Source organism: Mixophyes fleayi, chromosome 2, assembly GCF_038048845.1.
Source record: "Mixophyes fleayi isolate aMixFle1 chromosome 2, aMixFle1.hap1, whole genome shotgun sequence".
NCBI lineage: Eukaryota > Metazoa > Chordata > Amphibia > Anura > Limnodynastidae > Mixophyes > Mixophyes fleayi.
This window is the reverse complement of record NC_134403.1, coordinates 128,989,147-129,059,655: the sequence shown is the minus strand read 5'-3', so window position 1 is coordinate 129,059,655 and position 70,509 is coordinate 128,989,147. Positions and strand designations below refer to the sequence as shown.

Genomic DNA, 70,509 nt, shown 5'->3' with positions numbered 1-70,509 from the left:
GATGCCCACTTTGTGACTTCGTGTGCCTATTTCTACACAGCTTTATATATTTTTACCGACCCATTAATATATCAGGGAACAAGAGCGACAAATATTTTGCCACAGCATTTTGAAAGTTGAATATAGGAATACAAAAAATGAGATTTCATTTTGCAGGGCAAGTTACTCTAATGAACTGTAATAAAGAACAATATGAATATTTCGAGGCATCCTTAAATAAGCATAATTTGCTGGGCCTTTTTGGTCACACAAAATGGGAATAGGAGGTAGCAATAATTGGTCATTGGACTCTTCTTGCTGTACCTCGGCTCTCTAGCAGAAGAGTATTAAGGGGTTATAACCACCTCTTACTAAAAGCCTTTCCCTACTTGTGTAGCAATCAGAGGGGTCTCTTTGGGAATCCCCCTCTGCTGCCTGAAGCTAAGAGATGGATCATGCCATTGCTTGTACATTTTCACTGCTGTGACACTGCAGAACAAAGATGAGTACTACAATCTATTAAGAGGATTAGATGGACTCTGTGATGTACACTGTAAGCTGCTCGGCCCTGATTTGCTATAAAGGCAGTGGCAGGTTTTAGCAAGTCGGAGGTTGGCCAATATTGAACAACCCTTTTAATACATACACATAAACCAATGTCTATTAAAAAAAAAAAAACATGTAAGTTTGTAACAATTGTCCCCTTAGTTAACATATCTTCTTTCTGTCATAAGTTTCAACACGGGCACATTAATTAAGGAAGTGTACAATGTGATAGAACCAGGGCCATCTTAACAACATTATGGGCCCCTGGGCAAAGCAGTGCACTGGGTCCCGTACCAACACAACCACTTACAGGAATAAAAATGTAAATTATCGATCAAATTACGTTTAAATGTATTGTTGTCTGCTTAAAAAATCAGTGTTAAAACATTACAAAAACATGCCATAGTACAGAGATTAATACAGATACAGATTTTCTGTTTCCCCCTCTTCAACCAGGTTCTGGTCTTTCCCTGTATCAGACACTGTACCCTCTATTATGCTCCTGTTTGTCTCCCTTCATCCTGGTTCTGGTCTATCCCTGTATCAGACACTGTACCCTCCATTATGCTCCTGTTTTACCCCTTCATCATTCTTCTGGTCTCCCCCTGTATCAGACACTGTGCCCTCCAATATGCTCCTGTTTGTCCCCTTTCACTTACCTTTCTATCGCCTTCTTTGCTTCTTTTCGATTTTCTTTCTTCCTTGTTCGCTTGTCCGTCTCATTCTGGCTCCTCTCGGTGCACTCCTTACTGAAAATGTCGGGCGTGATGATGTCACAGCTCCTATTAGTGCGAGCACAGCAGGGAGAAGGGGAAGGGGGAAAGCCAGATCGCTGCTGTGTGCCCAGCGTGCCCAATGGGAAAGACAGCCCTGGATAGAACACAGTAGTAAGAGGTAACATTCACTCTTGCCAATATGCAAATTTCTCTTATTGACCAAAAATCAACAAATTGTTGCAAGCAGCATCTGTACAGATAAACATACTGAAAAGTGTAATGAAGACAAGCTTCAATTATGTGTGCATAAAATTAGAGTAGGTGCACTGAGTACATATACGACAATGCAATATATTCCCTAATTTATCACCTCTGTGTAAATAACATGTTCAGATCAGATGACCAATATCAAGCAATGACTGCACATTATATTTAAAACACTTTGCATGAACAAGATTTAATTTGTAAAGCTTGGGTATAAATTACTAAAGACACGAGGGCCATTGTCACCTATGTGTGGAAGCAGGGTAGCAGGCTCTGATAAAAGCTATCTCTGCCTCATTCTATTTTGTCCTCTATCATGTGTCCATTTATACACCATGTTCTGGAATACTGCATACAAGAGGCTGTGTTTGTCTTAGCAAACCAAGCAGGTAGCCAAAGAATGCTTTGTCTAAAAGACTATGGGGTCTATTTATGACCAACCATATATTCTTAGTTACCATTTCTTATCACATTGATAAGAAATTATTTAATGTGTCCATTTATTAACATTGTTCAGTCGGACCAGCAGCTCTGATAGGATGAGAAATAAAGGGGCTATGCAATAGTGTATAAGTATCCAATCAACAACTAAGAAACATGGATAAATAACACTGTTTATTCCAAATACATAAAAAACCACATCAATGAGTGACAATGACATCTTTCTGATGAAATCGCATGGTAGCGATGAAACGCGTCAGGAAAAAATGTTTTGTGACACATGTGTGGCTACATCATATCTTTTTGGAAGAGGAATATATTTGTGAAACACTATTTGGCATCTGGTGGCCGTTTATCAATTTGCCGCAATTGAAGGGCCAGTAATTACTGTCGAAGTCGTATAATTGGATGAACAAAAGTATATTGGTTAATATTGTTTTACCGTGCGATTGCGATCGCACTCTCACATTCATTTATTTATATATTTCATATTCATAATGGTTCCATTCCACGTCGTTTATGAGCAGATGTTATACGGTTTATAGTTATATATATATATTAAGGTTATATGTACACTTTAGGGATATTTAAGGTTCAGGTTACAGGAAATATGTCATGTTTAGTATCATTTTAATCCCCTATTTATCCGCAGTTGTTCGGTTCATTCGCCGAAGGGATCGCACATTGCATACTCTAGTTAACGATGTTAGGGAATAAATGTTTAAAATGATACTGTCTGTGTTATGTAAATAGACTAGTTGAAACTGGTTTCTGGGCGGGAGAATCAGAGTCATCATCTGGAGAGCAGACCCCCACCCTTGGAATGTTGACTCCTACCCTTGGAGGGGGTTGTTTGCCTATGACCTGCATTACACTGGACCCTCCTGAAGCCTGGACCTATAGAAGCAAGCCACATCATCTGTATTGTTTTCTCTGTAACACTGAGTGTATATATACAGCTTTGCTGGGACCAGTTGCAGTCATCTCTGACCACAGTCTTCTGGACTGAAGTACTGTAGCTGGTACCAGCGGGCGCTGCGGTATTTGTGTATTTGGTATCGGCTGTACTGTATTATAATTATGTCTTGAACTGCTAAAACTTTTGCTTCTGCTAAATAAATTGTTTGTGCTTTGGAAACACAAGAAATCGCTTAGACAATGCTTATTGGTAAAATTACTTTAATACTACTCTACTGGTGAAGATAACTGACCGCGATGCTATAGCTATAGCTATCTCATTCTCCACGAGCTTTAATCCCGATAAGAGACAGAAACCCCCTTCACCTGAATTGTTGTCGGAGGAGGTTGTTTTCGCATACACCCTCCACGGCCACGGAGGTTGTCTACGAGACAGCATTGCTTTATCTGCATACCACTTTTCTCCACGTACACATCAAGGATCTGTTTTCCAGGTATCTGGTAAAGAGACAAGCGACTGTATATGCTTCATTAACATTACTCCGCATATTTATAACTGTTGGGTCTGCCTCGTGCGAGTTGCTATTACAACCAAGATCGCACCATTCTGCAAATAGCACTTGGCAACTATTCAGTGGAAGATTTGATCATTCATTTGTAACAATTTCTATTTTGGATTGATGGGATTTATATAGTTCTGTGACTTTTCTGTGCATATTTCTCTTCCTGAAGGGATTCCTTACATCATATCAAAACGAGTAGACTCGGAATATACACAAATGTGATCAATATTTTATATAATATTATTGAGAGTTTGCCACTCATTGATTGTGGTTTTTGGAATAAACAGTGTTATTTATCCATGGTTCTTAGTAGTTGATTGGATACTTATACACTACTGCATATCCCCTTTTTTGCTCATTCATTGTTTATTGGAGGATTGCAGACCTCTTGCAATTAGTGTTTTGTACATTGAAAATACAGTGCCAAAAGAAAAAAAAAACTTCTTTTTCTTTTTTATATACATATTTAGCTCTGATAGGATGCCTGTTACGATGAATAGTTTATAGTAAAGTGATCACAACTACAGGCAGAATTTGTGTTGGAGAGAGTACAAAGCATGCCGGGGGTGATCCGATAATCCCTCTCCTGCGATGCTTTCTTCATAGGTTATAACGGTTAACGACATAACACCATCTTCAGATGGTGTTAGCTACCAAGATCAAGCTCTGAATTTTGGAACTTGGTTAAACAGGGCAAAATCACAGTCCCCATAGACACCTATGGGGACTGGATTTTCAATTGAAGATGCTGGTTCCACAGCAGCTATCAGAGACATCTGCTGTGATCCTGTATTGATAAATAGCCTTGTAACTATTTCAATGCAGTAATCAAAGCAGTTATTATAGGCTGATTATAGGTTGATAAATAGGCCCCTATCACCCTTCTATCCTACACTTGTCCCTGTGTTGGGCAGAACCTTGGCACAATAGTTAGCATTGCTATCTCATAGTGCTGGGCCTTGGGTTTGAATTCACACAGTGTGCTATCTGTGGGGGCTTCTAATTTCTCCCCATATTCTCATGGTTTTTCTCCAACAGTCCAAAAACAACTTAAATGGCTTCTGCCCAAATTAGTTCTATTGTGCATTTGTGTGCCTGTGGTTAGGGCTTATGGGAATGAATAAACATTGCTTGTAATATGTTGCCAATATATAAAGGATAATAATAGTATGTCATAATAAAAAAAAATCCCTAGGATTCCAAGCTTAACATTTTTAACCACAAATGTGCAACTAGTTTCAGACCATGAATGCAGCATACTGCACTGGACCATGGGCCAGATGATAAACCATCCCTACTTGTTATAATGAATACAAAATAAATATTTAAACAGCGCACATACATGATCTATTTATCATTCTATGGGGCAGATTCAATTGGTCGCTACTACGTAAAAATATTGTAGTATCGTTACTACAGTAAAAAGTAATGCTCATTTTTTCTTGCACCTCTATGGGGCAAGAGCAAACATGACTGTTACTTCAGTAAAAAAAATCCACACAAGGTGTCTCGCGGCCTTTCTGGACGCATCGCATGCAGATTTGTTTACAATTGAATTCCCCCCCTAGTCAGGGCTGGCGCTAGCATGTCGGGCGTCCCCCTGCAAAAAATAAATTTGTGCCCTCCTCTTTTATAAATTATTTGTTCATTCAATAATGCTTTTTCTTTTAATAAAAATCATATAATACACTTTAATAGAGAGATTAATACAAATAAATACATTAAACAGCAAACATGAATTGCTTTATGAAAAATATAAATAAAGAATATGTATTCTTTGTAATAAGATTTTACATTTTTGGCAAATTAGTTTGGTTGTGCCCTCCATCACATGCTGTCCCCCTCTCCTCAACCACATTGCTGTCCCCCCTCTACTCCATCACACTCTGTCCCCCCTCTCCTCCACCACACGCTACCCCCCACTTTCCTCCACCACACGCTGCCTCCCCTCTCCTTTTTCAACCTTGCTCACCCCCCTCTCCTTTATCAACCTTGCCCCCCCATCTCTCCTTTTTCAATCATGTTGTAACCCCCCTCTCCTTTTTCAAGCATGCTGTCCCCTTCCCTCTCCTTTTCAACCTTGCTCTCCCCCATCTCCTTTTTCAAACAAGCTGGTCCCCTCCCGTTATTTACTTACCTTTCTATGACATACTTCTGTCTTCTTCTCTTCTGTCCTCTGTTCTTGGCTCGGTGTGCTGCTCCTCTCTGCGTGCTCCCCACTGACAGTGTCAGGACGTGATGACGTCACGCCCGACACAGTCAGTGAGAAGGGAGCAGAGGGGAGGCGGAGGGGGTCGCTGCTGGATTCTTTTTCTATTTTTTTTCTTTTGTGTGTGTCGGCGGACAGGCGGGGAGGGCAGGCGGGGGGTAGCGCTCCTCAGTCTTGGTGCCCCCCACCTTGCTTACCCCGTTTACAATGTTACGCCAGCCCTGCCCCTAGATGTCAGCTCCAGGAATCACATACATCAATACCATAAAAGTTTGGGGGAAGGATTAAAAAGGCAATTTTAAAAGTCCTTTATGTTTTCACATACTATACCATTAAAGGGCAAAGTCAGCTGGAGTCCTCCCACTGTGTCCCCCCACTGATACTTGAGCATTGAGAGTGATCAGATGTAGGTCAAGACCAGTGTATAAACTGGTTGGCTGATGAATGCTATCTTCACTCCTGACAGAGTCACCACCTGCCCTCAAATCTCCCTCACTGTCAATAACACCACAATATCCTCAGTCTCACAAACCCACTGCCTTAGTGTCACACTTGACTCCACCCTCTGCTTTATTCCTCACATCCAGACTCTCTCCCAGTCCTGTCGACTCCACCTTAAAACCATTGCCAGAATACGCCCTTTTCTTACTCAACATGCTACTAAAACTCTTATCCATTCTCTCATCGTCTCCCTTCTTGACTATTGCAACCTCCTGCTATCTGGCATTCCTGACACCCATATATCCACACTTCAATCCATCCTAAATGCTTTTGCAAGACTGATCTTCCTCTCTCACCACTCCGCATCTGCTGCACCCCTTTGTAAATCCCTACACTGACTCCCTGTGTCCTCCAGAATCAAATTCAAATTACTCACCCTTACGTACAAAGCCCTCAACAACACCACCCCTGTCTACATTTCGAATGTCATATCAAAATACTTTCCCTTGCACCCTCTTAAATCTACCTCTGACCTGCGCCTTGTCTAGTCTCTGGTAACCACATCTCAGTCCCGCCTACATGACTTCTCCCATGCTGCTCCCCACTGATGGAATTCCCTACCACGCTTAATCAGACTTTCCCACAGCCTTCAAATCTTTAGGTGCTCTTTGAAAACCCATTTATTTTTTAGAGGTGACCTTATCCCCAATAATACTATTCACACTAATGCACCTCACAACTGTCCCAATCTCCACTCTGAACCACATTTGCTTTTCTTGTTTCAGCTGTGCCCTCTTCCACTTAGAATGTAAGCTCTCTAATGAGCAATGTCCTGCATACCCTTTGTTTTCATGTCTGCGTTTTTTTTTGTCTACCCTGTATGTCCCTGTTTTATGTATGTACTGTTTTCCCTACCTTTTTTTTCTCTCCCATAAATATGAAAACAAATATATATATAAATATGGATATTTATATTTAAAGGAGTATCAAGTTGAGGACACTTAATAACTACCCGGTAAGGGAAAAAATATCAATTTGAAAAGATCACTCCCTTTAGCTACATATGTTCATCCATGGCATATATTAACATCAAAGCACAATTATTTATATCCCAAATAGGACTGTATAGCATACAAAATGTGTCTATGAGCTAGATTTACTAAGCTGCGGGTTTGAAAAAGTGGGGCTGTTGCCTATAGCAACCAATCAGATTCTAGCTGTCATTTTGTAGAAGGTACTAAATAAATGAAAGCTAGAATCTGATTGGTTGCTATAGGCAACATCCCCACTTTTTCAAACCCGCAGCTTAGTAAATCTAGCCCTATGTGTTCTTTATTTCATATGTATGTTATTGTGCATATATCTACTTGCCATCGCTATAGGAGGGAATCACAATGGGCTGGCCTCGGTCCTCAATCAAAAGTCCTCCAACCACACACTGATCCCTTGCCCACATCATCTGTGTATCCACCAATCAGAATTGTTTTTTATTTGCTCCATGTTTAAAAGACTGCAGAGCACAGTACTTGACCACCATTCTTTTTCCCTGAGGAAGCCCTATTATTCACTGGGCGAAACGATTTGGTGAAAATTAAGAAAACACACATCCTATATGCATCTTGATTGAGATTGCTACAAGACTGCTGCAACACACTTTCTCCCGTAACTATACAGTGTATCCGGCATTGGATGGCAACACACACAGCTGTTCAAACAAACACACTTGCACATGTGCAACCCGACAAGCCCTGAGTGAGATCATCCATTAGCGGTGCCCCCTGGAACTGTGGGGCAATTCGAATTAAGTATATGTGAACCCCCTTAAATTCATGCCCAGTATAGTTTATGTAAAATAAATATATACTTTGTCCTCTACATAAAACAACTAAACTTATGAATTTCTTCCGCACTGCTGTATAGAGAACTCTTTTACATCACTCCCTGCCCCATTGGGGCTTACAGTCTAAATTCCTTAACACACAGACACAGACAGTTTTGCTGTTTTTATTTGAGTATTAAGTGCATAAAATATTAGAATACCTATCGCTATATATTTTTTGCATACTTTAAATGATCATTAGGGCAGAGAGCCGGTTGTTAATTTATTGGAATCCCACCAGTTTGTGTTTGTGTGTGTGTGTGTGTGTATATATATGTATATATATATATATATATAAAATATTATATTCTTTCAGTAAAGTGCTAGCCACATCCACTTGTCAAATGCCACTCCCAATTAGATGGGGGGTGCCGGTGCCCTGTCTCGCCCAGGGCACTAAAATGTCTAGTTACGGCACTGGTGGGGAGGTAGTATAATACATCAAGGAAAAGATCGAGGACAGCACCCACAGCTACATTTCACATGTAAGTCAGGAACTTTATTTCCATATGCCGGATATTTGCTATACTGATTGGATTTGGACTTTGTTTGATGGCTTTCGGGCAACCCTAATCCACTTTTGTGACTGACCATCAAGCAACTATATAATTTAGCCTCCATCGAGACGTTTTGGAACACCATCCATATACTCTTACATGTTTCCTCCGGTTGTTTGCATTTTGACTCATACAGTCTATTACGAACAGAATCCTATTTATGACCTATTATTGTTCCGGACAGAATGTTTAATTACTATTACTGTTAATAAATATTGATTTTATCATATAATACCTACTGTTCTTGATATCCCTTACATTCACAACACCCCTTGCACCTAGGAAGAACACCTGAATTTGCAATTCATCCGGCAATTGAGGAATCCATTTCCCCATTTTCTCCCTGAGTGGCTGCAAACTTTAGGGAGCGCAGTTGATCCATTACCTCTGAACACAGTTTTCCCTACTGTACGGCGCTGCGGAGCTCTGTGGCCCCTTACAAATCTACGATAATAATAAATCATCCTTGATAATGTTCAGGGTTGGAACACAGCATCGCCTGGCCACATAACATAATTAGGGGGTGGTAGTGCAACGATTTTGGTCCAAATCCACCAGAGGCCCCTGCTCTGCTTTTCTGAACATGCGTCCAGCGTGCGTGCAATGCTTCACTGCACATGATCCGGCCTCCATATATCCTGCAGTGGCAGTAGTACTGAGACTGTCTTTGCTGTTTTAAAGTAGGAGTAATAAATCTACTTTACCCATATTTCAAACAAACTACTAACTTACAGGGTCACAGATAGAAACCTCGGGTCCTGTTATTTGGGTCCTTCCTTAGGGGATGAGGGCTGTTTGCTGAAGCTGTAAGATCAAAACAGACTTTTGCCAAAGGCTGCACATGCTGCACGCACAGTCTAGGGGGAGTCTGAACATGCAGACCCATAGCAAGCTATTCATCCATGCAGTCACTTTCCTGCATCCACAATCTGGCTGATATGGGGCCATGAATGGGAGGATGGGGTCTGAGTCTCACCTCCACCGCCTAGTCCCCACTTACCCATGCAGCTCCTCCCTTGGCACCAATGCTCAATTATTGTTATTATTAACACAGTGTGTACATGAATTTTATATTAAAGAGTTTTGATATGTGATTTACAAACATTTTCAGCATGCATTGTATATAATTACAATATAGTATTTCATATGCATTTGATGGTAACTTTTAAGTTAATTATCTTTTGTACTATACTAATAATAACAGCAAGACACATTTATATAGGCTAACAAACAGAGCAAAATGATAATAATAAAGAGCACTGAAAAATATGGGAATGGATGAGTAAGAAGTGAGTTATGCTCCAGTGCAAAGAAAAGGAATGGGCCCCAGATGGCCCTTTATCTAGTCAATAATCTAATGTTTACTCCTGTATTACATTGTCATGAAGACAGTGCAATAATTCGCTTGGAGAGTGCCTTCTATTAAAAAATAGATTGTCATTTATGACAAGAAGAAAACAGAATGACAAATAATCTATCTTTGTTACTTTGGAATTTTTCCATGGCAACAAAAGCAACATCACTGCTCAAATACATTAAAGAAAAAGAAATGCAGTTACTGCTTGTGCAGTTGTGTTGCTGCCACCTACAGCTTTTTTCATGCCCAAAGAAAAATAAGAAAATTGTATTACAAAATGCTGAGAAGTACAATGTTATAGTTAAAAATAATAATTGTTTTTGAAGAAACTTTAACTCAATTAGCTCAACAGGGAGAGGGGTTTTGTAAAACATTTCTGAAATAAATCTGTAACAGTTAGCTTTTAATAAATCCATTATCCATTTTCAGTTAGCTTTGAAATATTCTATTAATCTTTAGAGACATTGGAAAGAAAAACAAAAGATGTTTCCCAGTGCTACAAAGTTCTTTACACATGTAGACAATTCCTATTGCTGCAACTGTAGCAAAATGACTACAATAGCTCATGATGTAGGCATTTTTGTATTTGAGGTGCATTGACAGATATATGCATGCAAAAGAATATAACACGTAAAGAGCTTGTTCTGAGTTGGAGAACCCATAACCGAAATATGATCTAGAAGATTTAAGGATTTCGAGAATGTCAGAGCAAGTGAGGAGAGCGCAAGCAAAGATCAGTTGTAAATCTGTGTATCTAGGACACGCTTAGGAAGTACAAACAGTGGGTGAAGCAGCCTGGAGACAAAGACATTACTGTCATAGATGCTTGGGAGATCCACAGCCAACTCATGTGGCACCATGAGTTGGCTGTGGGCTACCTCAAATTTACACTACCTCCTAAAAACTCTCACAACTAGCTGAAGGATGTGTTCACTGTGACAAAAGTTGATGTCCTTAAGTAAATCACATTGGCTGAAAAAGCATTAGTAAAAAAAACAAGGAGAGTGTTGTTGGCAATTAGTGGCCAGATTGGGAAGAATTGGATCCAGATGTTACAGTACTCAGGGGTAAGTGCTTTGTCTACTCTAATTGCCCCTGTGCTTACCATACCTATGGCTCTGCCCATCAGATGCACCAGCAGCACCCCGCACTATGTGGGTTCTAACACACTTAGTGTAACTCAAACTCCAATTTATTAAACAATCATAAATTACTGTATAGACAACCATGCATTTCCCTTTTTTGCACTTGCACTTTATATATGAGCTCACTAAAGACCAACTTCACAGAGATAATGAATGATTAAGCAAATACAACACCAAGGGGTAACTTTATCAAGCTGTGGGTTTGAAAAAGTGGAGATGTTACCTATAATATCCAATCAGATTCTAGTTATCATACATTTAGTACATTCTACAAAATGAAAGCTAGAATCTGATTGGTTGCTATGAGCAACATCTCCACACAACCTGCAGCTTGATCAATTTACCCCAAGTGTCTAATAAAATATATACAAAACACTTTATGAACATTATAAAGATTGACTATTCTGTTGCACTCATTATCACATAATTTTTCATTGACCTCCTGACCTCTATCTCCTATTCCTAATATATATATATATATATATATATATATATATATATATATATATATATACTGTATAATAACAAAAGGGATATCATGTATTTGTCAATCAGTGGCTGTGATTGTGACGCAAATTACATTTGTCTCATTATAGCTAATTAATTAAGGAAGAACTGTTCCTGAACAAAGATGAGTTGTACTTCCGTCACTGAATGAATTGTACAAATATTATAATGCAAGCACAAATTAATTTAAATAATGTTTTGAGATGCTGGATCACGCTTTTTACAATATTTTGAACAAAGAATTTCCAATTAAAAGAACTGTTTTACAATTAAGTTGTGTTACAAATTTTATATAGCGCTGTTCTCAAAGATCTCTTGTTTATATGTTCTCAGAAATTTTGTGTACCCTCCATTATGTGTGGTAGTGAATTTAGACTGTAAAGTCAATTGGACATGGACTGATATGAATGATTATAGATTCTCTGTATAGCACTACATAGTATGATGGTGCTATATAAATAAATGATAATAAATATAAATAAACAATAATAAGTGTCCAGTACCTAGCATCTGTCACACATGAGGATACCTGGGGAATTTTGGGCTAAAGTATGCTTGTGCCCTGTTTGCAGTGTTTTCTGGGGAATAGCATAGTCTCAAAACTCTTCAAGCCTGGTAAATAATATTATGTAAGTAACATGTTTATAAGAAGGAAATTATACTCTGATTTATTATCTTTGACATATATATCGTCACAATTGGTAAATGCTTCTTAATCTTTACAGAGTAAAATAGTATCCATAGATTGATGATTATTCACCAAATTATATTGAACATATTATAACAGCTGTTGGTGTTATGCAATATCTATTGGAAGCAGCTCCTAGATATGGGAGAACAATTTCTTTGCACAGCAAGCAGGGTCATATAATATATATATATTGTTTTGAAAATAGTTATTTTCCCAATATAATGTCTACTGCAATAACTGTCAATGTGGCCATTTGTTGTAGAAACTGCCTTATGGTTATTTTCTTCACCACAAAAGTGTTTTGTTATTTTTCTTGAAGAATACAAATGGAACACAAAAGTTTAAAGGATATTTCCACCATCATAGTTTATTTTCTTCATTCCAAATGAACGTCTATCTCTGAGACCCTTTTTAGTATTATGCAGTGGCTGCCTGGTTGCCTGTGGAGAGGCAACTGGATCTGGCGCACTCCCCCCTGCTGTTAGCATGGATTTAAAATAAATAGATTTTGGGGTGACATAGTAAAAAAGTACATTTGCTGTATTATGTAGTGGGGTGTTCATCCCTTTGTTGCCTGACTGGATTATACTGTTTGCCCTGTCAACCAGCAACCTTTACCAGCTGAAATGTCATTGGAAGACAAGAAACAACTCTGAAATTAAAAGTAATAATTCATCACAAATTGACTTTTAGTAAAAAAAAACAATACAAAATCAGTTTGAAGATGATGAGGAAATTGAATATGTCACTTGACCTGGATTAAAACGCATTAACATGCACTATACAACATTGACCTGTAAAGGTCAATTGTATCTTACATATATATACATGTGTATATTATCACTCCCAGAACTAGCCAAGAAAAACATTATGTAATTGGAAGGAGCTGTAGTAAAATTTCAGCTTGCTTACCCACCAAAAGGGATACACCCATACTTACCAGCAAAGGTTCCAGAAATAATTAAACTAGACATTTTCTCGTAACAGTAACACTAAATATACCTCAAGGATTCTACCACTTAACTCTCGTCTTTCTTATGTTTCATTATGCAACAAGGAGTATTGACCCTGTAAAACATCTGCGTCACTTTTTATTAGATTCTAAATGTATATATACATTTAACCTTCCATAAAGTGCTCAGATTTCAGATTCTACGCAGCAACTAATGGATAGACTTTTTAGCTAATTATATTCTAGCTAACCAACTAACAAAATACAATAGCCATGAATCCAACAACTCTAACAACTCTAACAGCTCTAACAACTCCAATAATTCATAATGAGTCAATCTGTCCAGCAAATTCCACAGTTTGCAAGGGTGCAAGCTGCCTGATGCCCCCCGACAACTACAATAAGATTCTTAATACGGTTTTGACTACAACGATCACAATATTGTTGGCACTCGTCATGTTTTCCTTGGGTTGCAGTGTGGAGTTCAAGAAATTTTGGGGCCATATTAGATGGCCATGGGGTATAGTAGTGGGCTTTCTTTGTCAATTTGGAATAATGCCAGTCACAGGATTTGTGCTAGCAATTATCTTTAACGTCCAACCAATTCAAGCTGTGGTTATTCTTATCATGGGATGTTGCCCGGGAGGAACTGGCTCCAATATCTTGTCATACTGGGTAGACGGAGACATGGATTTAAGGTAAGACTATGTCAATAAATTTAATAAAAAGTCTTGATATTTTGTATATATATGGATTCATCATATTTGTTATCATTTGAGTGTAATGCTTTGTTTTTTATGCATAAAATACTTTCTTATTCTATGTTGGGATTAAAGAAAGAAAAAGCGGAAAATGAACCTAAATATTAAACTGTACAAAGATTAACATACAACATTGACATTTTGCATTGCATTTGTAATATAAAATGGCTTCTAATTCAGCTACATTAGCACCTGTTATAAATACTATTCATCAAAAATATCCAGATTTTATCCACACAATGAGGTGACCTTATTACTGTAACTATGTGAATTTGATAAACTTGTCAATAATAATTGTGAAAATTAATATTTAGTATTGTTGTACATCTTTAGTGTGTGACCCTTAGAATAGTGTAACATAAAAGGGACCACTTAGGTCAGTACAAGGGCACATGGGCCAGCAACAACTAGCCCCCATGCCCATCAGGTACATTTTCCTGCCTGTCTCAGTGACAAATATAAAGAAATGTATGTCGGATAATGGTGCCAACAGCCCAATTAATTAAAACTTTGTGTGCGCTGGCTCATTCCCAAATACAAGAGAGCACAGTCTCAAAGTTGACCAATTATTCAATATGATCAACGTAATTGATTTAGGCAGTTTTGACACTGAAAAATTTACAATACAAATAACTGAATAAGTTCTCTGGTTCAATTATCAACATACTGCAAAACAAGATCGAGTTTTAAATGACAAATTAATTTAGATCATCATTTGTTCATGTTTAGACTAAACTGTTATCTCACTTAAATTATGAATAATTGCATTTCTTTTTATTCATTCATTACATATTTACCACACTGCTGCTTTAACGACATAAATAGTAATGTAGAACATTCCAGAGTAATTGTACTTATGATTCAATTACATTTGTAGTTTTATACTTTTTCTTTTTTCTTCCCCTCAAGGTAGCATTCTCCTCACACGTCACAAGGGATGTGACATTCACTAGTCTACACCTCAGTTGGGCATGACACTATGCCCTTTTTATCATTATACACAATGCTGATAGACCTAAAACACAGAACTTGTAAAAGCAGTGATTTTAGCTCATGTACTTTTCTGCAAGAGAATACAACTAATCTACATGAAAAGGGTTTGGAATAACAAAATGTCTGACAGCAGCATTAGTTTGGCGCCTCTCCAAGCACCAAGCTATAGATGGGAACCAACTAGGAGGAAGCGTTTCCCAGTCTCTTAGAGCATTTGGAAATTAGATGGCCGGGCTCCCCACAGTACAGGCAAAGGTTTTGTTTGATTCGTCTGTCCCGTTCTACAAAAGACATACATGACCGTCCTATTTGAATAGGTTCTTCTGGTGGTAAAGGTGGGTTCTGGAACTGAGGAGTCAGTTGTGGAAAAAAAAGGCCTAGCCGTTACTCTTTCCTGAGTGCGTGCCCAAAAACGCAGGTCCACACAATTACAGAGTGAGATTAAGGCATCAAGATCAGCATGCAATTCACGGGAGACCAGTTCATCTTTAATATGGTCCACTAGTCCCTGCCAAAAGGTTGCCTCTAGCGCCTCATTATTCCACTTTAATTCAGAAGCAAATGTGTGAAATAGAACTGCTTACTGACCCACGGTCTGGGAACCCTGGCACAACTTTAAGAGACTGGATGTTGCCACAGAGACCCACCCAGGCTCGTTGAGGACTTTGCGAAAGGTATTAATGAAGGAGGAAGCGTAATAAGGGATCACCCTGTTCCCAGAGAGAGGAGGCCCAGGCTAAGGCTTGTCCGGAAAGTAATGAGATTATAAATGCCACTTTAGTACGTTTCGAAGCAAATGAAGATGAGTTGATCTCAAACTGTATTGAGCATTGATTCTAAAATCCGCAACACTTTTTTGGATCCCCATCAAATTTTTCAGGCAGAGGAATCCGCAAATGAGTAGCAGATGTAATACAAGAAGTAGAAATGGGCTGTGTCGCCTTTGCGGTGGTAACAACAGCCAGCTGGGAGGTGGTTAGGGAGGCCTGCAGAGTATCCAGCTGGGAGACTACTCCCTGAAAACATTGAAGTAGATGGGCCTGTTCAGAGTCCTGCTTCTCCACACGGTGAGCAAGATGGAGTAACAGATCATGAGCCAATGGTTCACCAGTGCCTTTAGTGGTCATGGCCAGAGTATACTTTCACGGCTAGCAGGTAACTGAGGCCTACTTACTGGTATTTGCACTGCTAAACAAGAAGGCGCGGAGTCTAAACGTGCCCCTTGTCATCACCAGAGACCCCTGCAAGGGAGTTTGGAGTTAGCAGCAGAAGACACGTAGGTCGCGGCCCTCCTAGTTAGCCACCAATGAAGTAATAGGTGAATAAGTGAGGTCAAGCAATCCGAGGTCAGGCAGTGCAGGCAGAGAGGTACAATAGGATCAGGCAGAATCGTAGTCAGGAAGCCGGTGGTCAAACCAGGAAATCTGTAATGCCAGAAGGAGAACAAAAAGGGGAGGTCAGAGGAAACCAAGTCTGGAGAAAAAGAATCAGTCAGAATTCTTGGGAGCAAACAGGAACACTGGAGCATAAGAGACCTTGATACTCTGGCACCAGAATGGCGCCAGACTCTCCTTTAAATAGACAGAGCTGCATTCCCATTAGTGGCAGTGAATTAGCCAGTGGAACAGCTGATGCCGTCAGTCAGCGTCCCGTTGCCTAGCAATGAGGATGCGCGGCTACCACGCTTGCGCCCGCCGGGCGGAATCAGGAAGAAGCAATACATCCCATTGCTAGACAACGGAATGCGCCAGAGCTGTCAGAGGAGTAGGCGTCCATCCCTGTCACCCAGTGAAAGTGCGGAGATGGTGCCTGGCACCTCACTTCCCTCACACATTATATTAACACACCTCTCTCCCTCATATAGTATAATACATTTTCCCACTCTTCGCTTACACTTTACTTGTTCCATCTAGCTGTGTAGGAGACTCTTCTGTCTGACTATGGTGCTGCTCTGGCCACATGGGACGGCACCTGTCATGGGGTGTGCATCCCTTGTGCCAGATGGCCAGTCCAGCCATACATGAACCTCTGGCCTTTTAAGTGAATGAGTACAAGTGGGTATGGGGGATGAGCTAGAATCTGAAGTCAGATACAGACAGCAATAGTCCAAGGACCACCTCTGCACAGGAAATTTGCTCATTTCTAGGGAGAACCCATAGAATCCAAACATTCACATTTCCACAAAAAATGTTATTTAGCAAATGTGCAGCTTTATGTATAGATGAAGAAAATCTGTCTCAAAAATAACTTAAACAAAATTAAAGCAAAACTGAACTTTTTGACTTTATATGATAGTAATACGTAGAGTACCAACATGTGTGTATTATTTTTATGATCTTACCATTTGGTATGTTGGACAGTATCATTTTATAGTGAGTAACTGACACTGCCGTCGATTAGGAGGTTTAGTCAGTGATTGTCATTTCTAACCAGTCAACAAACTATATAATAATAGTACAGTGTGTCTTGGTGACAGTTCTTCCTTAAACAACACATTCTTCCACCATTTCTAATGGGGCTATAATAATCTACAGAATAGAAATTAGAGAGTCACATCTATATATTATCCTATAATTGGTTGAAGTGGGCTGGTATACAGTAGTATGCCTCACCACCACTTTTCCTACTGCTTTGATTGTAAAGCTATCCATTTCCATTCACTAGAATTCCCATTACATTTTCCATACCGCCGCTTCTAAATTTCCACTTCGACCGCTGCCTAGAATCACAACAGAATCCTGGATACCCAGAGGGAGGAGTAATAATGATATCTCTCCTCCTTAAAATCAGGTCTCTGGCCTTACACAGGTTTCATGTCCCAGCATTCTATTTCTCTCTGTTTCATTGTGCATCCTGTGAAACACGTAAGTATTAGCTCTGAAAGTGAAGTGCCTATTCCCTCCAGTGATTGTTTGTTGGTTTTGTAAGTGCCACATTGAGCGCACCATAATACTGCATCAATCTAATCTTTACACTGAAACATAGATCTATAGAGATTAGCAAAATATTGAGCTGCTATATAAAAATTAGTGTATTGAAAATTATACTTTGTTATCTAAGACCTTATCAACTTAACTATCTCTTACACTGACGTTTGTGATAACACTTGACATAATTCCATTTTACCTTAGAAGTATTTATTCTCAGCAGATTCCACAGATACAGATATGGAGACAACTCAACAGGAAACAGTTTTTATTTTGTTTTTCCAAAACAAACAAAAAGCACATAGATACACATACAAAGGCAAAAAACCCACATAAATATATCACAAAACCGGCCTCACGGATGGTATCAGCTCATAAAAAACACCAACAGCATCAACAACAGGATACGGTCTTAAAAATAGTTCTTAAGTCTCATATGTTGGATTTTGCTTGTTATTTTACATTTTATCATTACTGTACTTAAGAAGGATTTTCTCCTAACATACTACCAGTAAACTGTGAAGTAAAGTGTTTTGTGTTTTCTCAATGTGTAGGTTATAAATACTTTCTGTCATATTAAAGGAATTTCCACCCATTGTTTACATACATATATCTCAATTGACAATAAGGTATATGCAAAATCAATTTTTCTTTCTACTGTTATGGTGGAAAAAAGAACCCGAACTTATAGGGTTAACTCTTTCTTTAAACTATACCAATGGTGTACAAATTGCCTAGGATGGTATGCTGGTAGTGATTGGTACTGGCTAGATCTGATGGGCGGAGTCTAATGGGAACCCTGATTTTCACCAGAGAGTGATGGGGAATCTATAGGTTACAAGTCCTCAGAATAGCCTCACCAAACAGAGACATGACTAGGGATCGATGTAGTCCAAAGTTAGAGCAGGCAGAATAGGTTCAGAAATGTCACATCAGTCCCTGTCCCATTACAATCTAAATTTCCAATAACACACACATTCTTGCGTTCATTTTTGGCAGAAGCCAATTAACCTACCAGGGAGAACATACAATCTCCAAACAGATGTATAAATCGAACCCTTGACCACAGGGCTGTGAAGCAGCAATGCTAACCACTGCGTTGCCATGCTGTCCATGCAAAAGATGGTAATCAGGAACAAGCTGGTCAGTATCAGAAGGACAGGTTGACAAAACATATACACAAGGGATGCAAACACAACCTATTGGTTATCTTCATAAAATAATAACCAACATGGTTATATAAAGTAAGCAACTTTTCTAGCTAAATATGTTCAGATATTTCCAATAACTTTACGATGGTATTGCTCATGAAATGTACATTAAATCATTTTGCAAAACAATTTCTGATGTCACAGGATTTGTGCAATGGTTTCTGTTGATTGCATTTGCAGAAAGGACTAAGAGCACAATTGTAAGAATTATTTTGTTCATTTGTTGCAGCTTAAGCATGACCACTTGTTCCACATTATTTGCGTTGGGTATGATGCCTCTGTGTCTCTATATTTACACAAAGAAATGGGTCGATGCAGATGCCATCCATATACCCTATGACAGCATCGGTAAGTATATTGATGTTCTATTTTGTGCAATTTCAAGTGCAGTTATCCAGAAATTGTTGTGCAACATGCACTATACTACGCTTATTAGATTTTACATTTTCACCCAGCAGAATTTAAAGGATAACTAACCCCATTTCTTAATATCACAGAAAAAATCCCCAAATTAATTAACAAGTAATATACCTGCAAAAAAAAAAAACCGTGGCTGTAATGGAACAAAAGTTGTCTTTGACAATATGTTTTAATAGTCAGAAAAATGTACAGAATTAGTTAAAAAAAAAATACAAATACTTTTTTTTTTTAGTAGATTCTACCTTGTAGACCTGATAAATATTTGTATTTCAGAACACACATTAGGTATTCAATATGTTTATAGTAGTTTGCGTAAAAGATCAGAGGAACATTATATTAGTTGCCTGCTCAGGCAATAGGTGCCGCCATTCTGAAGAGGCATTGAAGATTGTAGGCTTCCTAACCTGCAGTTCTTCCCAGTAAAGACTGCCATGTACTCCTAAGCTCCTGGTCTTTCAACGCAACCACCTCAATATAGCTTCATAGTAATATGATGTTCCAATTCAGTCAGTGGAAAGGGCAACAGAGGCACTGTGAAGATATTGTGAGGTGGAGGTGGTGTGAAAGAACAGGAGCAATTACTGTCTCCTATCAGAGATCTGATTTTCACCTTGATCTTTAATACTGTAAATATTCTGTTTTTTAATGGGTAGAATGTACTATACATGCAAAGATCATTATCATAGTTGACATTCTTAGAGGCTCTAGCAGGTTTAGCAGTTTGTGGTCAATGTCAAAGAAGTGAAAATAATAAAATGCACTTTCTGCCTAAAGTGCAAATAATTAACCTATTCAAAAGTTATCTAAAAGTTAACTGTTGCTGCATAATCACGAGAGTGGAGAACAGTAACATATTTACCAGTTCATACTGGACTGTTTTATCTTCTCTGTGACACCTTGAAACTGATTAACTTGGAATCTAATATGTCAAATAGCTTCTTTGAAAAGTGCAGTGCAATCACATAGCTCACTTATATTATGCAGGTAGGGATTTTTTAAGTGTACTGTGCAATTGACTTTGCAAAAGAGTAGAAACAAATAAAGTACAGGTGATAATGATAAATAGAATAGATAAAGGTATTATTACAACTGATTGGATATTGAATTAGTTAAATTAAGGCAGGTAAATACATCACTTCTGCATGCTGATTAGTTTTGTTTTGGAGAGGAACACATGTTCTGTGCCAAAAAGTTACACATTTATACAAGTGCAGCACAAAATATAAGTAAATATCATGTATAATTATGAGTAATTTGTATAAAATGTAATCGTTAGGGAAGTATTAATAACAAGTTATTTACCCATAAAAATATAAAAACATGGCAGTATGTGAAGCAGGAAATGTTTATGAATGAGATTTAATTTAAAAAAGAAAGCCAGAGGAGTATATTTACTAAGCTGTGGGTTTGAAAAAGTGGAGATGTTGCCTATAGCAACCAATCAGATTCTAGTTCTCATTTATTTAGTACATTCTACAAAATGACAGCTAGAATCTGATTGGTTGCTATAGGCAACATCTCCCCTTTTTCAAACCCACAGTTTAGTAAATATATCTCACAGTGTCTTATCAACGCTCAACAAATGAGGGCTTCTTGAACCCTTTGGTGGGTGCTCATTCTGAACTCACAGACACTTGCTCTAATCGGGGAGTGCTCTTAGTACACGAGACATTATAACTAGAGCATCCACAGCACGTTGAAAGCAGGCAGAGCAAGGCAAACTGGGGATGCCTTATCGACATCTAATTGTGTTTCCTCCGTCTGAATCTATTTTTGTGCCTAATAATAAGACCGTAAGAGATTAATATCTTATTTAACATGAATAATTTTCCTGCGTTCATGTACTAAGTATTTTATTTGATTCTATTCAATCCTTCACAGTGACTGCCAGCTACAATGCAAGTCTTAAATATTTTCATTGCATGTTGTGTAAAACTAAATATCTAAGTATTTCAATGGACAGGAATATCAACTTGCAGGGTATAAGGAGGAGATTTTCACTATACTCTATACACAAAAGAAAAATCTAACATAAATATAATATATTTTAAGGCTCTACTTGCACTGGTTACTGAGGAGGGTGCAATGGAACAGTGTGGATTAAGATTACCTTGGACTCTGGGCTGTTCCAAAGACATAGAACCTCTAGGAGATGACGATTTTCTTTTTCCCAGTATGCGCAGTGATGGACTTCAATCCCACCAAAGGTCACACAAAGCAGCTGCACAGGACACTTTCAAAAAGTAGAATGTGGCTGTGCGGCAGTATGCGCCTCTATCAAACAAGTCCACAGCACAAAACTTATGCACTAAACATCCATATATTGAAGCACCCAAATAGCCCTTATATTCTTTTATTTAGAAGACGTTTTGTATAAGTATATACATGTTGTTGACACCACATATGGCAAAATACTATAATTCATGCTGTATACTCTAAGCTCTTTGCTACTGTTCCGCGCAGTCACCTTGCAGGCAACTAATGGTGCAATTAGTTTGTGGGGGCTGGGGCTAGGACCTGGGCCTTCGTTTTGCCCCCTAAACCAGCTCTGCAAATCCCTGGGGAAGATGGGGCCCCAAACTTTAAATCCCCTTACTGGGCCCCATGTAATCACCTCATCCGACCTTATAATCCACTGCTGCAGGACAGGAATACATTTTTGGTAGTAAAGTATTAGGTACACATTTTAATTGTATTGCAGCCATTTCTATAATGGTTGTTATTCTGGCAACTACCTGAAATCCCCCCTGATGCAGACTATTTGTTTTATGCTTTTTATTTTTTACAATGAACATACTGTTCAGATGTACACACAATTACTTTAAAATTAAATAATCACACTTATCTATTGGCTTAACTGGAAATTGACGGTAGTAGACAGAGAAAACTGAGTAAACCTTGCGGTCCATAGTTGTTAACAAATTATATTGCATATACATTTATGGGTAGATTCAATACCCCTAAGGAACAACACGGCCCGCGCATTATTACCATTACTGCAGTAATGCTGCACATTATTACCGTTACTGCAGTAATGGCTGTGCATTATTACCATTACTACAGTAATGGCTGTGCATTATTACCATTACTACAGTAATGGCTGTGCATTATTACCATTACTACAGTAATGGCTGTGCATTATTACCATTACTACAGTAATGGCTGTGCATTATTACCATTACTACAGTAATGGCTGTGCATTATTACCGTCACTGCAGTAATGCTGTGCATTATTACCGTTACTGCAGTAATGTTGTGCATTATTACCATTACTACAGTAATGCTGTGCATTATTACCATTACTACAGTAATGGCTGTGCATTATTACCGTCACTGCAGTAATGCTGTGCATTATTACCATTACTGCAGTAATGCTGTGCATTATTACCATTACTACAGTAATGGCTGTGCATTATTACCGTCACTGCAGTAATGCTGTGCATTATTACCGTTACTACAGTAATGTTGTGCATTATTACCGTTACTACAGTAATGCTGTGCATTATTACCATTACTACAGTAATGGCTGTGCATTATTACCGTCACTGCAGTAATGCTGTGCATTATTACCGTTACTACAGTAATGTTGTGCATTATTACCGTTACTACAGTAATGCTGTGCATTATTACCATTACTACAGTAATGGCTGTGCATTATTACCGTCACTGCAGTAATGCTGTGCATTATTACCTTACTACAGTAATGGCTGTGCATTATTACCGTTACTACAGTAATGCTGTGCATTATTACCGTTACTACAGTAATGGCCGCGCACTATTACCGTCACTGCAGTAATGCTGTGCATTATTACCTTACTACAGTAATGGCTGTGCATTATTACCGTTACTACAGTAATGCTGTGCATTATTACCGTTACTACAGTAATGCTGTGCATTATTACCGTTACTACAGTAATGGCCGCGCACTATTACCGTCACTGCAGTAATGACTGCGCACAGGGCCGGACTGAGACTAAAAATCAGCCCTGGCATTTAAAGCACACAGGCCCACGTGTTGTGGGCTCCATGCACTATATTGTTGCACACTGATGCTGGCGCAGTACAACATGATGTAGTATGAGTGTGTGTGTGGGGGGGGGTATTTATTTCTCCTAATGACCCTCAACATTACATTATTAGCACCCCAATTACATCAATAAATACCATGACAATACATTATTAGTACCCAAATTACAGCAATAAATAACCTCACACACACACACTCATATTACATCAATCGCCCCCACATACAGCAACCGGCATCACCCCCCACATTACAGCATCCGGCATCACCCCCCACATTACAGCAACCGGCATCACCCCCCACATTACAGCAACCGGCATCACCCCCCACATTACAGCATCCAGCATCACCACCCACATTACAGCAACTGGCATCACCCCCCACATTACAGCATCCGGCATCACCCCCCACATTACAGCATCCGGCATCACCCCCCACATTACAGCATCCGGCATCACCACCCACATTACAGCGTCCAGCATCACCCCCCACATTACAGCGTCCAGCGTCACCCCCCACATTATAGCAATACCCTCTCCTACTTATTAACAATACTAAGCACCAAACACACTACAACATTGCCACCAGCATGCCACCCCATACTACAGCAATACCACCAATTATACAGACGCCACTGTAGGAAACAATGTTTTGCTTTTTTCAAATCTCCCACAAAATAGCAAAAACGAACTTACACACACACAGGGCCATCTTTTCCATTGGGCACGATGGGCAGCTGCCCGGGGGACCCACGGGCAAGGGGGCCCCATAGGCACAGCTCTTAATGAGAATAAATAATCCTGCAAAAGAACAAAACCTGCAAAAAAAACCTTCAAGGGGTCACTGAGCAAGTACATCTATCTATCTCTATCTCTATATCTATATCTGTATATGTATATATCCAGTGTCGGACTGGGGCATGAAGGGCCCACCGGGGGAATTCAGTGATAGGGGCCCACTATATTGGGGTGTGGCCAACTTTAGGAGTGGGTGTGGCCAGTAAAGGGGGTGTGGTCAGGCTATGGAGGACAACTTATAGCACTATTTTAAATGTGCACCTTTTGCATTAGACCCTGCCCATTCTACTGGTAGGGAACTACATGGGACCCATTAATAAAACACTTGTGGTTTGGAAGAAACTCCAGTACCAGCTCCTGTCGTCTCCTAATGCACCAAGACAGTTACTTATGATAAGTGCATCATTTGGTTACCTCCAACCCTCGCCTCATATGTTGTTATTGCCCATCATGTATTGAGCTTATTAAAAGCCATTACAAGGGCTACACAAACCAAATAATAACATCATCAATTAGAAGACATAAACTGCACAATTAATTTTTTAGTACAATGGTTACCAACCTGTTGTTGCTGTGACATGTCCTGGAATAAAAGTCAATTCATAAAAAAACAAGTGATTGTAATTCTCAACTAATCTCAGTGAAATCCATCTAATTTCATTTTAAATACGGTTGATATATGCCTATAATACTTTCACTATATCACCCCTAAATTCTAAACAGGACAACCATCAAAAAGAATGCACAATAGGCAAAAGGAAAAATATATAAATATAATTATGTTCTCCTATGCATGTGCCTTTCTACACTAACATACAATATAGACCAACATATTATACAACCCTGAATGATTATATTTTCAACTGGATGCAATTGGAATACTAGACTACATGAAAAGCACCCTTCATTTGCCAGATCTTGTATACACAGTCTGATTATTAAAATGACTCTTTGTTATAATTATTTTTTAAGGACTCTTACAGAATATGCCACTCGTCAAAGACCATACACACAGCATCAGTGCTACTACGGTTGCGTACTTCACCAATGAATGCTTGTTGAGAAGGGAAATTTTAAAAAACAAAAAAATGAACAGAATACAGCCCATCCAAAGCCTGTCACATTTATTCCATATATGCTGGTATGCTGCCAGTGTTGTATGAAAGAGAATATAAATATCAAAGGACGGGCGCAAATGGGGGAAGGGTAAAGAAACACAAGGATTGGGTCAATGAATAAGTCAAGGGGAAAACGGTCCCAAAGTCATTAAAGGATGTTGGTCTTCTAGTTCCACCTATACCGATGTCCCAGATGGTAAACTTACATCAATGTGACCTTTTCTATTCCATACAGTATTTGAATAATGTGTCCTCTTGCTTCAAAAAGCACCACCACGATGTACTTTTACTCCCCTCTAAACCTGTTTCTTCTCCTCACCAGAGTGCACATATGGGAGACCAGGGAGAGAACAGAGAAAGATCTCATGGTGTTTTACGTTCTCTATTTATTAAGTTAAAACATGGGGTTAAAAACACTCACATTTTGTATGTTAAAAAGGTATCTTTCAGTCCATATGTTTCCTCGATCAAACGGCAGTATCCAGCTTCTGTATCCCAGCCACGATCAAACTGGCTGGGCTTCAGATAACCCGGGGAAACTCTGCAGCGTCAGAGGGGGCGTGGTCTATTGCGTCCAGTGTTGCATGAACCTATGATGACCAAACTGACCTTGGATCAGTATGTTGATATCAGGACGTCCTCCTCCCCTGCTCAAACTGCTGAAAAACACACTACCGCGCCTGGGCTCTCTGCATCTGCGCGGTAGTGTGGTTACAGGAGATGTGACCGCCGCCGCCATCTAAACAAAGTTCAACATCAAGCTCCGCCCTAACAACGGAGGGGGCGGAGCTTCAACCCCGCTGGGCCTACCGGTGGATTGACCGGCTGTCCGGCGGGCCAGTCCGAGGCTGTATATATCTATATATCTATATCTATATCTGTATATGTATATATCTATATCTATATCTATATCTATATCTAGGGGCCCCGGTGCACTGCTTTGCCCGGGGGCCCATAATGTTGTTAAGATGGCCCTGCACACACATAAAGGTAACAGGTACCCTTTTCCCTCAATTAAATAGTAATGGCAGAATTTTCATGAATCATTCCACATGAAATAAAACTAACATATATCTAAAAAAAAAAAACAACTATTGAATGATCAGTTGAACCCACATGGGCGCATTAAAAGTATTTCCATCTACAGCAAAATGTCAGAGAAAAATATTTTTGTTTTACTACAGTAATTGGATATGCGTTTTTTCTATTAATTTTAAATAACACAGTATATAAATTAAGGGGGCTAGAGGAGGTGGGTGAGAAATAATTGGATGTGATCCATCAGTTTGATTAGATAGGAAACATTTAGATTATTTACCTGGAGACGTCTATCCCCTTGACTCACAGGCAGGGCTGACAAGAGGAATTTTGGGCCCCGATACAGCAACTTCTTTGGGCTCCCATCATATTCAACAATGAAAGACTTGCCTTTGACAGAAGTTCATATGATGCCACACCGTAGTGTGCCCAGTTCATAATATGCCACATCGTAGTGCCCCAAGGTCATATTATGCCACATAGTATTACCCTCAATTCATATTTGGTCATGCAGAAGTGCCCACAAATCATATTATGGCATAGTAGTGCCCCCAAAACATATACCATACAGTAGTGCCCACAAATCATATTATGTCACAACAGTGCCTCCAAATCATATTATGCCACAATAGTGACCCCAAATAACATTATGCCATAGTAGTGCTGTGCCCCCAAATCATTAGTAAAGCTCAGACAAAAACTCATTCACAAATAAAAATTGGTACAGCATATGAGTGTGAGTCCCAAGAGCAGCTTAATACACCATTTACAATGCAAACATAAATAGATATATTGACACAATCAGATACAATTTATGACAAGCAATGTTTTTTCCTCTTAATTAAAAATCTCTGTACAGATAAATATGCAAAAAACATTACAGCGCAATAATGAGCAATACATAGTGTTTTAAATGTCATTGGATACACAGTAGTGCCCCCAGTTCAAGAAAGGATGGTTAAAAACACATTGCACACAAGAAAATATTTGAACTTACCTGATCATAGCATCCTGTGTTCTGTTCTCCTACTGGGTGCGCTGGGCGAGGAGGGATCAGCAGCTGTCAGCTCACACATGCAGTCAGGAGCAGGGATAGAGGGCAGTAGTCGAAGCGGAAATTTAGAAGTGGGGGTATGGAAAATAAAAGTGAATTGTCCCCTCTGTGCATTCCCATTCTTCATTACTATTTGTGTTTTATGACGGCTGTATCCCTGACATTCCCATTCTTAAGATGTCTCTCCCTTTACACTTTCTTTTACCTATGCCGCTGCACCATCTTCTCCTTTGTCCCTCTCACTTAACCCCCTGCACCACCTTCTCCCCTGGTTCTCTCACACGTCTTCCTGCACCACCTTCTCCCATGGCACTCTCACACGTCTTCCTGCAACACTTTCTCCCCTGGCACTCTCACACATCTTCCTGCACTGTCTACCCCCCTGGCACTCACACATCTTCCTACACCCTCTACTCCCTGGCTCTCTCACAAGTCTTCCTGCACCCTCTATCCCCTGGCTCTCTCACCCCTCTTCCTGCAACCCCTACCTCCCTGGCTCTCTCACCCCTCTTCCTGCACCCCCTACCTTCCTGGCTCTCTCACCCCTCTTCCTGCACCCAGCACCCCCTACCCCCTAGCTCTTTCACCCCTTTCACAGCACCCCCTTCCCCTTTGGCTCTCTCATCCCCTTTCCCAGCACCCCCTTCCCCTTTGGCTCTCTCATCCCCTCTCCCAGCACCGCCTTCGGCTCTCTCATCTCCTCTCCCAGCACCCCCTTCGGATCTCTCACCCCCTCTCCCAGCACCATCTTCCCCTTTGGATCTCTCATCCCCTCTCCCAGCACCCCCTTCCCCTTTGGATCTCTCATCCCCTCTCCCAGCACCCCCTTCCCCTTTGGATCTCTCATCCCCTCTCCCAGCACCCCCTTCCCCTTTGGATCTCTCATCCCCTCTCCCAGCACCCCCTTCCCCTTTGGATCTCTCATCCCCTCTCCCAGCACCCCCTCTTTCTCCTTTGGCTTTCACCCCCTCTCCCAGCACCCCCTTCCCCTTTGGATCTCTCATCCCCTCTCCCAGCACCCCCTGGCTCTCTCACCCCTCTCCCAGCACCCCCTCCTTCCCCTTTGGCTTTCACCCCCTCTCCCAGCACCCCCTGGCTCTCTCACCCCTCTCCCAGCACCCCCTCCTTCCCCTTTGGCTTTCACCCCCTCACCCAGCACCCCCTTCCCCTTTGGATCTCTCATCCCCTCTCCCAGCACCCCCTGGCTCTCTCTCACCCCCTCTCCCAGCACCCCCTCCTTCCCTTTTGGCTTTCACCCCCTCTCCCAGAACCCCCTGGCTCTCTCACCCCTCTCCCAGCACCCCCTCCTTCCTCTTTGGCTTTCACCCCCTCACCCAGCACCCCCTTCCCCTTTGGATCTCTCATCCCCTCTCCCAGCACCCCCTGGCTCTCTCTCACCCCCTCTCCCAGCACCCCCTCCTTCCCCTTTGGCTTTCACCCCCTCTCCCAGCACCCACTGGCTCTCTCACCCCTCACCCAGCACCCCCTTCCCCTTTGGATCTCTCATCCCCTCTCCCAGCACCCTCTGGCTCTCTCTCACCCCCTCTCCCAGCACCCCCTCCTTCCCCTTTGGCTTTCACCCCCTCTCCCAGCACCCCCTTCCTCTTTGGATCTCTCATCCCCTCTCCCAGCACCCCTGGCTCTCTCACCCCTTCTCAGTGGCGCACACAGGGGGGGTTTCTGGTTCTCTAGAAACCCCTCCCCTCCGGGAACCAATGATACTGTACAGCAGCCGCGGCGCTGTCAAAGAAGCGCCCGCGGCAGTGCTGTATTGTAGTATAATACAGCACTGCCACGGATGCTTCTTGACAGCGCCGTGGCTGCTGTAGAATTCTCTCTCGCTCTATTTTTTTTTTTCCGGGGGGGCGGAAACCCCCCCTCCTAAACCCTGCGTTCGCCCCTGTTTCTCTCAGCACCCTTTCCTTCCCCTTTGGCTTTCACCCCCTCTCCCAGCACCCCCTTCCCCTTTGGATCTCTCATCCCCTCTCCCAGCACCCCTGGCTCTCTCACCCCCTCTCCCAGCACCCCCTCCTTCCCCTTTGGCTTTCACCCCCTCTCCCAGCACCCCCTCGTTCTCTCACCCACTCTCCCAGCAGCCCCTACTCCCTGGCTCTCTCACCCCCTCTCCCAGCACCCCCTCTTTCTCCTTTGGCTTTCACCCCCTCTCCCAGCACCCACTGGCTCTCTCGCCCCTCACCCAGCACCCCCTTCCCCTTTGGATCTCTCATCCCCTCTCCCAGCACCCTCTGGCTCTCTCTCACCCCCTCTCCCAGCACCCCCTCCTTCCCCTTTGGCTTTCACCCCCTCACCCAGCACCCCCTTCCCCTTTGGATCTCTCATCCCCTCTCCCAGCACCCCCTGGCTCTCTCTCACCCCCTCTCCCAGCACCCCCTCCTTCCCTTTTGGCTTTCACCCCCTCTCCCAGCACCCCCTGGCTCTCTCACCCCTCTCCCAGCACCCCCTTCTTCCTCTTTGGCTTTCACCCCCTCACCCAGCACCCCCTTCCCCTTTGGATCTCTCATCCCCTCTCCCAGCACCCCCTGGCTCTCTCTCACCCCCTCTCCCAGCACCCCCTCCTTCCCCTTTGGCTTTCACCCCCTCTCCCAGCACCCCCTGGCTCTCTCACCCCTCACCCAGCACCCCCTTCCCCTTTGGATCTCTCATCCCCTCTCCCAGCACCCTCTGGCTCTCTCTCACCCCCTCTCCCAGCACCCCCTCCTTCCCCTTTGGCTTTCACCCCCTCTCCCAGCACCCCCTTCCTCTTTGGATCTCTCATCCCCTCTCCCAGCACCCCTGGCTCTCTCACCCCTTCTCAGTGGCGCACGCAGGGGGGGTTTCTGGTTCTCTAGAAACCCCTCCCCTCCGGGAACCAATGATACTGTACAGCAGCCGCGGCGCTGTCAAAGAAGCGCCCGCGGCAGTGCTGTATTGTAGTATAATACAGCACTGCCACGGATGCTTCTTGACAGCGCCGTGGCTGCTGTAGAATTCTCTCTCGCTCTATTTTTTTTTTTCCCGGGGGGGCGGAAACCCCCCCTTCTAAACCCTGCGTTCGCCCCTGTTTCTCTCAGCACCCTTTCCTTCCCCTTTGGCTTTCACCCCCTCTCCCAGCACCCCCTTCCCCTTTGGATCTCTCATCCCCTCTTCCAGCACCCCTGGCTCTCTCACCCCCTCTCCCAGCACCCCCTCCTTCCCCTTTGGCTTTCACCCCCTCTCCCAGCACCCCCTCGTTTTCTCACCCACTCTCCCAGCAGCCCCTACTCCCTGGCTCTCTCACCCCCTCTCCCAGCACCCCCTCCTTCCCCTTTGGCTTTCACCCCCTCTCCCAGCACCCCCTTCCCGTTTGGATCTCTCATCCCCTCTCCCAGCACCCCCTGGCTCTCTCACCCCCTCTCCCAGCACCCCCTCCTTCCCCCTTGGCTTTCACCCCCTCGCTCTCTCACCCACTCTCCCAGCAGCCCCTACTCCCTGGCTCTCTCACACTGGTGATCCCCGAGAGCAAATCGTGGCACCCCTGCGACACCCCCCCGAAAATCGCGGCACCCCCGTGACCCCCTCTCTGAGATTCGCGGCACCCCCGTGAACCCCCGAAAATCGTGGCACCCCCGTGACCCCCCCCCTCCGAGATTCGCGGCACCCACGTGACCCCCTGAAAATCGCGGCACCCCCGCCCCCCCCACCCTTGCGAAAATCGCAGCACCCCTGTGATCCCCCCCTCCGAGATTCGTGGCACCCCCGTGACCCCCCCCCTCCGAGATTCGCGGCACCCCCGTGACATCCATTCAGAAAAAAAACAAACTGGAAACTGTCCAGATTGCCTGTAAATGCAGAGGAGGGAGCGCAACAGAGGTAGCTGGTTCCCGGGGAGGAACCAGCTACCATGAAGACAGGAGGAGTCGGGACGGCCCATATAGCCATCGGCCCTTCTGGCATTTGCCAGAAGTGCCAGATGGCCAGTCTGGCCCTGACTGCGCACTATTACCGTTACTACGGTAATTTCTTCGCTGATATTTGCTTGCAGCTCTATGAGCCACAAGCAAAAGCCTGCATAGAAATTACTATAGAAACGGTAATAATGCTCAGCCACGTTGTTCTAAAGGTCAACGCAGCTAATTGAATCTACTCCATGGTGTAGTTACTTGTTAATATTTCGTAAATGTAAAACTGATGCATTTAGAATATCTTTCTCTTTTTATCCTAGGCATTTCTTTGGTAACTCTAGTAGTTCCTGTTGCAATTGGAATGTTTGTAAACTATAAGTGGCCCGAAAAGGCAAAGATTATATTAAAGGTAAGGAAGAAAAATAATACAGAAATATAGAGGCATATTACTTAATTTAGCTTTATGTCTGCTCTGAATTAGCACACATGATGCCCCTACCTAAAAAAACAGTTGCCCAAATACCGTGTTTCCCCGATAATAAGACCTAGTCACTTTATAAGCCCTACCCTAAATTTCCTTCCTACGGCTAAAATAAGTCCTACCCCGAAATTAAGCCCTATCACGAGCGCCATTTTCCCTGCGCTCCGCTACGGTACACACTGGTACCCTATCCGCTCACCTTTCCTGACATGGATGCCGCGATTTTGCGCCGGCATCCAATCACAGGCTGCAGCAGTGAGCACACTCCTCTTCCTTCCCCCTGACGTGCCAGTGCAATTGTTGAGAGCCGCAGAGGAGAGCTGAGACGCAAGGCAGGAGGCAGGACACAGAAAAAATCAGGTATGCAGCACTGAGGGGGCATGATGGGGATAAAAGGAGCACTGAGGGGCATGCTGGGGATAAAAGCAGGACTGATGGTCATCATTTACCTTTACCTTTGTTTAATTGAAATTGCTGTCAATGTTAATTAAAATAAGCCCTACCCTGAAAATAAGCCCTATGGTGTTTTTTTGACAAGAAAAAAAAATAAGACAGTGTCTTATTATCGGGGAAACACGGTAGCAGTAGATCAATCAATAAGAAATCTGTAATTAGAAAGACAATATGGATATTATGCAAATATATTTAATTAGAACAAAACTGTAACCACATGCATTGATATAACATGTTTCTTTAAATGCTTACCTTTGGCTGCAAAATTGTACATGTTTCACAAGCAGAATTTGGCCTTAAGTAATCTCACTATACCCCAACCCTACCACATAGCAGAATGAGAGGACTGACATCATCTCAGATCTATTCATAGAACTAAATTCTGTAATAAGTGTATGTACAGATATAGTTCAAAATGCTCATTCCATGGAATGGAGAGACAAAAGCAGTACTGGAAGACTGTATCTCTGTAACTTCGTACCTCTGTAAAGTGTCCTATTCCTGAGCAAAACTCAATTTGTGCACAATGTCACCAATATTGTAGAGGAATAGGCCAAAATATCACCAAACCAATGTGTGGGATTGATCAATAGACACAGGAAACATTTGATAGACATCATTGCTGTAAAAGGATGTAGCTTATCTAATCTAAAAGTTCACCCACATATTACAGAAAATACAATGGGAGTCATTTTATGACAAATTAATAGTAATCTATAGAAAACAATCAACAATTAGATTTTAAAAAAAAATGCATTTAGGTTACTGCACTCTCTGTGTGCATTGTCCCTAATCGAATTTTATTAACCTGTTATTAGTACTTAGAATCCTATGAGGCAGGTTCGCTGAATAATCATTACCAGTGGCTGGAGTAAAATATTAACATTGAGGGGCAAATTTATCAAGCTGCAGATTACCTATGCCAGGTATTTAGGTATCAATTTGTAGAATGTACTAAATAAATGTTAACTAGAATCTGATTGGTTGCTATAAGCAACATCTTCACTTTTAAAACCTGCTGGAAACTCGCAGCTTGATAATTTTACTCCTAAGTATTAAACAACAGACAGCCATATACTCAAGTTTCATAAATTATGGGGTAACCAATTCTTAACTAGTCTTATTTTAATACAATTATCCTAACAAATATTCAATAAAAGATCTACTAAATATTAAACATTTACTATAATTGAATCCACTATCATTGCTATCCAGTCAGTAAATTTAACCATTGAACTCCCTTTCCATTACCCCATAATATATCATTTTACAATTTAAATTCTGTACTTTAATAAACTATAAGAAAAGTTGCAAGGGTCAGCAATGTGTGAAACAGAAGGATATTTGAACCTACACTTTGTATAGCATTCTAAAAAGTGCTAGAGGAAAAACACATTGCTGCAAGGATATAAATTAAATAGTGTACAAATACACTATCTCTAGTACCACTGTACCACTGCGACCTCTATGTCAGATATTACTCAAGATAACAAAAAACACCAGTGCAAATGGTGTATTAGTCAATAATCCACTATATATATATACCAGTTCAAGAAATATATAAGTGCTAAAACACATCAATGAAACAAGTTCACAATCTAATCATAAGCCTGTAAATTTAAAAGACAATACATTTTTACATTTTTTTGTCATTTCAAATAAGGCCCCATTTAATTTAAACATTTAATATAATGAATGACAAATAAATAAACATAATAGGTCTGATTCATTAAGGAAAGTAAGGCAAAAAAATAGTAAATTTTCTCCTGGACAATACTCTGAAATTTAAAGTTGATCTAAGACATACCCTACCCCAACTATAAATATGTCCCCACATTTTAAATTTACCTCCCCCTCCAAAGCAACATGGTTTTGTCGAGGTGCAAAGTTACTTTTTTTTTTATTCACTTTCCGTAATGAATCAGACCCAATATTTTCCGTTTATTCAATAGTTTTTGCAAACAGCGTAAACAGGAATAAAATTTATGGTTAAAAACACATTAAAAATATTATTTAATTAAAAGCAAATTAGTTAATTTCATCCGATATGGGTATAAACTTACTTTCATTTAAATTGAATTAAAAAAATAAAAAAAATGTAATTCTTTTACATACTATAAACTAATCTACCGTAGTCAGCACTAGACATATGTTGTATAAAAGTACTGTTAAATTTAGTTATGTCAGAAATTAAAGAGAATTATTTTTTTTTAGGTGGGATCTATTACAGGAGGTATTCTCATCGTTACTATAGCTGTTGTTGGAGGCGTATTGTACAAGGGATCCTGGGTCATCGATCCAAAGTTGTGGATTGTAGGAACTATATTCCCATGTGTAGGTTTTATAATTGGTTTTGTTCTGGCAGCAATGGCTAATCTACCATGGAGCAGGTATGTGTAGTAAATATAAACATACACAGCAATCTAAATAAGCTATTTTGAGCTAATGACTTGTCATATTACTAATGAATGATTGCAATTATAGTGGGTTCGCTTCCTTTAGTGTTTTGTTTTTGTGAAAAGTAAAAATAAAGCCCAATAACAGTCAGTTCAACAGTGTTACACAGTGCCACCAGTACTGCATGAGCAAAGGTATTAAGGGGTCTATTTTTTTATTAAACAGTAGTACCATTCATTATGTATCGCTCCAAAGTGCAGCAATACATAATTCAGTACTGCTGCAATTTACCATGTTGGGGCTGTTTTGGGAGCCCTGGCGAAAACCCTTTTCCTCCATGAAGACTTTTTTATAGTTCACCAACGGCCCAATTCTGCCAGTGAATGGAGAAAGTGCTATGCGTATATGCTTAGAGCTTTCACCTGGGAGGGATCCAGTGAAGTCGGAGAGGCTTAAGCTGGATCGCATTGAAAATGACAGGTAACACCATCCTGAGATGACGTTACCTTGCTGTGAAAAGCTTTGGATGAATTAGATAACTTTGCAGCTATTTGCATTCAGAGATGTTAAATAGATTATGGCAGGATACATCTTTGCTTTCTCCTGTGTTGAACCCTTCATAGATAATACAATGGGCATTTTACAGTGAAAACTGCTGTTTTTATTCCATTTTTATGGCTGATCGCACCTTAGGAAACAGACCCCTTAGTCTCACAACGCATGCCCTGAATTTACAAGAGAGTGCAGTCATCACTTAATCCCCTCAGTTTGTCATTTTTAGAAAAAAACAACACTTGTCATTTTGTAAATGTAGATCTGTCTGCACTAGTTCTGCACAGCATCACTTTTTATAAATGTTCTTCATGAAAAACTGAAGTGCAAAAGGTATGAAAGCAATGTAAGGAGCGAAAGAGAAACATGTGTTATAATGTTTTTAAATATTACGTTTTCTTTTAAACAATTTAACGGATACAGTGTATTGAAATGTTACCAGGTTTATTTTGCTACTTGCAGACCACTATGAAATACTGAAACATAGAAACAGAATTTGACAGCAGATAAGAACCACTGGGCCCATCTAGTCTGCCCATTTTTAACCGATGGTAACCTCAAACCCTAATTGATCCTTAGTTCTTTTTTAAGGATTTCCTTCTGTCTATTCCAAGCATGTTTAAATTGCTCTACTGTATTAGCCTTTACCATCTCAAATAGGAGGCTATTCCACTTATCCAATATCCTTTTGGTGAAGTAATTTTAAGTAATATGTCTACTATATAGAATTAAGGCACGTCTACGTGACTGTCTACCTCTGTGTCATTTTCACAATGGTTTTTGATATACAAGAAGCTTGGTTGTTGGTGATTAGATATTGGGGACACCTGGTGAAAAAGATTGGGAGTCACTGTTTATACTTTCCAACGTTCCAAAATGTCAAATTAGGGCAAAATAGATCATGCCCAAATTCATACGGACCACTATCTACTCAGCCTTACCCCACAATATTTGAGTCATGTTAACATAAATAATCAATGGCCTGCACAAATTTGAACAGAGGTAACTTACAGCAAAGACAAGGGGGCATATTTACTAAACTGCGGGTTTAAAAAAGTGGAGATGTTGCCTATAGCAACCAATCAGATTCTAGCTATCATTTATTTAGTACATTCTACAGAATGATAGCTTTAATCTAGTTGGTTGCTATAGGCAACATCTCCACTTTTTCAAACGCGCAGTTTAGTAAATATACCCCAAAGAGACTTATTATGGATGTTTAATGTGTACAATACTTTGCCTCATTTATAAATAAGTGAAAAGGTAACATTTCTCCCATACATTTATATTAAATGGATTTTATAGTAGAGGCATAGGGGTCTATTTATTAAGACCCCTCCGCTATGAAAATTTTCTATTGCTGCTTATTGTAGCAATAGAAAATGTGCATTAACTGATCCCAAAATAATAAAAGTAAAGATCTGCCTACTTATTTCTATGGACCAGGTAAAATATATATTACACAAAAATCACTTGCACACACAGATTACCACTGGTCAATATAAACATACCAGCTATTTACTACCACAATGAAATACGTTCTCTGTCGACTCCTGACAGATTTGTTTGTATAATACATATTTTATATAAGATGCATTATATTTATCTTTATATGAGCCAGTAGAAATTAAACATGTTTCTATGTATGACATATTTAGGTGTCGCACTGTGTCGCTGGAAACTGGAATGCAGAACACACAGTTATGTTCTACCATTGTACAACTCTCATTTACTCCTCAGCAGCTGGGTTTGATATTCACTTTCCCACTGATATACAGTATTTTCCAAATACTGATAGCTATTCTATTCTTAATAGGTGAGTCGTAACTGATGTTTTTTAATAAGTGCATAGAATATTCATAAGTATGTATGTTATTTCATATTATGGAATGATAAGGACATGCAATAAGAACTTAGTACATCTGACAATGAAAAAAGGCTTAGCAAAAATTCAACCTCATGATTTGCTGTGTTAATTAAAGTCATCACTGCTTTATTATGCTATGATAAATAATATTTTTTTTAATCTTCAATTGTATGCAGTTTAAAAAAAGTAATCCAAAATGAAATACATTTAAGTATTTTGGTTTCATTTGATCTTCACTGAAATTGAAGTCAATTTAGTGCCAGTGTTGATTATGTGTATTTTACTGTTAACATACTAACTTTTTACTCCTAGTCTACCAAATTTATAAACGAATATGTGGAAAAAGATTTGAAGTAGAAGAGACACTCGAGTCACCTTATGCACAACCAAATGAAGGTTTTGATCTTGATGAGAAAACAAAGAAGTGAGTTTCAGCAATATCACGGAGGGTTCGATGCGACCTCTACAGTACACCTAATACAGCATGGGCGACAATCTGACAGAATACAGAGATTGTTGTATATTGTGGAATCAATCCTCTGGTATAGACCTGAATGAAATATATATCTATGAAATAAAACATTATTAGTAATATAGAGAAACTACATGTAATAAATATATATTAGTTTGTACCTAGTTTGTATAGTGGGTTTTTCAATATTAAGCATGATATTAGCATAATATCATACTATATGTGCTATAATATAGTATATTATTCAGTGGGAATTATTTAGAGGTATGAGATCTTTTAATCTGGAGCCCAATATGAAGACAATTTAGAAAAAATAGAAAGAAAGTAGATCATTATTATATTATATATTATTACTGCCGCTTGTTATTATGACAAACTCACCATTTCTCCTCTACTGTACCTAAGGACTGCTGTAAAACAATTAAATGAGGAGAGGAATACTTGGGGTTGCTGGAGTAAAGACAAGGATAATAAATAAATGTGATGTAGATTTTACAAATGGTGACCTAAACTTGGAGAAAACTGTTATCCAGAGAACCCAAAGGTACCAATTCTAGCTAAAATGTCCCATACCTGTACAGGATCGATAATAATACATGTAGCTCTAATAACATAGTCATATTCTAGGTCTACAATACAGTGTAATAAAAATGCACGGGGGATTTATCTTGCGCCATTCTGTGTTGGTCAATGCAGACATGTCAACATGACCAATTGCACTATGGAGACAATTGTCTAATTTGGCCAGTCTGTCAATGGTAAACGCATAAACAACGTTTTATGTTGTTTCTCTTCTTTTATAAACAATTTCTGTTACATAAAATATTAGCAATTATAGCTTGGTGCACTGACTGCATATAAATGATGCATGCAAAGGCTAACTTCAATCAAGATTCAAAGATGCAGAGGCCCTTGGTTTAGGTAACATTTTCCATTGCAGACTGTACCATGGGCTTCAATCAACTTACTTAAAGGACTGTACAACATAGATTAAAGTGCACTCTTTAAAAGGGCAGTCCACCTTCCCATGTCTTTGTTTATTGGTTTGCACATGCCTTTCTGCATATTGTACTACATACATTGCTGTTTTTCCGCCTTAAAGGGGTTATTCACTTCTCTACGGAAGACATTGTTTAGAGCTTTACTGAAACACTATGGAAGTACTCAGTTCTCTAATGCAATGACCCAGAATTCTGAATCTGGTCAGAGGGTGTGGGGGCTTGACATCGCGTTAGCTATGTGTGTGTGGCAGGATTTAATAGTAAATGATTGTCCAAAGTGAATAACCCCTTTAACTGTGTCCTTTAGATTTATTTCCATTGCATGACATGAAAGAGATCTACCTCTACTATAATATACATAGACCAGTTTTGTGTCATATCAAAGGGCAATGAAAATAAAAATAATAATTTCTGACTGCTGGTAAAAAAAAATATGTAATCAAAAGGGAGGAATCATTGAAACAGGTAACAGTAACATTTACAAATACATTTGTAAAATTTCTTAGAACATAATATACTTTAGAAAAAGCAGACTTTCTATTCTTAAGCCTATACGACATGGCTGGGAACCTGAAGTAGCTAAAACCAGAGAACAATAGTTTGAACTTGAACTTGGCTGCGCAGCATATGTTGATATAGTGTCAAACATTTGAACATATCATATTCAGTAAAATGTGCATCTATATTTGTGAATGTTGCAAGATGCCTTATTTTAACATTTATTTTATGTTTAGTGGCCCATTAAGCCCATTAAGCTTTCTTTCATGAATTTAAACCTGCAAAATATCTGCATGTCAAGAATGAAAGCATTGGGAATGTAAAAAAACATAGTGTGGGTTACCATTATGTATTCAAATTAGGAGCATTTAAAGTGAAATAATAACTTTTTAGTGGTAATTACTTTTTCATTTATTAGATTTACTGTATTTGTATCTTTTCTGTGCACAAACCATCATACATTTGTATCAAAGTATCATTTATGTGTTCTTTTGAAATTAAATTTGTATTAAAAAGAATCTAAAGTTGTGTATAGCAAAATGTCCAAGCCTAAAAAGAAACATCACAAAAAGAATTTTAACAGGAAGAGTAAAACTAAATAGTGTATGCCCGTGGTTTCATATAGAGGATCATTACACATATGTGCTGCTGTATGCACTGAAGTTCTGTTTCCAGAGAAGAGCTCTGGAGGTGGACATGTGCCGTCTGAGCAAGACTCAGTTCATTGATAGAGTTGATGTCCTGATCAAAGCATGTCCATGAGCATGCACCCTTCAAAAGTAATGACACATGGACCTCACTAAGCTGAATACAAAAGGCACTGACACCATAGTTTAACATGCCTAAAAATGTATGATTTCACATTGCTAGTTATCAGCCATATCCAACACAGATTACATCTGAAAAAAATCAAAACAGATTATCCCTATCTTGTCATGATAATACCTGTTACGTTTGGCCGTAAAGCGCTATCTGCCAATTTTGTAAGGTCCCAAACCACAGTATACATCCCAGGAATATACTGGATACGGATAGAGAGTATATGTGGATGTTTCTACCTATATGTTAGTACCATATCTCCCAATATCAACGGGACAGTCCCGATTTTAGGGCTCTGTCTTGCCCCTGGACATGTTTGTCCCACGAGCGGGAATGCTGGGGGAAGGGAGTTATGTCTAGCGCATTACAGCACAAAGCAGCTCTCTGGAGGTGTGGCTACACACCCTGTCTGGCTGATGGGGACAGACATGTTGGGAGGTATGCTGTAAAGGTATGGGTTCCCTTATTTGAAACCATTACCCAGACAGTTCAGAAAACCAGAAAGAAGAAAAAATTCATATTTGGTGCTGCTGTGATAATGTCATAGACACCGACATGATCATTGATCAACTCTTTCTACAGAAACTGTGAGGAGCACTGTTAAACAATTTGATAAGGTCAATGGCTAGCGTAGATACACAGGGATGGTTTTTAATGTATCTCATATTTTAGACACTGACTCTAAGACCCAAGTGTTCTTGATAACAGGTCCCACACCCGTGTATGTTTTTTGTGTGTATTTTTAGATTCTGCTTGAAATAGATTGATGTTATCCAGAATCTGAATGTTTAAACCTCTCCAACAGCAGACTACTCCCTTAATGTGTCGTACAGAAAATTACCTAGAATAAACAGGCCTGGATTTCATAAACATATCCTTACCAAGCCTATAGAAGCAGCGGGTGGTATTCTCCTCCTATTGTACATCAATTACTTCCATTTATTTGTGTTACATACAGTTAGTGTTGGGGCTAAGAAGTCCTGAGTGGTGATAGTCATCATTTGGCTCAAGCGCAGATAAAGTAGGGTAAGGGAATAGGTTAAAAATTGCAAAAAAACAAAAAATAAGAGCCTGGATGTACAATCCGGACCAGGTTTATTTTTATATTGTCTAGTTTTCAAACAGTATAACTTAAATTATATTAGTGTAAAACTAACCAGAAATGAATAGCAGCTAAAAAAAAAACAAATTACGGATACATAGAGAAAGAAAATGTTTCTCCCAAAAGTAACCAGCTATTCAATGTTTTAAAAAGTATGCACAAGAAAAATGTATAATATGTATATAATTTATTGTAGCGGTGTACTGTCTTGTTATCATGTAAACAATATTATAACGTTTATTGCACCTACATGAGTGCTGCTACAGTTGGCAATAAGTTGTATACTAGCAATATTGATTATTATAATGTCTTGAAACAAAATAAAAATCTAAATGTATCTCTAAAAATATTTATTGTGTGCTGTAAAAATTGTACATTGCAACATCCAGTAAGTCTAATAAATGTAGTCTGGTTTTGAACACCATTTAATCACAAATGTTTTTTGAAAACAATATTCAGAAACAAAAGAAACATACTGTATGAATGAAGGTATCCTGTAAATAGAAATAAAATTATGATGTTGTGTAACTACAGCCATAGCAACCAAAGCAACCACTGAGGCTGTTATGGGACTCACTATCTGCCCTTATACAAACGATCACAGTGGCATAACATCTGATTGGCTATACTTTTAGAGCCTTTGATGGTATAGGATTTCCCATCTCATGTTGCCACGCAGAGCTTGCTGCTTCTCAGCTAAACAAACTCATAGGGCCTGAGTCATTAAGGAAAGTTAAGCAAGTAAGGCAAAACCATGTTCCATTGGAGGGGGAGGTAAATTTAAAATGTGATGTCAGATTTGTAGTTGGGGTAGGGCATGTCCTAGATCAACTTTACATTTCAGTGTACAAATAAGCAATCAAGTATTTGTGTGCTACATGAACAAACAGCCAGTATTTTCCTTATGTGCAAAATAATAAACTAATTTGCACCCCTTGCATAGCAACATGGCTTTATCCAGAAAACTTGAGTAAGAAAACGTACTCAATTTTTTGCTTAACTTTCCCTAATGAATCAGGCCCATAGTGTCTTTAGATCACAGTCTTTAATTACCTAAATACCTGGAGGATATTTATATAAGACTGGTACCAGTTAATAGAAATTACATAGCATTTTTTGACAATGTTTAAATATCAATGTGAATAAAAATAATACAAAGTTAAAATTAAAGGCCTATAAATGAGATACTGGAGGTACAGGTGATTCCATTTACAGCCACAAGCAATTTGCCACAGAAAGACATCGAAAGTAGAAAATATATCTATAGAGCCTTATTTAGAGTTGGATATAAGCCCATTTCTGTCACATAAAAATGAGATTTACAAAAAATGAATCACACTGGGCATGCACACAACTTACACCCGTACTTTAAGATGAGCGCATCTTATACTTATGGTAACTTGTGCTTGGGAAGTCAGATCAGTGGTGTTTACGAGTAAGTTCAGAACAGTAGGAGTGAGGAGATTCAATTCAACCAGACCCATTAGAGACATGTCTTTTTTTAATTACATTTACCTTTAAGATATGATTTTTGCGCATCCCATAGACCTAGTGCAAATTTCGGAGTTGATGATGACGGCCATATTTTTCGACTGGAATTATCTATATGCTAGATTTGTAGTGTGAACACATGCATTTTTCTGTGTACATATAAGTCACATTTTTATATTTAAATCATGCCCATAGTATGCAATATTTCTTAATGTAAATTGCCCACATGCTGGATGAATGTGGGTGCAGTTTTTACTCTCCTATTTACAATGATATGTAAGCCTGTATTTAGTATTCTCTCCTCCAATTTGTGTGTTGCCACCAACCAAATAAGAAGAAAGCAGTAGAGCTAATGCTCTTTGTGAATAACTTTTCACTAAATGGTGAAATATTAAAAAAAATCCATAGTTATTTCAATATACTGTAATTAGGTTAAAATGAAACACGTTTTCAGTGTATAGACAGTGCAGACCATAATGAATAAAAAAGCACATGGTGGGGAATCAATTGCGAGTAAAGTGCCTCAGGAATGTCCCATGAAGAGACTCAACGGTGATGCCCAACCTGAAATCTTTGCTCATTTTCTTATCGCACCTCTTAGGAGTGTGAACAAAAATGAGTGGAGATTGCTCTATGATAGTTAATGGTAGTGTGTGCAGCCGCAGATCACGATGATTAATTTTCTTGTGTGGGTTTATTATGTAGTTTATTTATTTGAAAGTGTGGCTTAGGAGGGTGTTTAAAATAGATTATATCTAACTACTTTTAATGTAGTAAATCTGGAAGGTGCAATTTTGCACCATGGCAAAACCATGTTGTGTGTGTGTAAATTAAACAGTGCAAAGAGATTTAGAGATGAGATGAGATGGGATGGTATGGGTGTGTGTCCTAGTTCAAACAGCAGGGCAAAAATAAAACTCTCTTGTATTTGTACACTACAGAAGGCAATCTCCTTCATACAAGAAAAACTGTCTTGCATCACAACATGGATAGTTTAGATGCAAGTTTGCACCCTTTAGCGCAGGGGTGGGCAAACCTGTCCTCAAGGGCCATATCCAGTTCATGTTTTTAGGATTTCTTTAATCATGTACAGCTGAGTTAATCTATTTGGCTGGGTCAGTAATTATCCCACCTGTTTCTACAGACAGAAATCCTAAAAACATGAACTGGATATGGCCCTTGAGGACAGGTTTGCCCACCCCTGCTTTAGCAGGATTTACGCCTAACTAAAAATGACACCATAATACCTCCAAACATTATATATATATATATATATATATATATATATATATATATATATATACATATATATATATATATATATATATAAATAAAACAGCAAAAATATATATTACTTCTACTAAATACTGTTCCTGTGAGATGCCTATATCTGCTGTGTTCCTGTATGATGAACAGATAAGAGCAAACAATCTAATCTATCCCCTGGCACATCCTGTGTTGAATACAGCATCCAGAGTTGACGCTCTGTTGCTACCTAGCAGTCAAAGTGGTCAAGAAGATCCAACCAAATAACTAGTAAACAGATGTTGCAGCAGTAACACACACCACCCAGAAGAAACCAGTTCCAGGTGAAGGAGTCTGGTGGTGGCAGTAACTGGCAGTGCACATTTGTGCATAGTTGACAAGTGCAATCGGTGAGAGTCTGGTGGCCAAGCAGCACCAGTAGAAGTGGTCAACAATGGCAGGTTACCTACAGTAACCAAAACCATCAACTATCTGTAAGCCCATTATGTCACATATGTTATCCAATTCAGAAAAAAATGTCCTGACAATGTCTGCCTTGTAATTGTGGCCAATCTTTTATATTAAGTATGGCTTGTATTTCTTCAATTGGAAGCATATTTGGTGCTTGTTTGTAAAATTGTAAGCCAAGGGGAATTCACTGCCTAGTCAGTTTGGTATTTTATTATTAGTTTCATTTATTGTTTGATGAAAAGCACTTTACCTCATAGATAATGATTTTTAGGAGGTCAAGAAATGAATGCTTTCCCAATGCAGTTGGTGATTCAGGCACTTTTTTTTTATTTTTAATATAATGTGGCTGTTCAGTGGGAGCTGCATCTAGTTACATGACTATGTATCCTTCATTATCAATGTTAGACACAACTAGCAGATTGCTTGCATTGTGTACAACTCACCAATGTTTGCATCCATTACAGTTTTATGGATTGTTTGGATGAGGATGCATTTGGATTTATTACCACTGACATTAGCATTGTGTCTTGTATTGTACAATATACTCAGAAACATTATGCTGTCACAAGCACATTTTACTCTTTATGTCCATAACATATTTTAGTTTATAGCGTAGAGGTAAATTATTCTCATTTGCCAATATTGAAGATGGGACAAAAGTAATTGTCCATCTTCATCATTTGAATGACGATCAAAGGCCAGTACTATCATCTCATGATCATCCTCCTGTAACTGATTACAATTAATTAAATTGGCAGTGATTTTTCACAATTTCAGATATATATAGTTCTTTTTCACCAATGCTAAGACCTGACATATTGTCTTCAAAGTCCAGAAATTTGTGATTAAAAAAACCTCTGTCATGACATTAACTGCCCAAAAGCACTTGTTTGCACATATCAATCTGGAAATGGTAATAAGGCCATTTGTAAATAAATTCAGAAAGATTATTTATAAATGAAAACCATTACAGACAGTTGTCATTCTTCCCAGGAGTGGATAAAGGGCCCAACAGCTACATCCAGGGATCTACAGGCTTCTGTCAACACAGTATATGTTACAGTTCATGAACCGACCATGAGGGGAAAAAAGTATGGCTTTATGGATGGTCAAAAGGAGAAAGACCAGGGTCAGACTGTCCCGTCTGCGAAATTCCCTGGTGGGACCTGACACCTGATGGCTCCGCCCTCTTCATTGGTGGGAGGAGCAGGGTACTTTTTTAAAAAAAAAATAAAAACAATAATACTCACGTGTGCCCCTCCTCCCTGCTCCGTTCGCACTGAATGTCGGGCGTGACGTGATGATGTCACGCCCAATATTCAGTGAGTAGTGGCGCAGAGAGGAGCCAGCAAGCAAGAAGACAAGACAAGAAAAGAAAGAATCCAATAGGAAGGTAAGTAGAGGAACGATGGCATGGGGAGGAAAGCAGGACAGCCCAGATTGATGAAGGGGAGAAAAGCGGGACAGCACAGAGTGATGAAGGGGAGGGGAAGCAGGACGGCACAGAGTGATCAAGAGGGGGAAGCAGGACGGCACAGAGCGATCAAGAGGGGGAAGCAGGACGGCACAGAGCGATCAAGAGGGGGAAGCAGGACGGCACAGAGTGATCAAGAGGGGGAAGCAGGATGGCACAGAGTGATGAAGGGGAGGGGAAGCAGGATGGCACAGAGTGATGAAGGGGAGGGGAAGCAGGACGGCACAGAGTGATGAAGGAGAGGGGAAGCAGGACGGCACAGAGTGATGAAGGGGAGGGAAAGCAGGATAGCACAGAGTGATGAAGAGGGGGAAGCAGGACTGCACAGAGTGATGAAGGGGAGGGGAAGCAGGACGGCACAGAATGATCAAGAGGGGAAAGTATGATGGCACAGAGTGATGAAGAGGGGGAAGCAGGATGGCACAGAGTGATGAAGAGGGGGAAGCAGGACGGCACAGAGTGATCAAGAGGGGGAAGCAGGACGGCACAGTGTGATCAAGAGGGGGAAGCAGGATGGCACAGAGTGATGAAGGGGAGGGGAAGCAGGACGGCACAGAGTGATGAAGGAGAGGGGAAGCAGGACGGCACAGAGTGATGAAGGGAGGAGGAGAAGCAGGACGGCACAAAGTGATGAAGGGGAGGGGGGCAGGATGGCACAGAATGATGAAGGGGGGCAGCATGGCACAGTGATGAATGGGGGGCAGCATGGCACAGTGATGAAGGGAGGGTGGGGGAAGCAGGATGGCACAGGGTGATGAAGGGGCGGGAGAAGTAGGGTGGCACCTAGTGATGAAGGGGGAGGGGGAAGCAGGATGGCACCGACTGATGAAGGGGGAGGGGGAAGCAGGAAGGCACCAAGTGATGAAGGGGGAGGGGGAAGCAGGATGGCACAGAGTGATGAAGGGGGCGGGAAAAGCAGGACGGCACAGAGTGATGAAGGGGGCAGGGGGAAGCAGAACAGCACAGAGTGATGAAGGGAGGGGGGGAAGCAGAACAGCACAGAGTGATGAAGGGGGTGGGGGGAAGCAGGACGGCACAGTGATGAAGGGGGCGGGAAAAGCAGGATGGCACAGAGTGATGAAGGGGGCGGGAAAAGCAGGACGGCACAGAGTGATGAAGGGGGCGGGGGGAAGCAGGACGGCACAGAGTGATGAAGGGAGGGGGGGAAAGCAGGAAGGCACAGAGTGATGAAGGGGAGGGGGGCAGGATGGCACAGAATGATGAAGGGGGGCAGCATGGCACAGTGATGAATGGGGGGCAGCATGGCACAGTGATGAATGGGGGGCAGCATGGCACAGTGATGAAGGGAGGGTGGGGGAAGCAGGATGGCACAGAGTGATGAAGGGGCGGGAGAAGTAGGGTGGCACCTAGTGATGAAGGGGAGGGGGAAGCAGGATGGCGCCGACTGATGAAGGGGGAGGGGGAAGCAGGAAGGCACCAAGTGATGAAGGGGGAGGGGGAAGCAGGATGGCACAGAGTGATGAAGGGGGAGGGGGAAGCAGGATGGCACAGAGTGATGAAGGGGGAGGGGGAAGCAGGATGGCACCGAGTGATGAAGGGGGAGGGGGAAGCAGGATGGCAGAGTGATGAAGGGGGCGGGAAAAGCAGGACGGCACAGAGTGATAAAGGGGGCGGGGGGAAGCAGAACAGCACAGAGTGATGAAGGGAGGGGGGAAGCAGAACAGCACAGAGTGATGAAGGGAGGGGGGAAGCAGGACTGCACAGAGTGATGAAGGGAGGAGGGGAAGCAGGACGGCACAAAGTGATGAAGGGGAGGGGGGCAGGATGGCACAGAATGATGAAGGGGGCAGCATGGCACAGTGATGAAGGGAGGGTGGGGGAAGCAGGATGGCACCGACTGATGAAGGGGGAGGGGGAAGCAGGAAGGCACCAAGTGATGAAGGGGGAGGGGTAAGCAGGATGGCACAGAGTGATGAAGGGGGAGGGGGAAGCAGGATGGCACAGAGTGATGAAGGGGGAGGGGGGAGCAGGATGGCACCGAGTGATGAAGGGGGAGGGAGAAGCAGGGTGGCACAGAGTGATGAAGGGGGTGGGGGAAGCAGGATGGCAGAGTGATGAAGGGGGGAGCAAATGCAGCAGTGCACAGGGTGATGAAAGGCGGGCAGGTGAAGGGAGGAGCAAAAGCAGCATGGAGGGTGCAGTGTGATCATATGGGGGCGCAGCATGGTAATGAAGGGACATAGTAATATGTGTGTGGTGGCACAGGAGGCTTGTGGCAATGTAGTGTGTGTGATGGCACAGGGGGCTTGTGGAAACGTATTGTGAGTCTTTGTGAAAGCACAGGGGACTTGGCACGATGTAATGTGTATGTATGTGATGGCAAAGGGGGCTTGTGGCAATATAATGTGTGTGTGGTGGCACAGGGGGCTTGTGGCAATGTAGTGTGTGTGTGGTGGCACAGGGGGCTTGTGGCAATGTAGTGTGTGTGATGGCACAGGGGGCTTGTGGAAATGTAGTGTGTGTGAGGTAGGTGGTGGCTAACTAATGGGTGCTATTTTGTTTGTGGGGTGATGGTGGGGCAATTTAATTTTATAGTGGGGACTATTAATTTAAGATGGGGTGGGTTGGGGGCTATTAATTGAATGTAGGGCTGATTTTGAGGAGCATGAGTTCTATTTATTAAATGTGAATATGAATTATTTAATGGCAGTGACAGTTGCAGGAAATAGGTATATTTATTATACGTAAATGCTATTAATTTACTGCTGGGGCTGTTCGGAGGGAGGGAAATAGGTTTATTTATTAAATGAGAATACTATAACTTTAACGTTGGGGTTGGTTGAAAGGATATAGATCTATTTATTAAATGGGAATACTATTACTGTAATGTTGGGGTTGGAGGAAGGCCTAAGTATTAATTGTGGGTCCTATTGATTTAACACCAGGGCTGGTTGGAATTTTGTAAATGTATTCATTTTTATTTTCAAATACGGCCCCCCAACATTCCAGGATCTGACAGGTCATAACTAAAGAGACTGGTAGCCACAGCTGGTGAACGTGACAAGAACAGGTAGGAGAGAGCAGTATAGTCTGTCATATGTTCCCGATTTTTGGTGAGTGTTCTGCCCAATCTAAGGGGCAGGTCAAGACTGTGTACTCTTTATATACACGCTGCATTTTTTATATTCTACACTATGGTGCTAGCTGTCCTTTGTGGGCTTGCCACAGCCCCTCTAGTGGTTTGGTTCTGCCCCTCTAGTGGCTGGCCACACCCCCTATGGTGGGCCTCTACCATTGTATTCCCCCTGTGGGCCCTTAATGCCCCTGTCTGACACTGAGAAAGACCCTTATCGAACCAAGAAATTATTATTGCTGTACAGCTTGGTTTTCAAAGTTGCTATTAAATATATAGTGCAACAATACAAAATGTAATTAATTATATTTTTAGATTTTCTGTTCAAATCACATGTGGACATGCTTCTCTATGTATCTAATATATTATACAGTACTTTTAAAACACCACTTACTTCTCTTCACAGGTTGGCTCTTTTTTTAATTTTCAAACTATTGCTTTTTCTTTAAAGCACAGTTTCAGGCCACAAACAGAAATGAAATTCATAGTAGAAAAACTAAAGCCAGCCAAATCCTCAGACAAAAACAGCTAACTGTATGCAATGTTTTCAGAGCTTTATCACTTCCGTGAGACAGGTAAAGGACATTTCTCCTTTAGGTTAATGTGTCACTAGGGCAGTTCTGTTTACTGTCACTGTTTACTAGGTGGAAAGAGCAACCTTTAAGGGCTGCCATATGATTCCAACCTACAAATAAACAGACATTGAAGGCATTGTCCAAAGTACAGGTGATGTAGGCGCACAATATACACATGAATACGACTATCCCTTTGTTAATTAGAATATTAGACTTGCTGTTTTGAGGCAAAATTTTCCACTAATCCTATATGTATATATTTGTCTGCCTTGACTCCAATTTAAGCTCAGTGCAATAACTAGCCCTAACTTTTATGAGAAAGCCCTTTTCTTTTCTATTTCACCTAGTAATAATTGTGTGGCCCTTAGCTTCTTACCCACAACTTTAACTCCTCTCTACTGTCTGGCATTGTTTCTTCTTCCGTCAAACATGCACAGCTCACTCAACAATTTGTCCTGTTCTCTGACAACCTGCAATTTTCATCCTACTTGACCTTTCTTTCTTTCATTTTTGACACTGGATCACTCTACATTCAAACTTCTTTCACAATTCAGTGGTTATACGGTTATCTTTCTATGCATCAGGCTGCTCTTTCTCCATTTCAGTGATAAACACATGTTCTTCATCTATTCTCCTAGCTTTATGGGTTTTTAAAAGACTACTAAAACCCAATAGAAATTTTCCGAAATTAACTAAATTGTTTAGTGTAAAATGCCATTCTACTGCAGCTCTATTAAACAATAAAACAGTAGCTCCCCACTCCATAACAGGCAGCTGAAGCATCTTCCTCATCTTTAGGATAATGTTCTGATGGGATCGGATACATGTCAAAGCCAAGACTTTTGCTGTGACATATCTGACCTAGCCTTGTGTATGAGTCAGCAAATTCACACAGTGTGCATTTCTGTATAGCAAGTTTGCCTACTAGTCTGTCACTTGTTTAGTTAGAGTTGGTCCACCCTCCTAACATGGAAACATGGTCACAGGAGCGGGAAGAGAGAGCTTGGTATTTAACCATGCAAAAACATGTGTTATTCAGTCATTCACATATAATAACATCTAATACTTAAAAATGTATTTTGCCATGCAGCTGGCAATATTTACAATATGGGGTATACCGAGCATGGGCTTATATCTTCTCTGGTTTTGTCTCAAAATATTGCCTTATAGTGTCTTAGCAGCTGTCCATCAAGCCTATTTAAGGCTCTTTCGGGTGTGGCTCACAAGCCAGTTCTTTCTAGATATAAACTCCTATACTTGGGAGGTGAGTGCATCTGATTTTAACTGCAATTTAATGAGATGCAGGTTTAAATGTTTTGATCAAAATACGTACTAATACTTCACGTTTTAATTTTGCTAGATACACACAGATATGCAGTGTTAAGGATAAGCGTTGACAACTGTTTTTGTTTGTATACATATACAGGCATTTATATTTGTATTGTACCATTTATAACATGGGCTTATTTCTTCTCTGGTTATACCTAGTACTTTTTTAACTTTATCTTTAACTGATGTCTACCCACAATGGAGACATTGATTGTATGGGCTAAACGAATGCAGCATATTAAATCAATTAGAATGATCTAACTAATATAAGTCAGGCCTCAAACTCCTAGCAAACCGACTTGAAGATTGCATACTGGTGCATCCCACATGAGTGCCTTTAAAGTGTATTAAGGTTCTACTTCTATTCACCATACATACAATGTTATGTAAGACCACATTAGATCATTCTGCTTCAGTTATGCCCTCTACCCATGTGCCATCGTACCTGTCTACACCACAATTGACTTCAAAGATTAAATTAAAAGCTCTCTACTTTTGTGTGTGTGGGGGGGTGTTATTCCTACAAGAATGGCAAAAGTGTTACAATACATTACTTAAAAACCAAACTATTATTTCCAAGTAAATCAATCTTAACATCTGCTGTAAGAATTAAAGTTGATGGTTCAGACATAACAGTGACTGTACATGACCTAGTGCTTACTTGTGACTTCTCTGTATAAATTCCCTACAGACAGTTTGTTGTTTTTAGAATACTGAAATAATCTGCCACTTCCCCGCCAAATATAAAATGGTCATAACATGATTTTATTCTATCTTGTTTGAAACTTTCTTCTTCTTAATTTACCCCTCTATGGTCTAGCCTCACTTCTGCTGCTTGGATTATCATGTTCCTTCCTCTGTATTTTAGTCTCTTCTGTGGTTTGCTTTTCATCCACTATATTACTCAAAAGTCCTCATTTTCATCTTCAAAGCCATAAAATCGGCTGTACTTTCTTTTCTCACATCTAATCTCTTGTTTAATCACTGTGTCCCTGGACAGGTTAATTGTTCCTCTCTACAATAAATTCTATCACTGCCAACTCGAACTTTATATCCAAGGCGCAATTTTACCATTTAAATTGTTAGCACTGCTGCAACCTCTTCCTATGACAACATAGGCAAAAGAAACATAATGGGCCCGATTCATGAAGGAAAGCAAGGCAAAAGAGGAGTAACGTTTCTCCAGGACAAACCATGTTACAATACAAGGCGACAAATGAGTTTATTATTTCGCATGTAAGGAAAATATTGACTGAATTTTCATGTAGTACACAAATACTTGATAGCTTTATTTTTACACTGACATTAGGACATGCTTTACCCAAACTATAAATCTGTCTCCACATTTTAAGTTTACCTCCCCCTCCAATGCATCATGCTTTTGTCAAGGTGCACAGTTACACTTTTTTTTTTTTTTTACTTTCCTCACTGAATCAGGACCAGTACCCATGCAGCCAGTTTTATGAGATAATTGACAGGCAGTGGGTGGGCACAATTTAAAACTGCCTTATGTTGCTGATAATGGGGGACTATTAGTATTATTATAGTTAAAATGATTTTTGGTCAAATTGCTAAATTTTATGCAAGAATCAATATTTCCCTCTTGCTCTTAAAACTCCAAAACTTACTTTACTTTGCCCCAAGTAGTGAAAATAAAATAAAACCACACTATACACAGAAGAGAAAAAGCCCACAGTATTTTGTATTTATTGCTTCCCATAACAATTTATCCAGTACTCTAGACAGAAGACTGAAAGTCCACTACATTCCAATTGATGAAAATATATCATCTATGTCATCTGTCTCGGTAAGATTCCGGTCTGTTCCTTTAGTGCTTGTGCCAGACACCGAGGGCTCAGAAGTCTGAGATCTCAAAGCAATATCTGTGGCAGATGAAGACACCTTTTCATCCCCAGGAAACAAATCTATTTTTAAATCTCTTTTAACCTTGGCTTTAGAATACGTAATGCGACATTCGTTAAATTTCCGTTTTCTTGACCGAGTGACCGTAAATTTCCAAGTATGCGGAAATCTTTGTATTCTGAAACAAGCCTTTGGGTGATGTTCATTCAGAGTCTGTTCATGCAAACTGTGACACAAACACTTTTTCCAACAATGCAGTTTCTTCTTTAAACTTTAAAACGCAAAGAAAGAAATGGTTTTAATAATACATTTAAAGGAACAAAAACTGGTTTAATTATATATTTATACTTTACAGGTAAAAAAAAAAAAAAGACGAAAAAAACACCACCACCACCATCCCATACCACTCTAGAGCTGGACAAATACTGTCAACTATTTAAGAGATGTGTCCTGATAACTAGAACATAATCCTATTTATAGGATTATGTTGTGAAGAACCCGGAGGGATATTACAACAAGTGCCAAACAGGTACTTTTACTATGACCAAAAGCATCCTCAGTTTCAGTACTTATACAGTGCTGATCAGCTGTGTCTGCCAGGGAGCCCCAAGGACTGGACACTAGTGCTAAAGGTTCCTGCACTGGGGAGTAAAATATAATTTGTTAGGTACAGTCTGGCACTACCAGACTGCGCAAAGGTGGGGACAGTGGTCATCTAGGCTAATCTATAATAGTTTGGTCAAACATATGCTAGTCATTTTTAGCTACTGCATGAATCTATGCGGTCCAGCGATGGACCCGTATCATAAAAGCTTGCCTTGGCTAATCTGCATTTAGCAAGCAACGTCCCTAATCCATACAACACCACCAATGAGAGGATGCAGATGTTTGTACCTATGCAGATACCACAAACATAGCCTGCAATATATGCCCTTCCTCAAAACAATTGCTGCATTTGCACAAAAGTAGGCATATGACACAGGAAAACTTCATTTGCACTTTCATAAATAACCCTTAAAAGATTCTATTTTATAAATATAGTCCCTATCCTATCTGTAAGAGTTTATCCTATCTGTAAGAGTCTATCCTATCTGTAATAGTCTATCCTATCTGTAAGAGTCTATCCTATCTGTAAGAGTCTATCCTATCTGTAAGAGTTTATCCTATCTGTAAGAGTTTATCCTATCTGTAAGGTGTTATATGCACTCTAATAGAGTGCCTATAACACCTCACCTGAAGCTCCTCTCATCTTCTCTCAGCTGGCTGTACTGATTGAGTGCTCTGTATATTGGGAATCCTGCCACAATCAGTTTTATACAGAGTATCGTAAATTGATTTCTGTACTACTCTGTTCAAAGCAGCTGATGATAGCAATCTGACGCAGCGGCGGCAACCGGCTATTGGTAGAGGACTCCAAGTGACCAACTCACTGCAGACTGTCTGAGCTGGAAAGCCAATTGCTTCCAATGTACATTTTACTTGGTATTGCATATACCAGACAGTTACAGAATATGGGCTATATTTGCAAAATCAACCCTGTGCACCTAAGAGCACATTTAACCACTAAAGGAAGATTTATTTAAAAGTAAACAAAAAGGAAAAACAACAAATACAGATGTGTCACTTTAAGCATGGATGTGAACACACAACCCTGAAATGATGTTACATTTACTAGGTGCAAATGCTGTATATATACTTGGAAATTCAGAATTGTTACATGCCTTATGAAGTTAGCCATCTCCTGGCTTGGTATAAATATTAATGAGTATTAACTACAGTTGAACATGTCATGTACTTGCAGCAGCCTTCTCACTGTGCCCATGGGAACTTTCCTGGGATATCAAACTGTAGGAAGCATGGTAGCTTTACATACAGACTCCAAATTCTAAATACTCAGACAAGATTTGTGTTACGGGAGCGTCAACCCACACAGATAGACATTCTAAATAAAATACCTAAGTAGGTGTTTAAGCAGGAAATACTACACACATTTAGGGGCACAGTTTGGAAAAATGCATAAATTGTATGTGTGTTATTTCAATTATGCCTTTATTCAGGCTGTATGTGAGATTATATCTATGTTTTAAAACTGCCTGCTCCACTTTATACCAAAGTGTTGCATTCAAGATAAATGTTGTGTACCTGGAGGTGGTAAAAATGTATCTACATGCTCTAGTCATACACACCTGCATCCCAAGGCTTCAGCATGTTGCAGCCTTCGGCTTCGCATATATCGGTTCCTGAAGAACACAGCTTCATTTCTCAATTTTCTTTCTTTACACCATTTTACCGCAAAAAGAAGCTGATCAGACAGCTCTTTAAAGCTCTCGGCTTCCTGAATTTTAGGCAGCATATTCTTCATACATTTTCTTTCTCTTCTGTGTCGTGACAAACCAATCTGTTTGTTCTTGGACATATTGGATTCTTGTTTTGAACTGAAATTCTGTGGAAAATGTCATTTTTAGATTAAACTGAAGTACAAATGAGAAAAAAAATGCATACAACCTAAAATAAATATTAAGCAATAGGGACTATACACATCCACATTACCATTACACATAAGGCCATGCCCCTAACTACAAAGATCAGTACTGTTGGGTGGTAAGACACAGTACCCATATTCTCCAAGTAACAAATAAGAATGAGTTCTTTTAATTCAGGTGCATGGCAAAACAAACCTAATTTAGCTTCATGAGACAACTGGCATTTAAATTGACAAGTAAGGTTGCCAAACTCAAAAAAACAAGAATCAAATATTAGTAAAAAGTTTGAGTGCCATTAAAACATAAAACAAGTCATAATAACTATGAAAATAATGCAGTACATCTTGTTCCATGCTCTACTCTCACCTGTATATACAAATATAAAGGAATTAAACAAATCTAAATCCCATTATTCATAAATGGAGGTGAGCAACCTGTTGCTGACAAATAGTTATTGAACTACAAATCCCAGCAATCAAGTTTGATGGGACTTAGAGGTCAACAAGAACAACTTAATTTCTTGTCCAAATGACATTTAGCAAAAACTACAATATTCTATACACTAGTGACAGTGTGAGGCTATTCTACCAAGATGGATATGTGTATAAGGTGTGTGTGCGCGTGCACACACTTTGTTCATTTTATTGTCCATTATCCAGTGCACTATTTCTATCAACATTTCCAACTGTGAAGTCCAATTATTTTTTGATATAATAAAATGTAAAAATACAAATACTGCTTACAGGGAGAGGTCATATTCAATTAAAATAAGAAGGTATTACTTACTTGGAAACTGTTTGCTTTTACTGGCTGAAATAATGCTTTGACATCAAAAGCCTCCAGCTTGTCTGCATGGGACAAAATTGACATAGTAGTGTAATGCATCGGTACAGTAAGTACACAAATAAAACAACAAAATAATGCAAAATAATGTTATTTTAAAAGAAAGCTAAAACTACTTGTTGATTAAAAATGCATTTATCTACAATTATCTACATGGTAGTATAGCTAAATAACTATTAATAACTTTAACACAAAACTACATATGAATAAAAGTAGCAGAAAATAGTTTGAGCTGCATGTACATATATTTGATTCACTAAATCTGCCAGTATAAGGCAAGCCATCTCTAAGTAATGTGCACACATAACATTTACTAGAAAGGTTCTTATGCCAGCACATGCACAAACACACTACATCAAGTGAGAAAATAATAAAATATGATTTAATAAAAAATATTTAATATGAAAACATATTGTCTGTACATTGTATGACTACACATGCAAATTTAGTACAGTACCTATGAAGTCAGGAAACAAAGCTAAATATATTCTGATTCGGTCTCTTCAGACAATATATACATTGCAGTCACTCTACTACCACTAACAAGTATGCATTAATAGTTGGCAAATGCTTCAATATTCTCAACACCTCCTAAAGCATGATTGTTAGACAACCATGCACTGCGTCTCAATAGACTTACTAACCAATGCAACAGAAACACATTTTGTTACTTTGTTCACTTTTGTCACCATGTTTAATACATGTAATCACTTTTCTTACCTCTGTTTAATCTCTTCATTTTTATTGGTTGCCCCAAATCAATAAATGTTCTTTTGGTTTCTTTTAAGTCTGCAATCTCAGTTGTTTCTAAATCTTTTTCTTTATTAATCAGTTTACTAGTTTTGAATATATTATTGAGCAATTGTGGTTCGCCTTTTTTGAAAAACATTTGAGGTAGTTTTCCCCTAACCAAATCGGTGAACACGGGGCCAAGGTAATCTTCAATCTTGTCAGGAAAATGAAAGTCTTTAAAGTAGGGCATTTTCTGAAACTCTGACACCTCTTGCTGCACAGATATCTGTATTTTGTACAAGACAATGAGCTGTTTTAAGACTCCTCTGTACATAACCCTGGAGAAAAAAACATTGTATATCCATTATTGTTAGTACTGCATAACAATTTCAACACATTTGTCTTCAAACCAAATATGTATAACTTACTAATTACAATTTAGAATAGCAACCAGCTTTTAAAGGTATCTATTACCCACACGCAATGGAATATTAAGTAGTATCCTAAAGACACATTATAAACATTGTATATGTTACACTTATTGTGTGTTAAATCTGTAATTTCCCCAGAATGTACCTCCCTATGTTATTTTCTAGGGAGTTATAAATATAAATGAGTGACCATCCCATGTAACAGAGAATGCTCGAATATTTTGCAACTACAAACATACACGTTTTATTTTTTATTATCAACATTATGTGCTAAAAACAGCAACTCAATTAAAGTGGGAGGGGGAGCTGTAAAAAGAGCATGTCTTTATATAAATGTTGGAAAGCACCGGATACCCCTCATTCAATGTGAATGTTTCTACATAGTAATATATAGATATGTAAATTTGTATTATGTACATACCATAATCTGCTTAGCAATCCCAAAAGCACAACATTTAGGACAATAAATTCCTGTAATTTCAGGTGCTGCAAACATAAGCTGTTTATGAAGTTTAAGGAAAAATACCAGAATTGCAATAAAATGAAAACATTGTGTTCTGTTCAACTGCTAGCACCACACATATAATTAAGCATATTTGTAGTTACACATAAACAGCTAGATGGAAACTTTCATGCTGGATAAGAATGACCATGCGTTTTTTAGGAGGCATATTTAATTATTTTTTGTTTAATATTTAATACACTAATCTAACTTCTAAAGGAAAGCAAATAGCTACTCGATCTCAAAGAAAGCTCTATGATGGTATTAAAAGGACATGTAAATCCTCCTACATACCTGTACTGCTATGTTCAGTGCTTTCCCCTTTGAGAGATACAGCTCTTTTAATAACTACCATCTAGTGTGGCACTTTGGTGGATGTCCCAGCCTTGGGCACTGGGTTACTTGAGATTCAATCTGCTAGGATGGCAGCAGCTAAATTCATGGGTACTGTCATGTACAACGGGTACCACTTCCACTACATATCTTCCGTCCTGGCAGATTTCATGGTCTCCATGTGAAACCCAGCCCCCCATTATTTGTGTTGTCAACCTGTCTACATAAACAGAGTAACAGAATGATTTTTTTCTTCTTTTGATAAAGGAGCTTGCTGCTCAAAGACTCAGAGACATTAACATGTCTCCTAGTGATCCAGAACTGCTTTTCCTGTCCTCCTTGGGGCACTCAGGCAGCTGAAATGAACCGTCATGTCTGCAGCTTGTTGCTTAAGCAACTTATGCTGATTACTGCAGTATAAGATATAAATAAGCCTCTAACATTCACTTATTTGATCATCTATTTCTACAATATTTAACTTTAGCTATACTACGTAGTAATTACTCCTACACAGAAGTAAACAAGCCCTACAATATTTTAATATATGAAGTTGCCCATGTATGCAACAATTTTTATTTGCAATGCAGTCACATTTGAAGCTTACTGTCATTGCTATGTGCAAGTCAGACAAACTATTGTCAGAAATGTCATTTCAATGGCCCATTTATCGAAACAGTTAACGCTGAGTTTTGGGGGCAGAATCAATTTTTTTCTGCACAAGCACCAAAGCCTATACTTGTGTGGACAAGCTGTTTAATGTACCATTAAAATTCATAAAACTGTTGCATGCACTAACATTCTACTCTGAAGGTGAGATCCTACGACACCTATCCTGCATCATGTAATGATTGCCGTAACGTGTGCACCTGTTCAGTGCATACAAATGTCAAGGTATGCGCTTTTTGTAAATAAATGTGTGTCCTGATAAGCTCCACTTCCTTTTACCGCCAGAATTTGGAGACCGGTATTGCAAACCAAGTGAAGACAACACATTTCACATTATGTTACCCCCCAGTTTTTGCCCAACTTTCTGTATGTTTCCCATTCTCTGCTATTATTGCAACTGTAAGGAAGAAACATAGAAAGGATACTGGAAGGCCTTGCGGCAGCAATCCATGAGACGCAGCAATAATTTGCAAGCCCCCAGAATCTTCATAGATACCAGTTCCATAATCGGCTGACTAGGTAAAGAGCAATGCGATGCGGCTTCAAGATCAGTTTTCCTAAAGAAATAAAACATTCATAGTTACACTTCACATCTGATAGCTCTAGGTCAGTGATAGGCATCTGATAAACTTACATTTAAACAAGTGTTACATCCTATAGAAAAGAAATCTAACAGCTGAATGTGATGGAAGGTAAAGCTGAGAAAGGACCGATGGGGCATAAAGGAGGAAAGAGCTGGGACCACAGGTGACGGAGAGCTGCCTTCTGCCCACCACTCCAATTATTACAGATAAAAATGAAAATAAAAATATGAAAACATGGTTTGCAATCATTCCTATAAAAAGGATTAACGCCATGCATACATGCAGCGAGATTAATGACAATATTGGAAAAACTGATTTTTAGATTTACCAAATATGTATTAAATAATCCAGGTTCAACAAAATTTTAAAAGAAGTCATGACAACTGTGTAAATTAGACACAAACAACCCATGCTTCTCCAGCTGTTTTACAACCCCAAACCTAGCAGAACATTATGAGACGTGTGGTTCTACAATGGCTGGACTATCAGTTTTCCTGATTTAAAAAAATAAAGAAAATCTGCGCAAAACCCTAATTACAAATACCACTAATAAGTAAAGTTAGCACATGAAAAGAAAAGAGAAAGTTATATTTGAACAAGTAATTTTTCCCACACTGTAAAAAGCACTATTCCAGTAAAAAGGTGTTTACACACTATAGCCTGGGTATATCACATACTTTGGACATAAATCCATTATCTCTTGTATGGAGGCTTCCAAACCCATGGACCGTATTCGCTTTGTACACTGCTGCACCTGAAGGAAAAGGAAAAATGAAAGTAGAGGTAACAAGGTGAATCGTCACATAAAATGAAATAATTTTTACATTTTAAAATAAGGACAGTAAGACACTTTTATTGTTGCCTTTAGTAAGTATCCTCCTCCAAAGCAAAGTGACGTGGGCCATCTTTATTTTTAGAACATAGCTGAATCTTACTCTTTTCTTCCACATGTAAATAATTAGCTGCCAAATTAACAGAAAACACATGATTAAACAGAAATACAGATCAAAAATAGTGGTACTAGTCACACATTTAGTTATATCTGTAGTGATATTATGTAACAGCTTATGTGGTTCCAAAACAATACCCATGCCCAATGATAAAGTGATTGATATTGATTGGATTGTAATCTGTCACGTTTGTAAATGCAGTAAGTAGACGACAGCAGATGACACAGAAGAAACACAGTTTGTTGACCTTGAGTGTCAAACGGCCAGACTTGTTCCCCTGCACTGTTTTCCAGGACACTCATTTTAGGCGCTCAAACTTGTCCTGTTATTCCCTAAAAGCTCATTTAATTTTTCCAACCAATTCTCAATTGGACTGAGGTGCGGTGTCTGGTGAGGCCTCTGCTTTCAGTTAACTTCACATGCTCGTACCTGGAAACAAGCCATTCACTTTTCTAGCCTTGCAGACATGGAATATTATTTTTACCAAAAAAGGCCCACGTGCTGATGGTACACAGCAGTCATACATATAATCAGTAAACATGTTCAGATAGTCCGTGGCATTAATGTGTAGTGCTACTAATATTATTGTGTGCAAAAACAGCACAACATTAGCCTACAATGTTCACACCTGACTTCATCTACAGGGAACTGGGCATATTAGTATACTAGTGGTTTCAAACCCAATGGCTGGACATATGCCATTCTCTGTATCTTCCATTCTCTGTATCTTCACGGTTGCTTCCCTCTCCATATTAGCTAGCTGCTAAATAATTTCCATAGCAGAGTGCATCTAACCAGCAATTCAATACTAGGCAGAGGAAAAAATGGCTTTTAAAGCAAAAGTCACCATTTTCCTTCCAGAGAATCCCTGTCCCCTGGTTATTACGTGGGTGGTGGACTATTCGCAATACATTCATTCATTACTTCACTTAACCTCTAGTTAACAATCATGTACTGTTGTCCTATTTAAATTCAATAGTTAGAACAACCTCACCCTGTCGCCAGAAGCTAAAAGGACACAATTCTTACAATCATCTTTCCAACCGGCTTCTATTAGCTGGTGACAAATCACCCAATCCAGGCCTCCAACACTTCTCCCACATACATATATCTGAACGCTACAGAAATCCAGCAAACGTCAAACGCATCAGCTTGTTTCCCATCTCTTCTAAAGTCCTTTAAATGTGTCCTTTGGAATGCATGCTCTGTTTGTAACAAACTGACCTCTGAACACAACCTCTTCCTCTCAAACAACCTCAACCTTATGGCAATAACAGAAACATGGCTCACACAATCAGACACTGCCTCACCTGCAACCCTTTCACATGGTGGCCTCCATTTCACCCACCCCCCCAGACCTGGAGGCAGACAAGGAGGTGGGGTTTGACTACTTCTCCCCCCACAGTGCACATTTACAGTTCTACCAAATGACCCATCACTCACATTCACATCTTTTGAAGTAGATACTGTTAGGATTTTTAATCCATGCGTATCACTGTGATCTATCAACCCCTTGGACCTCACCAACAATTTCTTGAACACTTCTCTGCATGACTCCCTCACTTCTTATCCTCAGACATTCCCACCATCATCATGGTGTGGGCGATTACAACATCCCTATTGCTAATCCACTTTCCAATGCTGCTTCAAAACTGCTGTCTCTAACCTCCTCACTTGACCTCTCCCAGTGGATTGAATCCGCTACTCATCAGGATGGCCACTGTCTTGATCTTGTTTTCTCTAGACTATGCTCAGTTTTTAATTTCTTTAACACTCCTTTCCCTCTCTTGGATCATAACCTTATTAGTTTCTTGTTCACTCAGTTCTTTAACCTCTCTGCTGTCAAATTCTTTCAAGTCCCCCAGGTGTATTAATCCTATTGATTTTCAACAGTTTTCCACCTCTTTCCAGCACCTTCTCTCCCCAATTTCTACATTCTCCTCCCCTGATATGGCAGTTTCTCATGTTCACCATACCCTAGCAACTGCCCTTAATCAAGTGGCTCCAGGGACTCTTCATACTCTGTGTAGACTTCGTTGAGAACCATGGCACACTAAAGTTACAAAAACTTTCTCGCAGAACGTCACTGGCACAAATCTTGCACCTCTAATGATTTCAGAGCATATACTGCTATCTACCACTCCTATCGAAAAGCTCTGGACACTGCTAAACAAACCTACTTCCAATCTCTCATCTATGCTCAGGCTTCTAAACCCCAAACGCCTCTTTAACAAATTTAAATCTCTTCTCAATCCTCCCACCCCACACCCTCCAACTAACATCAGTGCCCAAGATCTTTTCTCCTATTTCAAGGACAAGATTGATAAGATCAGACTTGAAATGGTATAATCTCCCTCAACTAGCAATCAGCTCCATTCCTTCCCAGCATCCTCTGTTACCCTCTCTTCATTTGATCCCACAAATAAAAGAGGAGGTTTCTACTCTATTCTTATCCTCCTACTCTATCTCATGTCCTCTTGATCCCATACCATCACAAATTGGAAGGTCCTTGTCTCATGTGCTCATTCCACCTCTAACTAAAATCTGTAATCTCTCTCTCTCTCTCTACTGGTATCTTTTCATCACTATTCAAACATACAGTGATTACTCCTATTCTAAAAAAATAAATAAAATTCTGACACAAACTCTTTCTCAAATTGCTGCCCCATCTCTCTCCAAACTTCTTCAGAGAATTGCCTACACTTAGCCTCACACGTTTACTTTCTGCAAACAACCTGTTGGATCCTCTTCAGTCAGGCTTTCACTCTCAACACTCCACAGAGACTGCACTGACCAAGGTTGTCAATGATCTAATCACAGCTAAAACTAAAGGTGATTATTCCCTTCTAAATCTCCTGAATCTCTCTGCTGCATTCAACACTGTTGACCACTGTCTCCTCATACAGACGCTACAATACAATCCCCCTAGGTCTTCAAGACACTGTTCTATCCTAGTTCTCATTCTACCTATCTAATCACTCTTCCAGTGTTAATTTCTCTGGAACAACCTCCATTCCCCTTCCTTTATCAGTTGGAGTACCACAATGCCCAATCCTAGGTCCCCTGCTATTCTCTATCTACACCACTTCTCTTTGAAAACTAATAAGCTTCCTTGGATTTCAGTATCATCTCTATGCGGATGATACACCAATTTATCTATCCTCTCCTGCACTCTCACCATCTGTATTCTCTCATGTTACGGACGGTCTTTCTGCCATTTCATCTTGGATGTCCTATGGCCAACTCAAACTCAGTCTTTCAAAAACAGAATTAATAATATTCCCACCCAATAATAGAAGCTTCCTGCCTGACATTTCTATTTCTGTTGACAACATGACCATAAATCCCACCCGTAAGCTCGCTGCCACCCTTGACTCGCAACTATTCTTTGCTCCCCACATCAACTCTATATTTACATCATGATGCATACATCTAAAAAAACATTTCCAAAATACGTACACATCTCACACAATAAACTGCAAAAACTTTAATTCATGCACTCATCTCCCGCATTGACTATTGCAATTACCTCCTTACTGGTCTTCCCAAAATCAGACTCGAGCCCCTACAATATATTTTGCACACAACGGCTAGATTGATTTTCCTTGAAAATCGCTTTTCGTCTGCTGAGTCACTCTGTCAGTCTCTACATTGGTTGCCTGTTTTCTCCAATATAAAATTCTTCTACTAACATACAAGGCCATCAACAAAATTGCACCGACATACATCTCCTCACTTCTCTCAAAATATCTCCCAACTAGACACTTTAGTTCTGCAAAAGATCTGCGTCTCTCTTCCACTCATGATTTCCTCCCATTCTCGGTTACAGGACTTTTTTCAGGCTGCACCCACTCCCTTGCACCACAAGACTTTCCTCTAGTCTTCAAACCTTCAAGCGGTCTCTGAAAACCCACTTCTTCAGACAAGCTTATAATATTCCTCTACCACCCTCTTCATCTCACTAGGTTACCCTATTACCACCCTCTACACAGCTAACACAAGGCAACAATCCTCTGACCAACATAATAGTGTGATTGAGCATACAGCTCACTAAATACTTTGTAATCTTTGCATTCTAGCTGGACAAATATTCAATATGATGTAGCACTTACCCTTGTGTATCAAACTATTGTCCCATAGATTGTAAGCTTGCGAGCAGGGCATTTTTACCTCTACTTGTATATGTATTACCCAGGATTGTTTTATTACTGTTTGTTCCCAATTGCAAAGCGCTATGAAATCTGCTGGCACTATATAAATAAATGTTGATGATGAATACATCCATGACCACTTATGTTTGAAAACACTAGCACATTCTGATACCCTTATGTTGGCATGTTTGATGGCCATTAAGAGGTCATGTTCAAAGCCACTTAAACCTTACACATTCTTCCTCTAAAATGAAGGCTACTGTCTACCTGCTTATCAGTCTACCTGCATATGTCCATTGCATGGACATATGATGTCATCACTGATTCAGAAATAAATCATATGGTAAGTGCCTGAAAATAATAATAAACTGGCCACAAAGTGACCACTAAAAACATCCAAGGCCTTCACTGAACCATATGATTGGTCACTGGTGGGAAAGGTTACCATTAATGCGATAGTTTGCTACTACGGCTGCAAAGGAAGAGTCTCTAAACAAATACTATGGTTTCTGAACGCTAGCAGGAAATATAGTACAGATTAACACTGCAATTCCTGATAATAGGTTTCAAATACCAGCAGAAAAGTGTATTATTTACATGAATACGTGTAAATACTGTAAAAAACAATGTAACTCAAAAATAACATTTGCTTATGTTTAATGTTGTTTTGTGTCCTCCACTGCCTTTACCAACACATACAAGGATACATTATTCTGTTATGCAAAAAGCATGAATCTTTAGTGCAATCAACACAAGGGTGTGGTTCCACAGTGGAAATTTACCTCCACATGCAAAGCCAAAATGCAGAACTGGGACAGAAATGTATTTGCATGTCTTGTCACTCATATGAACAAGCAGTAGGTCAGTATTGAGCAACAGAGATAAGCACTTCATATTACTCATATTAGCCATCTATAGTCATTGCTGTAACAATTGTGAAAAGATACAAATTAATATATTTAAACCACATTTAGCTATAATTAAAGTTACACTAATGTCATTGAAAATTGTTTGAATAAAACTATATCCATCATGCAGATTTCGAAAATCTAATATGAAGAGTACAGCCTAAGTAAAAGCATAATTTTAATGGAGTTGGTAACACACATACTACACCATTGTTGATAAAGCTGTGCCCCTGCCGCTCTAATACTTTTAACTAAAATGTGTTATTAGTTAATATTATTTAAATTAGAGGTTAGCATTGGTTGATGATTCTGCAACACTTCTCTTAAGTGATCGTTCAGAACCAATGTGCTGAATAACATATGGTAAGCAAAGTTTGGAGTAATTATAGCTGCGAAATTGAGTATGACACAATTTTCATTTTCACCCTAAGTTTCTAGCGCTATTTTTTTTTTCTTTTTTTCACTTGTAGAGCAGTGGTCAGGGAACAGGGGTAAATTACCCCAAATGGGGTAAAATTAAATTCCTGGGGGTAATGCTGCCGATTCACATGTCAGTTGGATTGTAGACCCCTTTAAATGTGAAATTGCTGTTGTACCAGAAGAGCCTCAATAATGAAGCACGTTTTGCATTTAAAAACAAAGCAGATCTGTCATATTTTTTTATGTCAACAGCTGCAAAGGCATTCAAAATTGCACACGAGGAGGTAGTCAAAAAGTTGCTGCCTTTTGCAACAACCTACTTTTGCGAACAAGGATTTTCCACTCTAACGAACATAAAAACAAAGCAGAGAAATCGATTGGACGCTGAAGACTAAATCCAAATTGCTCTAACATCAAAATGCCCCAATATTGATGCTCTCTTATCAAAAATGAAGCAACATCATTTCTCCAAAACCTGAAGTTTTGAAGTTGAAGCTTTCAAAGAAATTTTGAAAAGATTCAATAAAATGTTTAATTCCAATAATTAATAATATATGATTTCCTTCCTTTCAAATAAAGGGGGCAACGTCGGCATATCTAAATATATTTTGGGATAAAAGGAAAAAAAGTTCCCTGACCCCTAATATAGAGCTTAAATTAATAGTGTAAAAAAATGCTGTACTACATATGCTCGTCTGACAATACCTTTAAAGTTGCACTACCACTTAGGTAAAAGTTTGTAAAAGACCCTCCCCTTAGCCAAAGCCCTAGGAAAAACCGTAGCACATAGCAATATGTAATATAAAACCAGCATATATATTTAGCTAAACAAATTGAAATAGCAGAATAGGGGGATGTAACGGGAAGAAAACAAGCTTCTATTTCTTAAGTTTGTGATTGGTCCTTCTGCTCAATCCCATCCCATGAATACTGCGTAGAGAGCACATGCACTCCTTCCTTAAAGAGCACATGAAAGCGTATGTAATGAAGAGAAGAAATAGAAGATTGTTTCAGTATACAAAACTAATAAAAACACCAATGTCACATTAAAAGCACAACAAAACAGAGAACAAAGTTACTAGAGCAAGATCTAATTAGAAGTGCAACTGCAGTGAAGTAGTAGGTGTGCACTACTGGGGTGATCCAGTTGGAGCTGGCCTCAAAGTATTACTATACAGCTAAATAATGATAAAAGTAACAGGTATACAAGCATAATATACATACGACAAACTAAGTGGGAAGACAGTGGAAGCCAGAAGAGAAGAGAAAAGTCACCACAGAAATAAATGAGCTAAAGCTCTGTTCACAACCTGGCTGATTGGGCCACATAGATGGGTAGTTTGCTTGACTGAAATTTGTGGTAAAATAAAAGTAGAATTTACAATCCACTTCACAATATAAAAGATACCTGTTTTAAAGCCAGGTAAGGTTTATGGTAGCTCAGACGATGGTGATAAACGTATAATATGGAATCCAACGTAGCAACCTCAATATTCAGTGTTTTGCTCTCCAATGATGAGTGGGCAGCAATACATCTTTCAACAAGCTTGTTGATGGACTTTTCTGAATAACATAAAAAAAATCCTGTAAGTTTACCAAAACATAGCCATTTTTAAACAGAAATTATATTCTAGGATCAGCTACCTGAATATGACTTTCTGTTTACTTCAGCAAGCCTGCACAGTTCAAATATACCTCTGCTAATATATATTTTTGGACATTCAAAGACTATCATGGTATTTCATTAGGAATATCTTTATTGCTCTAGCAATTGTATCAAAAATGTGTGTAATATATTCTGGCAATAAAAATAAGAAAATTTTAAATATTGGAGAATCATGGAGACCAAAAACTGATACTTGTTGATCCTTATTTTTCCCTCTGTTGTAGAAAATGGTTTCAGAATTTTAGGGCAGTGTGGGATCAAAAATGAACAAAAGTTAGTAGGTGTGCAAGCACTCTTTTATGCAATTTTCAAATTGATTGCATCTTTTTCTTATGCCTCTTTGGCATAACTTTTTTGTGCTTGCTTTTCTGCTACACTCTCTCCCTAAAATTTCAGGCTGTTTGAATCTTTTTGCTAGCAAATCAGCTAAAAAGCATTGTCGCTTGGAATTTCTGTACTGTACATACGAGTTGTAACAGTGTATTTGCATACACAGACAGTTTTTTATATAACATATGTTTTCCACTGTGCAGATACTGGTTCCCTATTTGTTAGCCAATTAGATAATTTGAATTTTTACTACATAGACAATCAGATCATCAGAATCTTTCATGCTGCAATATGAATGGATGGATGTTGTTTTTTTTGTTGTACATATCCCATGTTAAGAATCAGTTGATTTGTGGGTGTTTACCACCTGGGCCTCACATAATACTGGCAGTAATCACTTGGGGTCTATCTGGCACACTTGGACTAGTTCTTGTCCATCTTGCATACAGTTTGGCACTTTAACCTGTAAAGGCAATGTCACTAGATGAAGTTTGTGGCAGAAATGGAGCCAGACACACTGGTACTTTGTGTGACTGAGATGACAGGTACAATGTAAATATAAGACCACCTTAATAGACTTTTTCTTAGGGTTAAATGTGCATAATAGACCTTAAGCACGTAGGAGGGCTGCATGTGCCTAGTCCACGAAATATGGGAAAGGTAATGCCTCTCCGTACTGGGGTCATATGTGTGATTGTGACTAGGACACAATCTATGTGGAGCTTGTGTGTTATGCAGTGTTTCCTCCCACATGTGAAAACAAATTAATCATAGCGTGTAGTAGAAAACCAACACACACATTGGCACTAAAAAAACCTTATATTTTCTGGGCAACAGACCTTGTTTACTGACTCCATGCAATTCTTATAATGATGACTATATACTTTATGATCAGAAACAGACTTATGACTTCTGGACACTAGCCGTGTGTGTCCGCCCTAGCTAAGACTAAGCCCCGTGCTGGTCACCTGTGATCTCTCCGAGCGGCACGGTCACCTGACACTGAATTGCGGGACGAGGGATATTAACGCGATTCCAGGGAGCGCTCGCCATGCTGGATAACATGCAGCTTCTCACTACTGCAACGTGCAGCAAGGTTTACTGTCACCCGGAAGCAGTTACGGCTGGGTTACCACTAAACACTTCCCTCACAACTGACCCCGGCCGCCAGCATATGCACAGACAATGGCTGTCTGCTGGATAGAAGCTGCCCCGGGCACAGCCCTCGGTGCTGTGTACGTATAGAAGAAAGGAGCGAACATGTATGATGGCAGACACTAGGGTGGTGGCCTGTATGTATTGTCACACATGTATGATGGCAGACACTAGGGTGGTGGCCTGTATGTATTGTCACACATGTATGATGGCAGGCACTAGGGTGGTGGCATGTATGTATTGTCACACATGTATGATGGTAGACACTAGGGTGGAGTGGTGTATATGTATCGTCACACATGTATGATGGCAGACACTAGGGTGGTGGTGTGTATGTATTGTCACACATGTATGATGGCAGACACTAGGGTGGAGTGGTGTATATGTATTGTCACACATGTATGATGGCAGACACTAGGGTGGAGTGGTGTATATGTATTGTCACACATGTATGATGGCAGACACTAGGGTGGAGTGGTGTATATGTATTGTCTCACATGTATGATGGCAGACACTAGGGTGGAGTGGTGTATATGTATTGTCACACATGTATGATGGCAGACACTAGGGTGGAGTGGTGTGTATGTATTGTCACACATGTATGATGGCAGACACTAGGGTGGTGGCCTGTATGTATTGTCACACATGTATGATGGCAGACACTAGGGTGGTGGCGTGTATGTATTGTCACACATGTATGATGGCAGACACTAGGGTGGAGTGGCGTATATGTATTGTCACACATGTATCTGACGTCTTCTGTATGGTGCAGGGGGATGAGTCCTGCAAGCTGCCGGGAATTTGCATAGCTTGGTGTTTTGTCTTTTTGTACATTAATGAACATGTTGATTGTTTTCACTCAAAAACCTTTATATAGTCCCGATTCGCAGTTCAGGACAAAGTGGGACCACGCCCTCGATCCACCCCCCTTCTTATCATGTCTCTTCCTGGCGCAGAAGATTGGGACTGTTATGTATTCCAAACTGGAATGGTTTGCAAACCATTACAGTAAAACAGTCACATGTCTGCATGTCAGTAAGAAAAGAATAAGGAACCGTTAAAAAAAACATACTGACAGTACTAAATATATAGCATTCATCACTCCAATAGGGTTATGGGGGCATATTTAACAACTAGTGAAGTAACACTTTCGGGCTCTTACCGTAAAATCCACAAAACTCGTAGTGTCCCGCATATTTAAGAATGGTGCATTGCACGATATCTGCTGCTTTGCATTCTGCTTCGTTTTTGGGAGCAGTCACCATTCAATAGTATGGTGACTGCTCCCTCTCACAATCTAACAAGTTCAGAAAAATAGGAAACTTGTCATGAAGCTGGCGTACATTAATATAATTTAAAAATGTCAGTGCTGTCAGCTCTACTCCGAAGAGCAGAGCTGGACAGCGCATGTGTGGAGGGATCACATGATCCCTCCCTATCACTCACCGCTCTCTCTCTGCAACTATAGTTGCAGAAACAGACCGGAGATGTTTGTGTGCAGTTGCAGTAAGAAAAGAAACGAAGAGGACAAGGAGGAGATCCGGAGACGGCACATTCCGAAGAGGCGGGGTAAGTATGTTGTTTTTTTATCACAGAAACAGCAGTTTATCGGAACTGCTGTTATTGTGTTGATTTCTTTATAAATTTGAGAAATAGTTCAATCCTTATCAGTGCGATAAGTATTGAAAACTATTTTTCACTTTATGCGAACATTGATAAATGTGCCCCATGATGAGCCCTTTATATTTCTCCAAATGCTACTTTTTTACATTTTGATACATT

General features: G+C 39.9%; 2 protein-coding genes across 2 annotated transcripts; one reads left to right on the top strand and one right to left on the bottom strand.

The window, feature by feature from the left end:
- The first annotated feature begins 13,438 nt into the window (after window positions 1-13,438).
- On the top strand, window positions 13,439-37,567 carry LOC142139845 (ileal sodium/bile acid cotransporter-like). Its single transcript, XM_075197709.1, has 6 exons — window positions 13,439-13,863; window positions 19,287-19,405; window positions 31,710-31,798; window positions 34,538-34,713; window positions 36,931-37,088; window positions 37,452-37,567. The coding sequence occupies exons 1-6, from the start codon at window positions 13,439-13,441 to the stop codon at window positions 37,565-37,567; spliced, it is 1,083 nt and encodes a 360-aa protein (XP_075053810.1).
- Window positions 37,568-52,392: 14,825 nt separating this feature from the next.
- On the bottom strand, window positions 52,393-68,692 carry RMP64 (ribonuclease MRP subunit p64). Its single transcript, XM_075199984.1, has 9 exons — window positions 68,541-68,692; window positions 66,985-67,139; window positions 59,825-59,901; window positions 58,989-59,120; window positions 57,484-57,561; window positions 56,620-56,969; window positions 55,843-55,904; window positions 54,760-55,016; window positions 52,393-52,844 (listed from the first exon to the last, which is right to left on the bottom strand). The coding sequence occupies exons 1-9, from the start codon at window positions 68,635-68,637 to the stop codon at window positions 52,472-52,474; spliced, it is 1,581 nt and encodes a 526-aa protein (XP_075056085.1). The 5' UTR covers window positions 68,638-68,692; the 3' UTR covers window positions 52,393-52,471.
- Between the last annotated feature and the right edge of the window lie 1,817 nt (window positions 68,693-70,509).

Coding starts and splice junctions, on each gene's coding strand:
- LOC142139845 (XM_075197709.1), top strand. CDS start 13,439: ATGAATCCAACAACTCTAACAACTCTAACAGCTCTAACAACTCCAATA. Junction 13,864..19,286: donor GACGGAGACATGGATTTAAG/GTAAGACTATGT, acceptor CATTTGTTGCAG/CTTAAGCATGACCACTTGTT. Junction 19,406..31,709: donor TATACCCTATGACAGCATCG/GTAAGTATATTG, acceptor TTTTTATCCTAG/GCATTTCTTTGGTAACTCTA.
- RMP64 (XM_075199984.1), bottom strand. CDS start 68,637: ATGTTATCCAGCATGGCGAGCGCTCCCTGGAATCGCGTTAATATCCCT. Junction 67,140..68,540: donor GCCGCTCGGAGAGATCACAG/GTGACCAGCACG, acceptor TATGTTATTCAG/AAAAGTCCATCAACAAGCTT. Junction 56,970..57,483: donor GGATTGCTAAGCAGATTATG/GTATGTACATAA, acceptor TTTTTTCTCCAG/GGTTATGTACAGAGGAGTCT.